General features: G+C 40.6%; 2 protein-coding genes across 4 annotated transcripts; one reads left to right on the top strand and one right to left on the bottom strand.

Annotated features, from left to right (window-relative positions):
* The first annotated feature begins 16,581 nt into the window (after positions 1–16,581).
* Positions 16,582–34,925, top strand: USP44 (ubiquitin specific peptidase 44). Of its 3 annotated transcripts, none has more exons than XM_014889434.2 (6): positions 16,582–16,642; positions 22,035–23,543; positions 31,406–31,604; positions 32,075–32,183; positions 32,940–33,145; positions 33,535–34,925. In XM_014889434.2, the coding sequence occupies exons 2-6, from the start codon at positions 22,116–22,118 to the stop codon at positions 33,732–33,734; spliced, it is 2,142 nt and encodes a 713-aa protein (XP_014744920.1). In that variant the 5' UTR covers positions 16,582–16,642; positions 22,035–22,115; the 3' UTR covers positions 33,735–34,925. The 3 variants fall into 3 exon arrangements, with proteins under 3 accessions (XP_014744920.1, XP_088021200.1, XP_088021201.1); XM_088165074.1 differs by lacking the exon at positions 16,582–16,642 and adding an exon at positions 16,842–16,893; XM_088165075.1 differs by lacking the exon at positions 16,582–16,642 and adding an exon at positions 18,181–18,846.
* A 4,510-nt stretch (positions 34,926–39,435) lies between these two features.
* METAP2 (methionyl aminopeptidase 2) lies at positions 39,436–56,999 on the bottom strand. Its single transcript, XM_014889415.2, has 11 exons — positions 56,735–56,999; positions 55,829–55,930; positions 52,382–52,447; positions 51,940–52,042; positions 46,542–46,703; positions 44,693–44,874; positions 44,514–44,608; positions 44,331–44,427; positions 43,711–43,814; positions 41,364–41,479; positions 39,436–40,225 (listed from the first exon to the last, which is right to left on the bottom strand). Exons 1-11 carry the CDS (start codon positions 56,889–56,891, stop codon positions 39,973–39,975), a joined length of 1,437 nt encoding a protein of 478 aa, XP_014744901.1. The 5' UTR covers positions 56,892–56,999; the 3' UTR covers positions 39,436–39,972.
* Positions 57,000–71,915: the final 14,916 nt, after the last annotated feature.

Genomic DNA, 71,915 nt, shown 5'->3' with positions numbered 1-71,915 from the left:
AACTTGAACTGGAACTACTGAAATCAAATCAGAGCTAATTTTGCATCCCAAATCTAAGGCTGAGTCCAGTTGTAGTTTGCTGTAACTTTGCCCATTCCCATACAAACCAGTACTTCATTTCAGACAAAATTAGTTCTAGGTTGATCTATACTAGACAGATTGAGCTCAGAACAAGAATGGTGTATTACCAGAAGACAAGTTATGTCACCTCATCACTGCAGGAGAGGGACAGCGGGGGTCTGCCAAGGACACTGGAGTGCAATTCACACCCTGTGTCTGAAGGCCAGGGATTCAATCTCCGACCCTTGAATGCTGCTGTGGTTCGAATGCAGCCTGCTTCTGTGCTCCAGCATCACACTGCCACCAGCCCTCTCTGGTGTTTGCCTCCCTTCATGGTTCTTCTTGTAGGAAGGGCCAAATTTGATTGGTTTTGCTTTGCAGGGTGGTACTAGGGCATAAACAACATTTGCTCTCTTATAAAGTTTTTTTATTGACTGAACAGCTGCCCTTGAGCTGCACCACGAAGCAAATTAATTTGCCTGAGCTAATAAAGTGTAAAATGTATTGGGCAAAGAGCACAGCAAAAGGATGTTTTAACAAAAGATGTTTTGCACTTGCTTTGAGCCACCATGATGCTCAGGCAGAGGAAGGAAGAAGAGGTGGCATCTCACTAGCTCTCCCAGCTCTGAACCTGAGGTGCTTGCAGTCAGACTTGGACTTGTCCTGTCTGCCACTGCCTCACTAGTCCTTCAGCAGTACCTTGAGAGGCAGCAGCTACTGCAGTTCTAATCCTCTTTTCCTCCACTTTTTGTGCCAGGGAGTGGCCAACAACAGCAACCAAGGTCTGGAATGCCAGTGCATTGTACATCTGACATGGAAGAGCAGTGCTGGCAGCATTTTAAGGCGCTCTGCAAGAGGCAGTCTTTGAACTACGCTGTGGGAAGTATCCTGCCTCCATTCATCAGGGGCTTATGCTCAGGGGACACAAGTGCCTTGCCCAGAACCACAGAAAGATAAGCTGGGGCTTAAAGAGGATGAGATTTTGTCTTGTAGACCCCAGCAATCAGACTAGCAGCAGGCAACCTTTCGAAGTCCTGTACCATGCTGGCATTTTCAACATTAGAGATTATGTGCACTGGGAGAAACTCAGCAGGAACTAGGAGGGTCACGGCTGCCAGTCTCCTTTTGGCAGGACCTAGCCTTCTCAACAGCAAGACCTCAGAGCCCCTCATAAACACTTTTCTAAAGATGCTATAGTGCCCCATCCCTGTCTTGCAATTACTCTGCTCTTTCACCATGAGCATGTGCTGCCATGATTTACTTCCCACGTTAGACCACATAGTTTTTCCACTGAAAGGAAAATTCAAAACCTGTACTCCTAGTAGGAGAATGCAGCTGTTCAGAGAGGAAATCTCATCCCCTTGACTCCGGAGCTCAGGACTCAGACGACATTTTACGTCTCTTCCAGGAAAAGAGAAAATTGTGTTTACTGCAAAAGCTTCCTTTTATACTCATTCTATGTCACCATTTGCAAGAAGTTTAATATAAGACTTCAGCTTGAGACAAGTCATTAATTTAATTCATATCAGTCTTCCTTTTTTTTTTTTTTTTTTAAGAATAAAAACTCTAGTCCTTGCAAGGTAACTTGCTCATGTGGTTATCTCAGACTGCCCTCTTATGGCAAAATTTTAAACTGTAAGTTTTCTTAGGCTTTTCAATGGTTTTGAAGGTCAGTTACTGAAATGTCTAGTCTTAAAAATTACTGAACAATGAGAGGGAAGAAGCCACGGTTGTCTGATTGATTTCTGTCCCACACAGGTCCTGCAACCGAGTCCTCCTGCCAGTCCCAAGTGCTGCCAATCCCCTGATCTGGTACCCTTGTGTTTGCCCATCCTTCCTCCTCTTGCAGAAGTGTGCCTAGCTGGTGCACGTGTTCAGGAAGTTTTCTAACACGCTTATGCTTTGCACACACATACACACTGCTCTTCATATACATTAGAGAAGGCCTGACTTCTTGGAAGTGTGTCTTTCATGCAGGATGAAAGCTCTCAGCGGTCTCCAAATCCCTGCAAACTGAAGCATTTTCTCAAACCCAGGGCCAGCTATGACAAGGTTTTGCTGAAGCCATAGGTGAGCTCTGCCATGCTGCAGACAGCTCCAGAAAACCAGGACAGCAGGATTACTGGCCACCAAAGTGATCCTAAAGGCCACTTCAGCTGTCTGTGGACAAATGTGTGAATGTTGCAGAACTCTGCATGGGTGGAAATGAGCAAGCAGGCAGAGGAATCTGCATCCTCCACCCCAGCTCTTCGATGCTGCTCTGACCACTTTGGTGTTGGCTGCTCCTCCACGAGAAACTCATCTTGCCCCACACACGGTGATCTCTTCTGCGAGTGAAGAAAGGCACATGCAAAGAGTTTCTCACAATTTGGGAGCAAAGGTGGGGAGGAATCGACCTAATCTGTGTATTCATGTCGTCTATTCAATGTACAAACGCCTTTAAAAAAACAGCAGTCATTTAGTTCAAACATGCAGTCTGCACAAATGGTAGAGGACGGGAGAGCTCCCTCTCAGGGTCCCTGAGCCTTCAGGGTCCCCACTGCGGTGACTGCCGGGACACTCGGAGCTTTGTGCGGCACTGACCACGTTCAGCTGTGACTCTTACCCCGGGTTCCAGCAGGGCTGGAGCGCTGCAGCGCGCCCGGGCTCTCCCACATCCACCCACTAGAGGACAGTGTCCCATGGCCAGCTGTTTGTCACAGCCCACACGAGGGTGTCCCATGGCCAGCTGTTTGTCACAGCCCATAGGAGGGTGTCCCATGGCCAGCTGTTTGTCACAGCCCCCAGGAGAGTGTCCCATGGCCAGCTGTTTGTCACAGCCCATAGGAGGGTGTCCCATGGCCAGCTGTTTGTCACAGCCCACAGGAGAGTGTCCCATGGCCAGCTTTTTGTCACAGCCCCCAGGAGAGTGTCCCATGGCCAGCTGTTTGTCACAGCCCACACGAGGGTGTCCCATGGCCAGCTGTTTGTCACAGCCCACAGGAGAGTGTCCCATGGCCAGCTGTTTGTCACAGCCCGCAAGCACGGCGGATGCACCCTCCTGAGTATAAACACATCAAAGTTAGCAGAAAGTAGTCTGTACACATGAGAGCAAGGAACTGATAGGTCAGGTGACATTTTGGTAGCAAGGTCTGGCTCAGGAAGGAAGCCAAAAAACCCACTCTGCTCCCAAGTATTGTCAGCTTAAGCCACTACCGCTCTCTTTTAGGACAGTGTCCTGGGTCTTTTGTAGCTGTGTGACAAGGAAAAACACCAATGATGTCACCTGCGGTGTAGAGACCCTTGCCAATTGCTCAAATTCCCAAGCAGAGAAAGTAAACTACAGTGGCAGCATTGCTTATTCTAACAGTGACGTGGAGAAGCAGTTTCATTTCCAGCCGTGCAGAGCCAGAGATAATTTAATCCTCAGATCTATTTACATTCTCTCTCCAGCACCAGTGTGTCTGAGGTATAGCCCTCTCCTGATGGCAACAGCTTACAGGCTGGAGAAGGGACATACATCACCTGTATGACCATACAATCCTCTGGAAGAAGTTATTTCCTCTTACAGCTGATTTATAGATAGTGAGGTAAGTGGAGTACAGGAACAGATACTTGACTCATCAACATTTTTTCAGTCCCGTTTTGCTCGCAGCTCTTAGTGTATGTTACCTTGCCTGAAGTTTTGAAGCCTCAATGTGACCTCTTTTATTTAGATATTTAATCTGGAAAATCAATACCTTGTGCTTTTGATTGCAAAACCAGCAATCGCACCTGGTTAATGCATTACAGTCCTGCACGAACTGAGAAGGGAGCCCAATTATAACCACAAAATAGCAACTTCAAAACTTTTCTATGGATTTGACATGAGAAACATTTATATTGTATGAATGTCAGCAAAATACCTTCCCTCAAAATTAGTACAGTATAAACAAGAAATCACCGAGTTGCCAGAAGATCAAAATTCAATGCATGAAACCAGTGAGGAAGAAAAATAAATAAAGGTCTGGTTCCTTCCTAATGAGCAGGTGCCCCTGCTGTGAAAACTCTTTTCCCCCAGGAGACACTCACTTACCTGCTAATTCAGCTTGGGAAATGGGGCTGCACTCCCTGTAGTGACTTAGAATAAGTAATTTCTCTCCCTCAGCCATCTGCTTTCCTGTGTATTAAGTGGAGAGGATCATCATTACGTTTACTGCCTTATCCATCTTGGATGATGGATTGCATGAGCCCGAGGACTTTCAAAGGCTCCATTCCACTTGTTCAGGGAATGTAACATTCAAGGCTCTGCTTTTCAGGCTGCCAGCTTCAGCCCATGAAGCCCAGACTCCAGTCCCCCAAACAAGAGTAGGCTTGAACACGACACAGTAAAGGAGGGCTGTGTTGGTGCCAAAAGACACTCCACATAGTCCTGCCTGCTTCCCTTTCCAGCTGTTTCCTCCAGAGCCACTGTGAGTGGAGTTGTTTCCTGCTTCTTGTCCTCAGGTACCCTCAGATCCAGCACACCCTGATGTTTGTACACAGGACCCAAACACATTTTTGCCCCAGTCCTTGATTGCCTCACTAAACCTTTAAAAAAGCTCCATATTGCCCTTGGGATCTTGCAGGCTGAGGCACAGAGTCCGTGTTTTAGTTTTCCCCAGCTGTTTTCCCCCACATGTGGTTGCAGACAGCAGCATGATGTATATCTTCCTCCATCCTTTACAGAGCAGCTTGGAGACTCTGACAGTTCTCTGTGGAAGGCATGCAGCATCCCATACCTTCTACTTCTTCAGAGAGGGAGAGGAAGCTGTGCACGAGTTGTCCTGGGTAAAGAAAGTTTTAAAAAGGGTCCTTAAATCATCCATTCTATTAAATAGGTGGCATGATTCCTTTTACTACATAATTCCTTTATCTCCATTCTCTCCCAATAATAAAGTGGGTATGGCACAAGTAGGAAAATCCCATACAAAATTCTTAAATTGAGGCCAATTCAATGCAGTGCAATTGCCACTTGTAGTGAGGATGAGGAGCTGCCTTTTCTCCAGATTAACCTCTCATCTGGACCAGCTAGGTCCAAACCTGTCTTTGTCCAGCCTCACCCAGCAATGCTTGGGGTTATTCAACTTTCTCACACATGCTGTCATCCAAGACATCTGAATCATGAGATGTTGTGAGAGCTCCAAATGAAAACACACCAGAAAGACAGCATCCTTTCTCCATGAAGTGAGAGCAAAACCTCTGCTTAAGCTGTCCCAGAGCAGCCTGTACATATCTGGCCCTGGGGCTTATTTACCCAGGAGTAGCAGTGGTATCTGTGGACCTTTAGAGGTTAGTTTATAACCAAATGAAAGCAAAGTCTGGATTTCCTGAAAAATGTTGGTCAGTGTTTAACAAAATTGTGGTAAAAAAAGAATCACAGGGGCTTTTTTAGTTTTAAAAATAGCTCTGTTAACTGAGGACATTGGTAAAAATTGACATTTTCTGCAGCCTCAGTGACTCCCTTGTTTTCCTTCCTTGTTTTCCAACAGTCTGGATGCCTTTGCAAATGCTCACAGACTCCTGCTGGTTTTACCTTTTGCTTTAAATGACAATTTGAAAGCTCTTTGCTGTAGTCGCCATCCTGCTGACCACAAACTACCTACAGCAGTCACCACTGGAAAGCCCCAGTTCTTATCACCAGTGACCACACCATTTAAGGCCTGGACATTGCAATTTGCTGCACAGAAGCAGTCTGGCCAGTCCATGTGATGTCCCTTGTGTCATGCCCAAGTCACCACAGCATCTATAATTAGAACAGGACATGCCTGTGGCATTGTGGTGAACACTATCAACAACTTCCCTTCTGCTGCCGCTTGCATGAGGTTGCTGCTGACGTACCCAAGGACTTATGAGCCTAGCTGAGATGCAAGAGCAGCGTTATTTTCTCCATCTTTCTTCCTACATCCCTGTCTGTACGGATGTTTATTTCCCTTGCTTCTGGTTTGCTCTAAATGCCTCAGTGGATGAAGGCTCTAAGTGCTTTCATCCTGCTGTAGCAGCATCCATGACTGTGAGTCCCCAGTCCCTGCTGGACACAATGGTGAGATAACAGTTCTGTGTTAGTGATGAGCATTCTGCCCGTGAGAATAAGCACTCCCCAACACAAAAAGATGTTTGAAAGAGAGCTCTTGAGCTGTATAGGAGGACCTGGTTCAGTGCTGTATTGCCAGGACAGTGTATGCTCCAAGGAGAGGCTTACTAAAAAGATTAATTGTGGTGAAAAGCCTGGGAAGTCAGAAAGATGGCTTTGAAATCTCACCAATTTTAAAAATTCAGAGTGGTTTCTAAAGCCATGCCTGCCAAATGCCCTTTGCAACAAGCAGTGATTTCACAATCTTGTTCTCCCATTTTATTGCATTATTTTTTCACCTTTATTTCATATAAGGCTCACTTGTGTGGTGGGGCACAAAAAATCCCCCAAAAGCCAGAGAAATGACGCAGTCAGTAAGTCCACACGGTTGTTGAGGGTTTGAAGTAAACAAACAGGAAAGACATTTCCTTGAATTGCTTCAGGCTCTAGTACACTAAGGAGGTAGTTTTGCCCATATTAGGTGAATTTTTTTCAGAACTGGGTTTTCTACTGTTGTTTCTTAAAGAGACAGCTTGAACTTCTCACAGCCCACAAAAAGCACAACTAAGTCTGAAGCGAGTCCTGGTTCATGATTATCTTGGCAGTAGAACCACAGAAATTACATCACCTCCTGCTCTACGTAAACTGGTGTCACATCTGTTTTGTAATTGCAGCTTTTACGAAACTTTGCCGCAACTGCATGGGGTGACTGTGGAGTAAACTGTGCTAAATGTCAGCACTGGATAACTAGAAGTTGTCATAATCCTAGGTTAGGCTCAAAAGCCAATGCTTTCTTTTTACATTTTTTCCTGTAAGCATCAAAAAGTGGAGGAAAGAGAAGCCTCTAAAAAGTTTACAAAAAGTGAAATATAAATGTAAATTATTAAAATAGCATCAGGTATGTATTATAAAAAAAGATGTTACAGGAAGGAAGAAGTGTGCCTTCATGTACATAACAGTGGGAGCAGACATTACAGCCAGGGCTTACCCTGGGGGCTGAGGGAGCACCCCTGCTCCTGGATCTGGCCACCCTTCCCCTTCCCTCCTCTCCTTCACAGCCAGGGCTTGGGTGAGCAAAGAGGGTGATTTCTGAGCTCCTTCCATAGGGAAGTCCAGCCTTCACTCTGCTTTCCTGGCCCCTCCCTTTCATCTGGGGAGGGAACTTCCACCCTCTGAGAAAACATCAATGGTTTTCCACCATGTTTCCAGATGTTCATTATTTTTCTTTCTTCTTTATGTAAGGGCTTTCTGAAAGACACCTCAAGGTTTGGTAAGCCAGCAGTCACCCAGAAGAACTTGCTGGTGCTTAACCTTATGCAGGTGAAGCAATCCAAGAAGTGTGACAAATACAATAAATTAATATCATACACTTCCTCTCCTATCCCGTGTGTCTATATCATCTATTTAAATGCAGTATTTTCACTGTAGGAACTTCCTCTTGCTATGCGTTTTACCATGCCAAAAGGAGCAGGATGCTGCTGTCAGTCTGTCATCTTGTGGAAGACAAACATGGACATGTATGTGAGTATACACTGATCTCCCATCCAAACCTGTGAATGTTTCCAAATACACAAATACCAAGGGAAAATAAATATATGAAACATAAATCATCCTTCAAGCCCAGGTTTTTAGTTCTTGCAGATCCTCAGGCTCCCACTGGAGTCAAAGGAAATAGTGTAAGCACAAAGAGTGCACGCTGCATTCTTCGCTGTGTGATGGGCTCATGTGAGACAGCTGTTGGCTCTCTGCCCCCAGTGTTTAGGCAGCAACAGAAGGGAAGCAAAACAAAATGTCGTCTAAGCCTCTGGAAATGCACAAGTAGATATAAAGAGCTGGGGTGGAATAAACCTTTTTTTTTTTCTGTGTCTCGGTAAGGTCTTATGGTCTTTATTTCTCCCACAGAGGGGTTTCTAGGTAAGAGTTATCTCAGCCATGACACATTTGAATTATTTTAAAGTCTGGTGACATTGTATACAAAACTGTTTAATTGTTGAAACTAGGAAGCTGAAACTTTCTTGGGCTTTCTTTCTTTCTTTCTTTCTTTCTTTCTTTCTTTCTTTCTTTCTTTCTTTCTTTCTTTCTTTCTCTCTCTCTCTTTCTTTCTCTCTTTCTTTCTTCTACTGCAACTGCTTTCTCCTGCTCCAAAGCCCTCGTTTAAGCATGCATGAGGAGCAAGGTCTGGCAGAGAATTGACTGATCACACTGCAAATATGTCACCAGGTTTCCATTGGTTTACTTGGGAGGGCTGTAGCTGTGTCAATGGCAGATCTCTTGCTGTCTCATACGGGCAGGGTTTTTGTCTGATGCTACAGAAGTGGGAAAGGGACCAGGGGAACCACAGGGCCCCCATTTACACCCTAATCCACCCCGACGGCAAATTCGTTATTTCCTGGTCTTTCTTTATCTCCATCATCCTCTTCATGTGCTTGTTTCACCATCTCTGAATTGTAGATAACTAAAAGCAACCATTTAAACTGCTGCTCTACAGGCAGGAAAATGACAACAAATTTTGGGTTTACAGGTAATTATCAAAAAGCAACTGCTTTTCCAGCAAAACTGTCCTTATTTTATGTGCCACTTTGCATTCTGGCTTTGTTTCCTCTCTGTAATTTAGTCAGCAGGGGAGAGACATAAAAATTTCCTGTGCATGCTGCCAGAAGTTTTTGCCCTCGAAAGCTCAGATCAGCAGGTAGCAAGCTGGGGCTACTCGAGATCCACACGAGAGCGACAAAATCAGCACCGGGATCTGTAGGAAACAACGAAATAGTATTAACTTGGTAGAGGTGTGATTTAGGAAATCTCTCGTTGTCGCATACCTTAGAAGATAACAACCATAAGACCCACAATAAAAAAAACCCGTGATAACAGCAATAGTGTTATCTGTACATTTCAAGTTAAAAACAAAAAATTAAAAGCCCAAAAACAATCTTTCATTGTTTCGCAGGACTGGTCTCTTGCAAGTTGAAATGAAGTACTGGAGCAATATACTGTTCTCTAGGGGTTAATGTTACATTAATCAGAACTGACAAGCATGAAAATCATTCTTTGTTGTCTTTAAATTGCTAATTTAAGATTGAAATCTAAAACGCTTGAGCACTGATCGTTAACACTGACGCTCAAACAAAACCCAAGTAAAATCTTCTCTCCTATGGGCCGCTAAACAATTGTTTTACATTTGGTTGAGAAAGCAAATGCAAAGTCTGTAACTAAATCCTAATGTATCGTTTAAGTGTTTCAATTCACAGGCTTTCTTTGGCTAAACTTCAACGAATTGTACTACAGTTTAATTGAATAGCAGCATTTGCACAAGCATTTACATCTGAAGGCAGAAATAGTGGCATTGTACCATGTGGTGCAGTGGCAACAAGAATTTCCCCAAATCCAATTTTTACAGGTGTTTTTTTTTCCAGTTGCAGAGGTAATGCAAAGAGCTAATTCTCAATTGAGATACTGAGCAAAATCTGAGATACTTAGTAACAAGAAGCTTTTTAAACAAACTCATTAAAGTTTTAAAAATGTATTAAAGGGTACAGCCCGACCTCAGTGCAATGGAGATGGACACCAGATAAAATCAAGGCGAATAACACACCATCAACTTTGCAGCTACAAAACTAACCAAAAACCGTATGTAGCAGCAAAACAAATAGACAAGCATGTCCTCCTTCTGCTTCTTTACTGGAATTACAGGCTGTGTTAGGGGCCAAATCAAGTCCAGTTTCTTCTGCCAGTTTGAATATTTGCAGGTTCAGATCTATTTGCAGACGCAGCTCCCACCCTTGGACATACGCATTCGCCGTTGAAATAAACTGAATCTCCAGGTTGGTTGAAGCAAACTCTCTGGCCCAAAACCATTTAAGTCCAAACCTATCAGTGTATCTGTTTTGACCCGTTCCTATGTGATGAGGAGGGTGGAATAAAGATATCTGCGATAGAGTCACTCTCTGTGTGACTGTACGGATGCTCCAGTGGGAGGATGAGAGTAGGAGAAGGGCTGGAGGAGGGAAGCAAGCTGTGCTCCAGTCCCTCTGAGGAGCAAGTGAGCTACAGTAGCTATGATAGCCAGCATCCAGAGTGAAGAATGTCACATTTATCACATCTGAGCCCTTTGCCTTTCATTGCAATTACAGTAAAGCAGGCTTGAGCTATGCAGACATACTTTCCACATCCATTGACCTCGATGGGAGATCCATAGCAAATCTTAGGGCAGAACCTGCTACACAAAAGACGTGTTAAAGACAGAAGCACTGTCATGCAGAACAAGCTCTTAGAGTAGAAGAAAAGGACTCAGCATTTGGCCAAGGAGAGGGGTCATGCACTGAGGGTGCTTTGTATTCTGGGAAGGACGTGGGACGATGACTCTCCAGGCTCATGAGGAGCAAAGGCAGAGGAATATAGGATTCAGGGAAAGCAAAAACGCAAGAGATTCTGAGCACTCTCTCATCTGGCAGCCAAATCCACAATATGAAGGTTTCTGCAGAGGACAGCACTTATCTTTCCCTCTGGTTGATAGGAGTGTAACACTGTCCTTGAATTAATTGGAGCAACATTCCTTTGTTTGTTAACCCCAACATCACTAAGAAATCTCCTGCTGCTGTTTAGACTCAAAGTCAGTTCAAATCTAAATATAACCAAATCAGATATCCATCGTGTGGTGTGCTCCTAGAGCAGGACTGAGTGGAGTAGGTGAAGAAAATATGGACAAAGGTGTTTTCACCAGTATATTTTGGATTTGTAGTCATAAGGGATAACTCCTGAGTCTGAAAATTAGAAACGTTTTACCCTGTACACTTGTTCTTACAAGAAACTGTGGGAAAATTTGATTTGTATAATTCTGTTGCATTAAATTCTACCTCTTGACACTTTCAATGCATTTTTAGCTGTTTTCTATGAAAGATTGGCAGAAACAGGGCCTGTCTGATTACTTCTAGCAGCAATATTTGTGTTAGAGTTGGAACTCAAGCTCACCAGCAGCACAAGGAGAACAAGCCAAATAGTTAATAATGAAAAGGAACCTTAGAGTCTCCAACCTTTCAATTAAAATCAACAGCACATGCCTGAACAACTGTCTGTTAAATGTTCGTTTCTATTTCAAGCTCTTTAAAAATGAGAAATAATAAGCAAAAATAAAACCTACCCTAAAATGTCATTAAGTATTTTCATGTATTTAACATTGTCAAAAGGCCTTCAAAGCCCTGGTTGAAATACTTTTATACTGTTTAACCATTTTATCCATGAAGATAGTTCGACTGCATTTTTCTTGCAAAGCCAATGTGAAAAAGTAAAGGGAAATCAAATGGGAGGAAGAAGGATGGAATAAGCATGGCATTAACCTTGACAACGACAATTTGCACTCAGATCAGTATTAAAGTCAGTATTTTCTGGTTTTTATTTTTATGAAGGAAAATATGTAAAGTCTTGGAAAAATTTCTGGTGGTTCATAATGTCATATGTACACTTTACAATTTTTGTTTTGCATTTAAATCTGAAGATTATTTGAAAACTCAGGAATCATCACAAACTTTCACCTCAATTTTGAAAAACGTGTATTTGCAAAATGAATCTGTGTTTGGATACAGCTGAAGTTTGACAAAATGAGTAGGGGTGGGATCCAGTACACCAGCAGACACCCAAACACAAGCATCCCTATACAGGCTAAGTTCGGGATTCAATTGCCTAAGGATAAGCAAGGCGTCTGTCACCCCTGATCATCTGGACTGGGGAGAGAGCCCAGGCCCACAGGAAGATTCGATTTTTCTCAGACTCTCCCTCATGCCAGCTAGCCTCCAAGGATGCCTTTAGTGCCCAGAGGCATCTATAGAGCCCATACTTAAGCAACTAAGCATGTCTGCATTCCTGCCACAGGCAATGGAGATCCGAGGCTTTATTCAGTTGCCTTCATGATAGCATCTAATGCAGTGTGAGAATCCCTAAGGTTCTGAGACACCTGCCCAGAGCCAGCAGACATGGCACAGGACATATGGGAACTGATGCGTTTCCAGAAGCATATCCACAGACCAGGAAGGACATCCCAAATGGCACTTGATGTTCACAGAACTAAATGGGCTCTTTGTGAGTGGATTCAGAGGAGACTGAATTCTAAAGATTCATTGAACCAGTCACCAGCTCTCTGCTTAGAGTCAGCCTAAGCAGAGCTGCAGTGCTCAGTTCAGCACCCAGCACCATTTGAGAAGTCACAGATTAGTCTCCAGCTTGTCTCCAGCTGCTGCTCCAGAAGGGCATTACAGTCCTGTAGGTTACATGCCAGGTGGGCCAGCCCTGTTGGAACATCTCACACCACAGAAGTACCTCTGGTATATCTTACACAAGTTCCCCCACCTCCCGCCCCCAGCCCTAGTGGGAATTAAAACACTTAGTTCATATGCAGACACCAACATGTACGAGTCTTCATCTTGAACTGAACTGCAGCCCAAAAGCTTCACAGGCACTGGAGAAAGTCCTGTTATTTTCAGGGTTACACACAGAATTTCTCTTTGAGCCCTGAATTTCTTTATAAATAAATTGTAGGGGGTTTTTGGTGTCAATAAACATGGAAACACAACTATCTCCCACTGCAGATGTTGCATTAAAGTAAGCATGCAAATATTCCCCAAACAGGCAAATACTGGTGCATATGTGCATTGAGTTTTAAATATGCTTTCCAAGATTCACCTTCTTTTGCACTATTTTAAAATGCTCCCACTGTTTTAGAAAAAGAGTTTTCTATTTATCATCTGGGGCTGAACTAGAAAGCATCAAGCTGCTCAAATTAACATTTGTACATTTATGATTTATTATTGCTCCTCTCATGTGCCTTGGATGTGCGATTAATTCCATGCAGTCAGGCCCATCTGCCAACATCTACACAGAACATGACTGTACTGTTTAAAAGCAACAGAACAAATTTCCTGATGGCCAATATTTCCTTGAACTTCAGGGAAGCTGGCTGGCTCTACATGAGGAGAAATTTCATATAGGAGCAGCTTGACATCAAGACAGTTCCTGGTACAAGCAGTGGGGGTGCAGGCAGAGTGAAACCAGAGCAATGACCTCACATCCCAGAACTGTGGCTGCCAGGATGACATCATACCCTGCAAGCTCAGGGACGTACATGAGCATCACTCACAAGTGTTAGCACCAGAAAGGGCAAAAGATGACTCTGTGTTTGTTTAAAGCTTGCTTTCCTTTCTTTAGCTTACATAAGACTTTCTCTCTTTCTCTTTTCACCAGTTTTGAGCATTCAAACCCTAAAACCAGATCCAAACCTAGTGGAGAAAAAGACAATTGTTATCACACCAACTCTCTTTTCAGATAGACACAGAAGACTTGGTAAGCCTACCACTTTGTTGTTCTTAAGTATCAAAAGCTACTATTATTTTATAATTATGTTTATATTTGACAGAAATTTGAAACTTCATATATTAGGAGAAGTTTAGATGCCTCACTTGAAATAACAGCTCATGACACTTCTGTCAAGTGCACGAAGTAAATTTTTTTGAATTGTACTAATACAGTAGTTGTATATAATTCTAGCAACCATTTAAAGACACATTAAAACTATTTGCCATATTGGAACATTTTAACATTAAGTCAGAGGTGATATTTAAGTTAGAAGTGGTTTTCCCCTCCAGAGAATGCTTTCACACATCATACAAGGTTATTTATTGCTTATAGGAATTTATTACATTTGTTTGCTTCTTGACAATATATTCTGTATCTGTCATCCATTTTTATAAATGCCCAATGAATTTTAAATTAAACTACATTTGGGAAATCAATTTCTGTCTGTCTCCATAAATCACAACATTCTAGCTGTAATGTCTGGATGTCGGAAATTACTCGAGTCTTATTATGTGTCCCTAAGGCTCAGGAATTCTCTTATCAGCCTTGAATGTTTTTAAGGTGGATGTTACTTAGAAGAATAAATACATGACTCAGAGAAAAGTTAAAGGAAGGTGAAAAATTTTAAGCAGGATGTCACTAAAGGCGCATATGAAGCAGGGCAGATATGGTAAGAGCAGCACATAGCAATTCAGTGATTTACTTGTTATGCCCAAGCCAAATCCCAGCTCCAAATCAATGCTTTGCAATGGATTAGCCAATGTGGCAGGAACGGAGATTGAAGTCTGCCTTAACCTAGTAAGGATATGAAATGTATTTAGTGAATATCAGCTGAAACGATGTCCATTAACAAAGGGAAACCACACACAAACATGAGAAAAAAAATCCAAACAACTAACTTTATTCTGTGTTAAATCAGATACTTGCAGAGACAGCAGAGACATGGCAAATCTCTGTTACACTGGAACAGGGTTTGGACATAGAATGATGAAGGAGAAAGGGTGTTAGAGAGATGATAAGACTGCAAAATTTAAAATTGGCATAAATAAAAACGAATTTTTGAGGCTTATAAACACTTCGGGAACAGCTGCTTTAAGTGGCCATTTAGGATATAAAGGGAGCTGGTGACAAGGCCTCAGGCTGTGTCTGAGTGAGCCACCGGCTGGGCTTGGAGCTAAGTATGTGCATGGCTGAGAGCCACCATTTCCCATTTGCATTGCTGGCCTCATCCTTCCTGTGAGCAGCCCAGATCAAAGTCTCCTCAGGATGCTTAGGAAAAACAGGATTTGGGATTCTTTCTCAGTGCCCTGGATGGTGATACCCTGAGACCCACCTGTACTTCATTCACCCAGAAAACGTGGACAAAACATCCAGTGTGTGCAGAGGCATCAGAAACTTGGACTCTCCCTCTAGAGGCTCCTGGAGCTGAGGAGCACAGGTGAAAGCAGCCTGCAAAGGCAGCTGAAGAGGTCGCAGAAGGGATGGCGAATCAGTCTGGTCTTGAGAGCAGATCCAACATTACTTAACCAATGCACAGACACACACACAAACTGATTCAGATCCTGAGTGTGAGAATAGTGTAATAGGATTCCAGCAAGTAAAAGCATGGAAGGGTTAGTTTGCCCATCACGACTCAAGAAGAAACTGCTACTGTTAAAGATGGATATAGGAACTTGACAAAAGAGTTATTTGAAAATTGTTAAAGTTATCTTAAAATATCTAATAGGGATATGCAAATATGTGGAATCACTAAGCATGAACAATTCCCATAAATATTTTGATTAGGCAATGGTATTTCTCACCTTAAAGTCAGAACTTTGAAACAGATTTGAAGCCTGGTGACATCAATTGTATACATTTTTTTATAAGCTTCTGAAAGCACCATGATAAAGTGACCCTGCAGACAAATGGAATTGTGCCTCTTGGCCACATCCTGCTAATACCATCTCAGCAGCCTCATCAGAAACAGAAAGAATGGGAATGCACTACTGGAGCAGAATTGAAACAACCAGGGCCCAAAGATTTAAACTGAAACACATTTTCTCTGATGACACAACTAGGAACACAGAAACAGATGTGCGAGATTTTGATGCTGTCATGAAAATATCCTAATGCATAATGTATCCAAAAAAAGGGAGGGGGGGAATCTGAAATGCTCACACTCTGCATCAAATCACTGCTTGTTTATTGTGACTAAGCAGCAACTCACACATCACAATTACATTTTGCAACAGCCAGCAGCACCGTGCACGGGCTTTCTGAGCAGGTTCACATAAACCACAAGCCAGCCTGCTTCAGCATGGATGAATAAAGTGATACTGCCCAGTCAGGAGGGGGTTATCATCAGATTCCTCTTGTCCCAAACACAGCCTGCCCGTACACAGGGCAGAGCAGAAGGCATGCACAAGCGTAAATTAATTCTGCACTGGCAGAACTGGAAAGCAGTTAAAAACAGTTGGCTGCACTTCAGAATCTTTAGGTCTAAAAGTATCAACGTAAAGAGAGGCGTCAAATTTAAAAACCAGAACATCTGCAGGACGTGAGTTTACACGTCTTTTGCCTATTTAAGTATCTGTAATGAAACCTGAGACTGAAAAACTACTCAATAGATGGGTAACAGAGACCCGATATGAGTTTGGGGATTTTTATCACGTGAGCTGCCTTGCAGAAGTTTCCACAAACAACATGCACAGAGATATGAAGGAGTTTCAAGGGCTGAGATCTCCGGTGTGTGACTGTCGCGCCCAGGCCAGAGATGGCTCCTGGTGGCAATTTCGAGCCGGGGAGCCAGCGGGCGAGGCCTGGGACACAGGGCAGTGCCCACAGAGCTCCCGCTGTAAGGACGACGCCACCCATGACAAATCACGGGTGAAAATGTAGGAAGGAAATCTGGACACCCACTCCTGGGGGGCCCAAGACTCCGCTTTTTTTCCGGCTGGGTGCAGACCCGCCTCAGGGCAAACAGGTGCCCCACGAGCAAGGGCCGGGGCAGCGGCAGCTCCCGACGGCCCCCGGCGCTCCCCACCGGGCGTCCCGCGTCCGGCCCCGCGGGACCGGCCCGCTCGGCCCGGCGGGCGGGGGAGGCCGGGGAAGGTGGGAGGAGACGTGGGAAGGACTTCGGTTGCCGCTACAAATCTGGTGACAGACCCGCCGCCGGCACATGGCGATGGGCAGGTGGGTGCGGGGCGGCGGCAGGGCGCGGGGCGGCCGTGGGGGTGCGGGTACTGGGCGAGCGCGGGGACGTTCGCGGCGCTCCCCCGCTACCGCCGCGCGTTTCCCCGCGGGCCCCCCCGCCGCCCGCTGCGCTCCCCGCCCGGGCGGGGGTGTGGGGCGGGCGGGGGCGGCCCCGCGCGGCACTGACGTTGCGGAGGGGCCGCTCCGAGGCGGCGGCGGCTCGGGGAGCCCAAGATGGCGGCGGGCGAAGGGTGCGTGCGGGACCGGCGGGTGGGAGCGGCGGCGGCGCGGCGGCGCTGCCAGCCCGCCCAGGGCCGGCCTGCGAGGAGCAGGTGCCCGGCGGAGGGGAGCGCGGGGTGGGAGACGCCGGTGCCTTGTCCTCGGGGAGGGACGGTGGCGGCGGCGCGGTGCCTGCGGAGGGGCACCTGAGGAGGAGGCGGGTCGAGCCGGGCACGGCACGGCGTGGGGTCGGGGACCGGCCACCCCCGCCGGGCAGCGAGGGTTCTGCCGCCTTCCCGCCGCGCTCGGTGTGTGGCGGGGGAACCCCTGCCTGGGGCCCGCTCCCTTACACGTCCCTGAGGGGCCGGGAGGAGGTCGAGGTGAGGGGGAGCGCCGGAGGAGCGGTGGGCGGCAGTGAGCAGGGCCCGCTGCTCTCGGTCCTGCCTGTTGTGGCCAGAGGCGAAGTCGCGCCATGTCGCGGTGCGCCGGGATCGCCGGACCTGCGGGAACGGCCCCGCGGCACCGAGCCCCGGGCCAGCCTAGCCGGGGTGTCTGTGCTCGCAGGGCTTGTCAGAACTGGAGCTGTCAGAGCAGAGGTGCTCGTTTTTCTAAACGGGATGAGCTGTCAAGTGTAGCTTCAGATCAGTGAGAAGTACCGTGTTTTTCGTACTTGCTTCAATCTGTATTGTTTCTTTATCTTGGAGTCTCCGCTGCAGGAAACGTGCGGTTATTTGCAATAGTAGACATCGAATGTAAAGCTGTACCGCTGTCTGTGGTGTCCTGGGGTAAATGGCCACTTCCAGGCAGCACACTGGATGTACATTCTTTAGCTGGTTAAAAAGAAAAAATAGAGCGAAAAAAGTTACATGGCGATCTGCACGGCTCCGAAGAAGGGAAACTGGGGGGTTTCTTGTCGAAGGCTGTTCTGTTAGAAATCGGAAATAATTCACAAAATTCCTTTTTGAAGTGCTGCTTTGATTTGAAGTCTAAATTGTTATGCCTGCAGGACTGTACTGCAGCTGGAAGTTACGCACATAAGTGTTTCGTTGAGTTGTTTTCTTAAAGAAAACCCGTTTAAAAAAAGCAACAAAGCAGTACATCTGCCTTCTAGTTGGTGTATTTGTTATCTAAAACTTTGAGTTAGGTACCCATGATTCCTGTGTTTTCAGATATTCAACAGGTACTCTGAGCCTGGTGAAAATTAGTTCGTAAACGGTCATCTGATTTAAAAGCCAAAATATAAATAGGGCACACAAGCACACACACGTGCATATATAATTGTAAAATTCTGTACTGCATTTCTAGTCTAATGTTTGAGACTTCTCATCTGTGTGTCAGGCAATTAATTACACAAGTAGTGGCAAAGGGTAAAATACATAATTTTGTTTGTATTTAGTTATGTTTTATAAATTTATCAGCTGTGAAAATGACCCTTAAATTGTTAAAATCTTGATTTTTTTTTTCTTTTATGGAACAGAAATGGAAGGAAAACATCAATTTTCATGACTTCTAAGTTGGTTTTGGCATCAAGTACTTTTTCAGCTAATGAATTACCCAAAAATGTACATTTTGCCTGCCATTCTTGAGTGGAACAAAAGGAAAGAGCATGTCAGTAAGGTTGAAATATGGTACAATAAAAAAATTCTTTTTTTATATATCTTTGTTTCTAGCTTGTGAAACTTTGGTGCAAGAAAAAATTGCTGTGTATCTCTGTTTCCAGACAACTTGATGCTTTCAACAGTACTATTCTATATGCTAGTAGCTGTTATTTTGCTTACTACTTCAGCTCAGGTCTGTGGTAAGAACACAGAGGGGGGCTTGATCTCTGAAGTGCTGGTCAACTAATTCAGAGTTTCTTTGTGTGTGTGCACAGAACTGAACCTCAGGAGAGAAGAATGCAGAAACTAGGGCTGAATAACTTCCTTTAAGGAATTTTAACATTGGAGCATTAGATTGTACTGTTTTATTCCAGCTGCAGTTTTCAGGTGTGGGAATGAGTATGCAGTATTTTTCCTCTTTCTTCCGTCATTATCTGTCACGTCACTCCTGTTTTTACCCTGAGATCTTTTGCCATGTTTTAGTTCTAAGGTACAGTTTTTAAACGTTGTGGATTGATGCAGTCTCAGTACTTCCAACATTCATTATGTCAGTGTGCTGCTCGTCATGAATCTGAAGTTTTCTTGGTCTCACTTTTGTACTCTTAAGCTTTTTTTTTTTGCAGTGTTTCCAGATATTGCTGTCTTTTTGACCAAACTGCATTTTGATTTCTTCACTTTTTTTTTCAAAGAAAGACTTCTCCCATGCTTAGATGTTTCCTCCCCCCTCCCCCTTCCACCCTGTGTCTTTTCTCCACACATCGACGTAGGTGGGAAGATGTCATGCTGGCTTGGTTGCTGGTGGGGGAGCTGGGGCTTTAGGTTTTTCCCTTCGAGGTGCTGATGTTGCTCTTTCGTAGAATTGTGCTGCTTTTGCATGAAGAGCTTGAATATGCAGTCTCCTGATTTACATAGTGGCTGTCCAGAAATCAGTGGACTACTTTTGTCCTCAGTCCAATATCTGCTTACACTGAGGCATGTGAGCAGTTTTAATCTTGAGAATGTTTTTAAAAGTTTGAAAAAAGTAATCTGATCATATAGTATTAAAAGGAGGGAAAAATAAGGCACTGGGTTTGCGCAGTGACTTTAACAAATCCAGAAAGAGTTGACCTGTCAGATTCCTCTGACTGACAGCATTGCTGTGTGGGACAGCCATGTGGGGAGGCAAGGTTTAGTGTTCTTTTGGTCTGCTGGAAAGGGCTGTTACTAATATGTTATGCAGTGGAATCTATGTATGTTAGCCCAAAACCACCAAGATGAGTCTTGTCCCTTAAAATTCTCTATACCATATTTAACTATTGCAGCACACTTTACATACATATTACAATTTACAATCCTGAATTTTATCAGTGTTACAAAAGTTCCACTTTGTTGTGGAAAAGAGGTTGTCAAACTAGAAGACACTCGATAATGCTGATGGTCTTATTTATAAAGACAATATAAAAAGCAAACTTACTGTGCACAACTATTTGTAAAAGACTCTAATTGGCAGCCTGCAGATAAGATTGCCTTTTAGAAAGAATGAATGTTATGGGTGCAAGCAAGATGAAAAAGTTAAGCAAGCCATTACTTTTATGATCTGTTGACCATAGCACAGAAGAGATCTCCACCTCCCCTAGTACACTATGGCTGGCAGTTGATCTGGGAGCTGCTGAATGGCTCCCCGGAGGTTGTGGTGCCTGAAATTCTTTGGTGCAGTCCGTATGGACTAGAAACAACTTAGCCAGAATGAATGAGAGATTAACAGGGGCATGTAAAACTGTGTACAGTTTTTTAGTGTCTCTACAGATGGTTCAAGCTTTTCTCCATTCCAGAATACATTCTGTGCAACACATGGAATGCTAGGTGCTGATTATGTGATTAGAGAGTTATTACAGCTCTTATGTTGGTATCTGTATTGTAACATTTTAAATGAAACTAGCCATGGGCCAATTAACCAAACAAAGACATTTTTCATCGAATCTTTTAATGACAGTTTTTATCAAAGTACCAGATAAAAATTAGAGCTTCTTTTCTAGCTGTCTGCAACCTTTTACCTGTTTCCCTTCCTTAGTTGTGTCATGTCGTTGTACATTAGGATTCCCTCTATCTAATGCTTATATTACACTAAACATCTGTTCTATATTGAGTAACCTATTCTTGTGTGTTTCAGAACTGTAGAAATTGATAAATATTTAAGGCTAATAGCTGGAATACAGGTTTTTTTGGTTCTATCCAGAATTGTGTAAATAATTTAGTAGTTTTGTAAAGCATAGAATCCAGAACGTTGATAATGTACAGCCTAGGCCAGGTCCAGAGCATGTATTTGTGAGAGCAAAATCCTCTCGCTTGGCATAGATTGAATATTTGACAAAGCCTTGAACTCCTCAGGTGAATTAATTGTTTCATCTGGCAAGCACTGTGCATAATGGTACTGGTGCTGTGTACTGGGTTCTTTGGCCCTTTTAGTCAGTGGCATCAAATGTAATCACTTCCTGATGCATCAGAGCACTATTATAATTTATCTCTAGATGTTACATCTAAACGAGATAGTCAAAGAAAATGGTAAAACCAAGAATAAATCACTGTCTCTTTAATTTTTTCCTAATTAGGGCCTGTCTGTTTTGGGTAAATGCACCTTATAGGAGGAAGCAAAAACAGCAGGTTTGAACAAATAAACACAACCATACAAACTTAATAAAGGATATAAGTCATTGCTAGCCAGATTTTTAAATGGTCTTTTGAAGACCTGGATTAGAAAGTTTGTATAAAGTTTGTGGTAACTGATGTAGGTATCTCCTGGTATTTCTGTCTTAAGAAATCAAGTTGTGCTTTGCCGAGTTACTCTTTTAGAGGTGTTAGGAGGACGTGTTAAAATGTAGATATTTAAGCTACATTGTTATAGAAATGGTATAATGGGGTTTACTGAGCACAGAGGGGCAGTGATTTAATTAGGGGTTTGAGTTGTATAAAGCCTCATTTGTCTGAACTGTTGGCACTGTGTAAACATAATAAATTTAAGTGAACTTTGCACTTCTGCACCTGTGTGCTTAGGGGTAGAATTAATAGGAGAATTTTGGAATCGCAGAATGGTTTGAGTTGCAAGGGACCATAAAGATCCTGTAGTCCAATCCCCTGCCGTGCACAGGGACACCTCCAATTAAACCCAGTTGTTTAAAGTCCAATCCCACCTGGCCCTGAACAGTTCTAGGGATGGGAGCATCCACAGCTTCTCTGAGCAGCCTTTCTCACTTGAAGTTGTGTTTGTATCCAAATTCTGTAACAGCATCTTTTAACAAAATCAGCGCCCCTTAATAAAAAAAAAACAAACCAGGCCTAAAGTGTACCTAGTATGCTTCAGTCCTGAGCCACAAAGCACTGGGAATATAAACAGTGGTATGCAGGCAATTTAGTGTGAACATGGAACTGCTGTTGAAGGTGTTGAGTGTGTGTGTGGCTCCACATGACTGATTTCTATCCTGTGTTTGGTGGGACTCAGCTGGATGATGATAGTGTACCAAATTCATATTGAGATGAATGTCACTGACTCCTCTAAAAGGGTATTTATGAACTATAACTTGCTTTTTTTTTTTTTTTAGTTGCAGATTGAAATATCATGGGCAGAAAATAGTTTGGATGATGAATTTTGCCAGCATATCTCTGCAATTTCAGTTTTAACAATGGATAAGTGTAAGCACGTAGGACGTCTGCGACTGGCCCAAGATCACTCCATTCTCAATCCTCAGAAATGGCATTGCATGGACTGCAATACTACAGAATCTGTGTGGGCGTGCCTCAGCTGCTCACATGTGGCGTGTGGAAGATACATTGAAGAACATGCACTAAAGCACTTTCAGGAGAGCAGCCACCCAGTGGCGTTGGAAGTAAACGAGCTGTATGTTTTCTGTTATCTCTGCGACGATTACGTTCTCAATGACAACGCAACCGGTGATTTAAAACTCCTGCGGAGTACGTTAAGTGCAATCAAGAGTCAAAACTATGAGTGCACTACTCGAAGTGGGAGGACTTTGCGTTCTATGGGTACAAGTGATGATTCCTACCTTGCACACGGTGGTGCCCAAGCCATGCTTCGGAATGAAGACAGGATGTTCACAGCTCTCTGGCACCGACGGCGTGCGGTCCTTAGCAAAGTGTTCAGATCGTGGCTTGAGTTGACACCTAGTGGAAAAAGGATTTTGGAAGAAGAAAGACGTCAAGAAGAAGCAGAGCTAAAAAAGGACGAAGCTAGGAAGAGAAGACAAGAACGAAAGCGTGAGTTGAAAGCAGAGATGGAAAAGATGCCTCCAAGAAAGAGTAGTCGTTTACAAAATCAGATTAGAATGTACTCAGAACCAGAACCCTGCCCTCAAAAAACATCACAGAACATGGAATTTTTTGCAGAGTTGAAGGAAACATATACCTCAGAAGAACTGAGATTGAAAAAAATAAGTGACTCTCCAATTAAACGAAGGCCTACAGTGACTCCTGGAGTAACGGGACTGAGAAACTTGGGAAACACATGCTATATGAATTCTGTCCTGCAGGTGTTAAGTCACTTACTTATTTTTCGAGAATGCTTTTTAAAGCTTGATCTCAACCAAACTCAGGAACTGCTGGCAACAGCAACCAATGGTAAAACAAGATCTTCATCTAAACACCTGTCAATAGCTGCCTCAACATTACGTGTGAATGAGAACCAAGAGAAAGTAAAGGGATCATACTCTGTGAGGCGCCCTAGTTTATCCTCTGGGTTAAGTGGAGGAGCATCAAAAAGTATGGAACTTATTCAGCCCAGGGAGCCCAGTTCAAAGCATATTTCTCTCTGTCATGAGTTGCATACTCTGTTCCAGGTTATGTGGTCTGGCAAATGGGCACTGGTTTCTCCTTTTGCCATGCTTCATTCTGTGTGGAGACTAATTCCAGCCTTCAGAGGGTATGCCCAACAAGATGCTCAGGAATTTCTCTGTGAACTTTTGGATAAAGTACAGCAGGAACTGGAGACTACAGGGACCAGATACCCAGCTCTCATCCCTGCTTCTCAAAGAAAACTTATAAAGCAGGTTTTGAATGTGGTTAACAACATTTTTCATGGACAGCTATTAAGTCAGGTATGTTTTATGATTACTTTTTTTAAGGTGTTTAATGATTTGTAGTTCTGGATTTACTCCAGTCAGGGATGGACATACTTCAAAGGTTTATACATTTGTAACTGTTGAGTGGGGATGGTGAGGATATATTACACAGTTTCTGAAGAAACAGTTTCAATAGAAGCCACCCTGTAGGCCTCCTGCTACCAAAAACTAGGCCATTCAAACCCGATACACCTGTTAATCATACAAGTCTTAAATTTGTTATTTTAAAAAGAACCTGTCCACCTACTGAGAAATACTTGTATTTGCTGTTAAACACCAACTCATTTGAAGGAATAAAGAATTTACAATTTTAAGTATCTGGCTTATCACTATAGTGCTACTAGATAAAAGGTGTTAAGGAAGGTGTTAATCTCATGTAAGTAGAAACTGATTAGGTAATGGATGTCAAACAGGATATTATTTCACTAAATAGCTTGAGTTTGAGATTGATTACCAGTGTGTTATGATTTTATGTACGGAAATACTAATGCTTCTTTTCTATTACAACACAAAGATACAGAAGGCTCTGTCAACACAGGAACCAAATTTGTGGGGTGGAGGCAATGGTGGTTTTCCTTCTTTCTTCATGACCACTTTTTTTTCCTACTTCTCAGCTCCCTGTTAAATATTTCAGTGTGTTCACTGCTATTATGCATATCCCAACAGTGTGTGTGTACAAATGTCTGAATACTGACTGAACAAACAAATACTTGTTTCTGTTGAACTAATCTAAAAACTAACCACATTGCAGCAGGAACAGAAGTTGGGAAATTCCTGGCTCCTGGAATGGATCTGTAGTATACATGAATATGTTACTGAGGGAGTGTGGAAGCATTTGATATTTGAATTTTGAATATTGTGTGTAAAGAAAAGGCTTAACACAAAAATGCCTGTTCCTGGTATTCTGACTATTTGATTGATGGTTTAATGTTCTAATATGTAAAACTGGAAATCCACGTGGTTTTTGACTAAGGTAGGATTGTTTACTGCTACGATACCTGTAAACTTCATAGGAAGGTAACAGGGTTGTTTGCAGCATATGTGAGCCCTCAGTCATTTTAGGTTTTGTGAAACTACTGGAAACTGTTAGATTTGTCAATAAAACTGGATCACCAGCTACCTTCTGTCTGGCTGAGTGTACAAGCACTCCTGTGGCATACTTCCTTTTCTTGGGTAGTACATATCTTGTATCAGTGTTGCACAACTGTAAGTGTTTAGTATATTATGTCATTAAAGAGTTTCTTGTTTGGAAATTCCATTCCTCTCCAAAATAGCAATTTTGTCAGCAAAATAAAGTAAATTCTTTTGGAATACTGACTGGAATCCTTACAGGATTCATTGCTTTGGTAAGAATTTTCAAGGCTCTAAAGACACATCAGCATTTCAGTAATAACTACTTTCACATATTCTTAGCTTTATGGGAAGTGGTTTGTGACTAGAAACCCTCCCACCTTCCTGAGACCAGGAGGGAAGTAGTGAGAATTCACTAATAAGTAGACTAAAACGAACAAACAAAACCAAAGCCAGAACAAAACAAAAAACCGTCCTAATTTCCACACTATTGAGTAAAACGGAAAGGGAATTAAGCAGTTTTGAGGTATCCTGTGACTTCTGTGACTACGTACAGCTTTTACTGCAGCTGCTCCATGTCTGTGTGCAGAATACAGCTTTGATGAACTCAAGAATGCCTAAAGTGAGAGGGACAAGGAAAAGAGTTTTGAGGCTGTTAACTAGTAATTTCTCCCTGGCTCATTAGGCAGTTCCCGAGGACTGTTCAACACTTTGCCCCTCCCAGTGTTCCCTTTATCTTTTGCCACTGTTTTTTTTTTAGTTTAGTCTTCACTTGTGGCTTTGAATATGATAAATATTGTAAGGAAAAGGTAAGCCCTGAAGATTTCTTCCTTGTAAAATATATTCAAGTCATCTTTATGATTTCGTCCCTGGTGTTTGCACATGGAAAGATGAACTTTAAAAATTCTGTTAGGCAACTTTCTTCAGTAAGATTCCTACATCATGATTTCACTAGGCGTTTGTCAGAACTGCTTTAATGAAATTAACAAAAAAGGAAAGAGAGCACCCATGCCGGGCTGAAAAAAATCCCCAGACTTCTTGCTATGTCATCGCATCTTGGATAGTGTTAGCTCTTAAAAGCAAGGAGTGAATGTTTAGTCCTTACAGGCTTAGCTTTATCTATCGGCAAGATAAAGTAATGCTGTGATAAATATAGTCATAAAAATAAAGTAGTATGTAATACTGTGACAGTAATACAGTTTTCTCTCTAGTAGATAGTTGGAGCTGTTCCCAGCTGCCCTTATTAAGAACAAGGCAGGATTTTAGTCTAGCATTTTAAGTTACATCTTACTTCACTGAAAAAAGGGGAATTGGGAAGAGTTTTTCTGTGTGCTGTTGCCTTCCGTTTTAGAGGCCTTAAAATGTTACTATACTTATTGGCCCTTTGTGCAGAAAATATAAGTTCAAGATACTTGATTCTGTGAGATACTCAAGTGCTATGAAGTCAATCTCCCTGACCTTCAAACCTCAGAAATACTATGAACTACTCTTGATAAAGTACACAGAGGATCCCTTACCGTGCTGATAAGCTGTGTGTTTACTTAGGTATCACATTACTTTCACATGTGCAGCTAAACTTCTTCACCCTTCTCGTTCTAATTTAACTTGCAGGGAAATTATAATCCTGAGTGCCGTCAGTCTGTTGCTATTGAAGTGCTGCCTGGTTCAGCACTAACTGAATTTAGGGTATAAGATGAAGAAAGCAGAGAATTGAGTGTTTGAGAATCTTATGCAGATTACTTTTTGGTAACTAGAAGAAGTTTTGGGTGATGTCAAAACAATTGAATGTTTTATATGAGATAGCAAAACAAAAACAACTATGTTCTCAGCTGATTTGAAGTGTTTTCTTCATCTGCTGCTTGAAATATTTTAGTATTTTATGGAGTACTAAACTAGGTAATGGGTAACTCCAGGAGCAGCACGAACAAATTGCCTCTGTTTTTTTGTTTTATATTTATTATTCTATCCATTTTTGGATTTCAGCTTTTTGCTTTGTAGTACTGTGAAACTGCAATACCTGGTACATCTAAGAGAAGTAAAGATCTGCAGTGTAGGTGTAAATGTCTATTGAAATCCTAGTTGTTTTCAGTCCCTCAGTGTTTGTACTCTCCTGGAAGGTACTTACTGTCTCCTGTCCTCAGTCCTTCAATAGGAAAGGAGAAACTACTGTGCTATGAATTCATGTGGCAGTAGCTAGCTCACAGATCTCTAAAGTACACTTCAAGAGCTCAAGTATGTTAATTGTAGTCTCAAGAGTTTTTTGGCTTGTGTTTTTTTAAATGGTACCAACAAAACAGCACAGTGTGCAACAATTTTAAAAGTATCTTTATTTCAACTTTGTCCATATTAAGCAAGGAAGGGGACAGGCGTCTTTCTAAAAATCCAGAAATTGAAATAGCAGAGTTTATAGTGTGCCACATGTACTCAGAAATAATCTGAGCAGAAATTTTCGTACAAGGATAAAATCCACCTTGAGCTTCCTTCTCCAGGCTGAACAGTCCCAACTCTCTCAGCCTTTCCTCATAGGTCAGATATAGCCAGGGCCTTTCATCATCTTCCTGGCCCTTTGGTAGACTCAGTCCAGCATATCCATGTCTGCCTTGAGCACTGGGCCCAGCACTTCAGCTGTGTGGGAGCTGAGGAAAGGGTGGGGATCACCTGCCTGGACCTGCTGGTGATCCTCTGCCAAATGCAGCTCCAGAGGCCATTGGCCTCCTTTGCCATAAGGGCATTCTCTTCCCCTCCAGCCTGTACTGGTGCCTAGGAGCAGGACATGGTGTTTCCTTTTGTAGAGCTGCATAAGGTTCCTCTTGTCCCACTTTCTGCCCCTGTTCCATTCCCACTGGGTGGCAGTGCCCCTAGCCAGCCTACCAGCCACTCCTCCTGCTTTGTGTCATCTGCAGACTTCTCAGACTTCAGAGAAATTGGCTCCAATATTTTTTATAGCAATGCCTGGCAGGAACTAGCCTTTGATACCTCTGGGCATGTTTAAAACTTCCTAGGCAGTTTGGTTACTTCCTGATCATTTTTAAGATGGAACCTGAGCAAAATGCTTCCCACTGCTCCTGCTCAGCATGGCAGAATAACAAACAGCATGCAGTGATCAGAGAATATGCCAAGTCTCAAAGAGTGAAGTAGGTTCTTACCAGTGTAGTATGTAAACTATTCTTAAAGCATATATCAGGACAGATTGTCTGAGAAAAGGGGAAATGTGATTTTTGAGTTGTTTGAAAGCCTTCAGTTTTGGGTAGTATGCTGTAAGTTAGAATTTGGGGGATAATGCTGAAGGTGATTCATGTACTGCTGGATATTAAGTCTCCCACTGAATAGACTGTTAAAAAGACAAGAACTTCAGGCAGGTAATGGGATGATTTGCACTTAAACCAGCTGATGTCATGTATACTGATTTCTATATTTTTATGTTAGTCTTTGTGGTTTTATGTTTAGCCTGACCTACAAAATGATTGTCAAGTTGTTTTCCAACTAGATGAAAGTAACATTTTAAATCAGTTTATAAGAGGCCATTGAATCACAGACCACAGTTAGCTGTGGTTACGCTTCATGTTATTCTGCTAAATAGATAAAGATCATTTGATGATGCCGTATGCTTATCACTACAAAGTTCAGTTGGTTTGTTTTTTTATGCTGGTTGTCATATGAATTTAGCATTGTAGCTATATTCCAGAGATCCCCTTCAACTTCAATTACTTTCCTGTGCAAAAATTGAGTTACTAATCATAATATATATGTCTCATCTAGTGAAAGCACAAAAATGGGACTGGCTATTTTACTCTTCTTAAAAACAACAAAGGAAAAAAAGAGTTGGGGCAGAGGTGGTTAGGAGTTTTCTTTCTTCCATGCAAGTGCAGGGAACATAGGCAAAACAGTTGATGATGGAGTTGGCTTTTTCTGCAGCAATATGTTAACTATTTTCTTTGGCTGCATTTACACTGAATGCCATCCAGGGCAGTGGCTGTCCGTCACGTTATTGTGGCCACAGTGATGCTTGTCTGAGTAGTCTCTGTGCTTAGCTTGAATCAAGCAATTTGATCCAGCTCTTTTCAGTCTGGCCTTTGGCCCATGATTGAATACTAAGCTTTAACCAAACAATTGTATTTAGTACCCATGTTTCAAGGCATGAGAGGGTGGTCAGGGCAGAACATAAGGTAGAGATTTCAGACTAGTTAAACTCTGTAATTTATTTTGCTCTAATGTGAACTTCTCATTTGCTTTGCTATAAATGACAGCATGAAAGTTTCCTATAATAGCTATATTGAATTATAATGGGAAGGTGGATCAAACTCTTAATTTATAAAGTGTAATCATAAAGATAAACATCACTTACCAGATTGCTTGAGTAGACTCACTTCCCTATTACTGTTGTGCATAATTACACTATACAAAGTTACACTGGACAAATGCTTAAAGGTTTTGCCCTTTGAGTTCATGATTGGGGTTCTTTTTGTTTTGTGTTTTATAAAGTCTCATCTCACTCAACCAACTTTTGAACAGTTTTTACAATTTCTGCCCCTCTCATGGAGAAAGAAAATCTGGGTTTCATGCTGTAAGTAGTAATGGAGTGTGAGATAAAGGAGTCCCATTTAGGACAGAAAGTGTGGGAATGTCGGGAAGCCAATGCCAATGGACCGGCCAGTGCAAGATGGATTCCACGGAGGGCTGGGAATCCTCCTGCTTTTTGAGTAATCCAGTTGTTAAGCGCAGGCCTGGCTAAGAAAAATACTTCCACCCTTGTTGCAGCCGTGCTTGGCTGTCCTTTCCCAGCACGTCCGGGGGCAGCGAGTGCACTGGGGCTGGTGGGGCTGGGCGGATTGCCTGGGTGTGTCGGGTTACCGCGTTGTTGGCAACTCCATAAATCCCAGAGTTTAACTCTGCTGCAGTGAGGGCTGGCTTGGATATGAGGAAGTGAGTGCAGCTGTATATCAGGACAGGGTTTTGTCCCCACAAATCAGCTTTGCTCACAGTTGCATGGCAAGATGAGAAGCAGATTTATGACATCTGTGTTCTTCAGGCTGTTTGACTGGTAAAAATTGAAAGCTGGGTCTATTATTCATTTCTTTTTCTCTGGGATACTACTCATTAGCTAGTTGGGAAAGAAGATTTTAACCTAGATTATTAATATAATACACAAAATTTAAAACCTCAGAATGTGTTGAAATTATCTGTATTGTGTGTTCTACATCCTGAGCTCCTTAATCTTAAGTGTCCATTCATGCGCAACAAATTCTTAAGTAACTCATCAATTAAATAAACTTTTGGCCCAACAAAATTGCCCATTTGTACAGCAGAAATTTATTAGTCATTCTGGGTTTAAGCTAGTGTGTGGCTGAACTGTGGCCAAACATACCATTTTGTCTCCCATGTCTAGGTTTCAGCTCTGAATTACTAATAATTTGTGGCTTTGAAACGTTGCCAGATGTTAGTGCTTACAAAAGACACTCCTGACAGTGTAAATTAAAACAGAAGAATCTCTTCTTTTCTGCCATGTAAGTTTGAAGTTTTGTTTTCTAAGAACAAGGCAGTGGCATTTTTATCTTAGAACTTAAAGCAGTTAACAGCTTTCCTAACTGCATTGCTAAATATTCATGCTGGGACACAAATCCACATGTGCACTGGGTGGTTAATGCAGAGATGGAGTAAAACCTGTTGCAGCTACTGAGTGCAGTCACAAGAGCACCTAGGAGAAAGATACCATGAGGTGACAGATAGGTCCTTATATAAATGATCATGAAATACCAAAACAGGGTGGATAATTACTTAACAGCAAACCTTTTGAGGAAAACAAAGGAACATCTGAACAAAACGGAGTGTACTTTCATACTTGTGTAGGTTTACTAACCAAACTCTGAAGGGAACTACACTGAATTTATGTAGAACAGCAGCAGCATAAAGGGGTCCCTGTGAAATAAGAATCTTTGGATGTCACAGAATTTTCATTCCTTTATTATTATGTCTTTGTGTTAGCTGTTCCAAACAATTTGTGATGTTTTCCTAAATAGGAAGCATGCAACACCTAATGTGTTGTCTTTCCAGCTTAGAAGAGCATCTGCTTTTAACTTTTAACTTTTTAATTTTTTAATTTTCGGAAGTATTGAATGTTTTAATGAATTGTCTCCTGCTGTAGTATCTGCATTTTCCAGGTTGACTCACTTCACGTCTTTACATTTTATTTATGTTGTCTTACTGCTTGTCCTTTCCCTAGTGTGACGGTGGATCCATTTACTGAAAGAAGAAATAAATTATTTTTACCTGTTAATTTTTCTTTGAAGAAGTGTGCTTCCTAATCCAGGCTTCCCTGGAAGACTTACAAAGTAAGAAGGATATGACTTTAAAAATCCCCAGCTGTTCCCTTTTTTTGTTTGTTTCTGATTTTTTTTCTGTGTGTGTTTTTTATTTATTTAAAAATTAACCTGTATTGTGATTTCTCATGTAAATTTTCCTTTTGGAGAAAAGATTCCTGAGACTTCACCAGCTGCTTTCTTTTGGATGGTCCCAGACAGAACATTTTGACACTGTTTTTGTTTCTCAGTAAAACATAAGAACACTTACTTGTTTGTGGTAACAGTTTCGGACATGCTGCTTCAGAAAAAAGAAATTATGTGTGTCATCTCTGTTGTTAAATGACTTTGTCTTTGGTTACCCTTGGTTATCTCTAGGAAAAAGAATCTCTTTTTAGACCTATGTTATGGTACGTGTTTAGCAAAGTACATTTTTGGGTGTAAGCAGCTGGCGAAATATCTTTTTTACAGGTTACATGTCTCGCCTGTGACAATAAATCAAATACCATAGAACCTTTCTGGGACCTGTCCCTGGAATTTCCCGAGAGGTATCACTGCAATGGCAAGGAGATGTCGTCTCAGTATCCATGTCTGCTGACAGAAATGCTGGCCAAGTTTACAGAAACTGAAGCTTTAGAAGGAAAAATATATGCATGTGACCAGTGCAACAGTGAGTAAAGGCAGTATGTACTCATGCATACGTTCTCTGTGTAAAATATAAGCTGACAGTGCAAGTATAGAAGTCTTAAAAGCATATTGCAGATAAAGACCACCCTCTTATGTCCTGTGTGGTCACTTGACAGCTGTTGCTTACCCCATAGAAGATTCAGTTGTTTAAAAGGTGTTTTGAAGTGTGACCCTTCATTTAGATAGTCTCATGACACACTAATGGGGTTTCTAGTACTCCCAGCTGAAGAATTCGTCACCTTTTTAAATTAAGGTGACTAATGTAAGTGACCACAAGTATTTTTTACTTGTATCATAAAATAATCCTTGCAAAATGGCTCTCAGAGCATATCCTTTTTAAGGAGGCATGTACCATAGATATTTAGGTCCACACAAATTCTGTGGATAAATCTAAAATTGAAATACAAGGCTGTTACCAAGATTTGTATTGTGTAACTGTGTGTTTGACCTCAGCAAAACGAAGGAAGTTTTCTTCTAAACCAGTTATACTCACAGAAGCTCAGAAGCAGCTTATGGTGTGTCGACTACCTCAGGTTCTCAGATTACACCTTAAACGGTTTAGGTAAGTAGTACCACAACAAAAAGTGTTGCAAACTGACAGATTCAGTCTTGCTCTGCATTGCTTAGGATCAATGTTTTTCAGCATCAGTTTCATTTCCCTTTACTAGAAATTTATTTTTCTCGTTCACTTGAAATATCAGTAAGATATGTTATAAGTAGAGAATTAACTTTTTGGATTTCAGATACTTGCTACTTTAGTACCAAAATTATTTTATCCTTGTTTTCAGTCAAAACTTACTAAACTTGCTCGGACCTCTATTGGTAAAAATAAATCTTGTGATATCTTGAGGTAGAGTAGGATATAATCACTAATGCACAAACCTGGACTGTATTCAGTGGAGGTCTCAGATAACCTTCCTATGTCCAACATTTAGCCTCAGAGTAGAGAAGTGAACACTGTATCTCTGTGAATTCTAGCCCAACATCAGTGCCCTCATACAAAGGGAATTGAAAATGAGATAGAATAAATGAGAAATACCAAAGAGGTATAACGGGTGGGAAATACTTCCTACTCACCATCGTGCAGATCTTAAGATGGATGTTTCAAAAGATGAGAACAGTAGGTACCATAGACACATTTAAAAGGCCTTGAAATAAAGAAGTGAAAGAGGAAGCCTAAAAATAAAAAGCCTGGCATTTATTTTGTGCACAGAATAATAGTGAAAATATTATGTTACGTTCAAACGTAATTCAGAATGCTTCTGTGCTCTTTCTCTAAAAAAAAACCCGTAAGTTTTCATTTGATTTAACTTTCCAGGTGGTCAGGACGCAATCACCGTGAGAAGATTGGTGTACATGTTAGTTTTGATCAAATGCTAAACATGGAGCCTTATTGCTGCAGGGAATCCCTCAAGTCTCTCCTGCCTGACTGCTTCATCTATGACTTGTCTGCTGTGGTAATGCATCACGGGAAAGGATTTGGCTCAGGGCACTACACTGCCTACTGCTACAATTCCGAAGGAGGTAGGAACCAGCTGGGAAATGAGCAGGGAGGGACAAAGGGATGTTCCTAATTCTAAACTGATACAATGACCATCTTTCCTCAAAAGCAAAAAGGAATCAATTGTAGCTGATCTGCCTGGAATGGGAAGTGCAGCTCTGTAGACCAACAGTTCTGTTTTTGTATTGCCTTGTTAAATGTGTTCTAACTATAAACTCTCTTGTAAATCTGAGGAAGCTAAGCTGGGCTTTTAAAACATTGAGGCAAATAAACCAGATCAACTGAAACAGTTGACTATTTGTACACAACTCATTAAATGGGACCAAACACTAATTAATTATTAAATACAATGCAATTACTTAAAACCAGTGTCCTGATGATATTTTTTTTCTGGTATATTTCCTTATTATAGGATTTTGGGTACACTGCAATGATTCAAAACTCAACATGTGCACTATGGAAGAAGTATGCAAAGCTCAAGCCTACATTTTGTTTTACAGCCAACGACTTACTCAGGCAAATGGACATGGTAGAGTCCCCTGTCCTAGCACAGCTGAAAGTCAGCAGCACACAGAATTAGCTGGCTGTTCCATGGACAACAGTAGCAGCTAATCCAAAGCCAGTTAACTGTGTGTATGATAAAGGTTTAAATTGTCATAACGATGTGTTTTTAAAAGGAAGTACAGTATTGTACTTTTTCAATGTTTATATAGTTTTGTATTAGTTGAAGTACTCTTTACAATGGTTAGCAAAAGTTTTTATTGACAATAAGTAACTTTCTAAGTACCTAGAATTTCAATACAGCTATTTTTTTAAGGAAGAGATTGCTATGTGCATTTAAATTTACCTCAGGCTATTTTTTTAAGCTGTTTTTGTATTTTGATAATATTTTTGAATTGGTTTAGAAAATTTACTTCAATGGGCAACTGATGTTTTTCTGGTTAATTTTCTGTATATGCTTGTGTACATTTTATATTATAGTTCTAATGATACCGTGATTCTTACTGTCTTGCAGGAATTGCTACTAGGTCTTAGAATATTGACATTCACCAGCAAGGAGTGTTAAAACATGTCAGATAGTAACTAAATTTTTTTAGGCAACTTTCTATGAAATTATTTTGCAAGCTTGAATGGCTATACTAAAGATACACTGATAGAATTTCTTAAAATCTGAACTTGAGGAAATAGAGCACCAAGTTATTTTCGTGTAAGTATGTAAGAGGTGTGTTTAGAAACACAAGAATGTATCTTTACCAAGACTTGCATGTTTTAGCCTTAACAAACCTGACAACTTAAAACTCAAGTGCCAAATTCAGAGTAATTTAACAACTAGGGGCTTTTTTATTCCAAAAATTTAAAAAGTTTTCTTAAACAAGTAAAAACTCAGTAACCCCCCAACAATAAAACCACACTCACCCCACTGTCATTGCTACAAGAACATTAGCATCCCTTTTCTTGAATTGGACCAGCTTACTTTAAGCTCTAGCAGGCATTGTTTGTCTCAGTCATCTCTGAACAAACAGCTGATGAAAAGCAGCTGCAATGTTTGCATGAAAGCATTCTCAGTCTGGTTTCATTACCCACAACTGCTGTACCTTGTACTACATGGTCCTACCACTAGCATTAACAGAACTGTGCAGTGCGGAGAATTTAACGAGCATGAATTATCAATCCTCCACATACAGTAGTTAATGCCAATTAAATTTTAATTGTGAAGTTATTTTGCGTAAGTCCTATGCAAATTGTTACCTCATCTTCTGCAAAGTTTATACCTCAATAAAATGCCTTGATATGGACAGAAAAGTGTGTGTGTACTGGAGTCAATTCCTATATTATCATTAAATTTTAAATTTTTTTTTTAGATTTTGTCTAACAGGGGTTAAGGTGTCAGCTATACAACTGCTTTGGCCATCTGTCGGTGATTGAACAGCTGATTTTATTAATGACTTTTGCTATCATTTCTGTTTCTGAAAGATGCCATATTATAGCAAGCACATGGCAGCCTCAGATCTCAAACTTCTTGGTATTGTGCTCATCCTAATTAAGTGTTGAAAACAGTTTATGTGTTGGTTTGGGGAATTTTTTGGTTGGTTGAGTTTTTTGTGGTTTTGGTTTTGTTTTGTTTTTTTTTTGGCAAAAGCTACATGCTGAAGTGAGTGATCTGACAAATGTACTTGTTAGGGCTGTTCAGTCTTTTAAATACTTTCCTCTGCTGTCCTTGCTGGTGAGGAAATGAATGTAATTCAAACACTTTTTTCTACTTACAGGTAGTTCGGAAAATTTGCCTTTCAGGCTTCTAATACTTTTTCTTCCTCCAAGTACTCTCTTAGGAGATCCATAGGGGTCTTTAGAGACTTGAGTATTAACAGAAGAGTCTGTATTTGGACATGTAGAGACCAACTTGGGTGTGAGAGTTCATTACTCTCAATCGTCACTATTGAGCATATACTCAGTCCCTGCCATCTTTACTAGGAAGATGGCCTAGGCTGTGCTCACAGCTATTCCCCTGCATTGCAGCAAAGATTGCTAAGTCTCAAGGCTTTCTCTGAAAGCTATCATTAGCTCTGCAAAAGCAAATCCAGCTTTCTTCCCATTGTTGCTCTTGGGTAGAACAAGAGAAGGGGAATAGAAAGAGTTCTGGTTCTCCTAATCAAGGCAATGGGGAGGGTAGAGATGATTAGTGCAGTCCACCACAAGGCTGAGCTAATTCAGGTGCTCTTCTCCACACCTTCTGCTTCAGTTCTCAATACTTAACTAGTTCAGGTAGTAGCTCTGCACCCTTTAACAGATTAAGGCTGCTGGCCTCCTTTTGCCATAAGGACACGTTATTGGCTCATGGACAGCTTATACCCCAGATCCTTCTTGGGGCAGCTGTTTCCCATCCAGCCTGTGATTCCTGCCCAGGAGCAGGAGTGGTGATTCCCTTTGTAGAGCTGCATAAGGTTGTTCTTGTCTCATTTCCTGGGCCTGTCCTGCTCCCCTTGTGTGGCAGTGCCCCCAGCTGGCCTACCAGCCACTCCTCCTGCTTTGTATCATCTGCAAACTTGTGGAGAGATCACTGGGATGCAGTACCCAGGCCCAAGTAGCTTCACCTTAAATCGAAAAATAGTAACAGTTTCCAGTCCCAGGTGGTAATTGAGCTCTGCATCTTGACGAGACATGCTTTCACTTTTTCTCTAGTAGTAGAGAAGGCTTCTATAGAGCCCTCTCCGTTTAAGGAATTCAGAGATTTAGCCTTACTGAAAGAAAAAAAAGAGTAGTTTCAAAAACTGAGGACACAGGCACTTCCAAAACAACTAGGTAAAAAATTTACTGTTCATCTGAACTGCTGACTAGCCTAGACAGCTTTTGGGTTTTTTCCTAGAGCTCTGTTCCTTTGTTAAAGAAGGGAGATGTAAGCATCAGTAGAAATGCAAAGCAAAGCTAAAATGAGTATGACTGAGCTAAGAGTTGGGTGCCTGTCATGGCAAAAACACAAGTCAAAAATTATAAGAGTCACAGCAGAGTTGTCTGTTTTTTCTTTTACTTTAAAAATACTGAAACATTCAAAATCATAAAAACAGAAAAACCTATTTAATACTCGTAGAAAAAAAATAAATATGCGTAAGTCTTAAAAAAATTATAACCTGCTTCAAAGCATGCCATGCTTTTCTCAAGCTACGTGGTCTTTATCTCTAAACACATCTTTGTGAAAATGTTTGGACTGAGGAAAATATACTGCCCACCTCCTATGCTGGACAGCTGACTCATGTTCCATAGAAGGCCAAGTAAAAGCAGTGCATAATCCTGGGAAATGAAGAACAATGAAAGCCTTATTCTCTCTTTTTTTTTAAGAAAGTAAAATTTTGTCTATCTCCACAAAAAAATCAAATTAACAAGCTCCAGTTATGTTTACACTTTCCATCATTAAGTTTCCATACCATCTGTGTTTTTGTTCTGAAATACAAGGAGTATTTTGATACACTGAAGCGAACATGACACAATCATAGAAAGACGCAGCAGTTTTCTTGCTAGAACAGGAGCTCCACTTGCCTCCCCACATGCCCTATTTCAGCCTCCTCTTTGAAATGTTGTGGTTATACTCAGCCACCTGTGTTTGTTGTACCTACCAGACCTGTCTTACCCACACCTAAGAACAGCATGGTAGTTGAGTCTAAAATTAGGAAAATCTTAGGCCATGCCTTCACCAAAAGGACACATCACTCAGGGTCAAGCTGTACATGCTCTAATGATGTGTCACACAAGGTCCGTGTGAAAGAAAACCCTGCCAAGAGCTTCTGAACTCTGGTTCCTAATAATTTCTACAAAAACTATCACCATTTCTGGTGCTGCATGTTAAAGAAACGAGATGATCCCATCTTCTGGGTATTTGAAACCAGACTTCAACATCTGGCTCAAAAGTCTTTTGGTAAACTTTTGTCAAGTGACAAGAGAGCATGGTTCACTTACCAGACAGCACAGCCAGGACTTTTAACACAGCAACAGGAGAAGGCAGCCTGAAGAGCATGAAAGCAGTAGGAAATTGATTTTTTTTAAGCAGATACAAATAGGGCTTGCCTTCTATACTGCTGAGCAGGAGGATGCAGGAGGGTCAGCAGGAGCGTATTCAGATACATCCAGTTAAATTCGTGGGCAGTAATCATCACGCTCTGCAAGTGTTTTTGAGTCATTTCCATTGCAACTTGTTACACATTATTATCAGCCTCCACATGTGAACTAACAAAGAGCCAGCAAGTTAAAAAGTTGAGGCCATAGTCCAAACTAGCTCTGCTAGTCTGGGTCTATTATATTCAGGTAAAAAAAACAAAACAAAAACGCCAAGTGAAAAAAACACATAATTGATCTGTAAAACCAAGTGATTTTAAAGTAACCATCAGTGAAGTTAAGAAAGCCTTAAGCTGTAGAAACAATACCTAGTCCCACTGAGCTATTACTAAACAGGCACCTTCTACAGAGAAAAGTCTGGAAATTGCCGATAAGCAGGCAAGAACTGAAACAGATTTGTCTTGCTTGTCTCTAGCAGACTTTGTACAAAAATAGGTGAGCTGGAAGCCACAAGAATCTGCTCGTATCACATCAAGAAGTGCAGAAGAGTATGGTCTTGTTAGCATAAATAAAAATAGCAGCAGCAACATACCCAGCAAATGCACTCACCACAGAATCTTTCAAGTGCCAGCTTTCACTTTGCAATGCACAAGCACCTACACTGGCTACTGCTTCTTGGGAAGCTGAGACACACATAACCACACAGCTGCATAAATTAAAATTCATTGCTGGGATGCCAAGATTCCCAAACAGCAACAGCAGAAACACACATTTCGGTAGCCCATTTCATCCATTTCTGCAAGTTTAAACAGTACTCAGTTTAAAAAAATCCTTGTAATTAGGAAAAAACCCCACCAGTGTCTGTTAAACTGTAAGCAGTACATGACACTGCGCCCCTGTAAACTGCAGCTCACATTATCAAGTTTGAAAGGACAAAACAAATCAGATTTTACCCAAAGACAGAGGAGAAAAGAACTGATATTTCTAAGTATTAATATGGACACTTCTACAGAGACAGGCTGTGACTATAAAGGAGCAGGTGAAGTGTCTGTTTCCTAAGTATTTATGTTTAAGGCACTATTACTGACCTATTAACAGAGCTGTCATTTTTATCACCAGTAACTATTGAAAATTTTAATATGCAAGTAATGAGGTAAAGATACAGCATTGGAACACATATTGCATATAGGCCTGCAGAGCCACGGGATTTAGTTTACCTTTACAAATGAGATTCAACAGTTAGATTTCACTGCAGCAGCAGTAAGTCAGATGACTTTTTATGTCAAAAAACCATCAAATACTCCAGATTATTTTGCCTACATGAAGTAACTTTTAACACTCAAAAAAAATATTTAACACTCAAAAAGTTTTCCTTGTCCCCACCACTTGTGCAATGAAATGTGAACTTTAAAAAGACAGGAAATCACATGAAATTTGACTCTGTGCAAGAGGGCATGCCAATGGCAAAGATTATGTAGGCACGTAACACTAAATCTGAGTTGACTTCATCCCGAAGCTGCATGTTGATGCCACCAGCAGCAGAGACCACCAGCTGCATTGGTGTCATGTTCTAATACAGCTGAAAGACTAGCACACTTAAAACTTTTGCCACACACCTTTACTGTAGTTGTCACACTTTGTCCTGTACAGTGTTGATAACTTCTTGCCCTGTATCCCACCGCTGACAAGACTATTTAAACAAGCATGAAAGGCCAAGTGTCATACGAAGGGTAAGACAAGGTCCAGTTTCAAGACAAGAAATGGCAAATCAAGTTTGTAAAATATTTAATAGAGCAGTTTCCCAGTGGACTCCTGACCAGAATCATAACCAGACTTCTAAAAAGTATATATATTTTCAGATTTGAAAATTTATCTTTATTTTTTACAAAATGGATTTCAGGAAGTTTAAAAGGCAATATCAGAGGACTGGGGCGCAGAAATCAGGTGTAGTCATTCAAAGCATTCAAGTAGGAATATGGTCATATAAATATTTGAAAAGCATCTTTTATCATAAATGTTCAGAACAAAATGTATAACTCATTCCAAACTAAAAATTGAGCTTTATAGCACATATTTCCCTGAACAGAAAAAATAAGTAACTTTTGAAGTATTTCTAAAGGCCTGAAAGCTTTTTCCATGGTTAGTTACAATTAGAAGACTTGCCTTAGATTAAATTCCTTCCTTTCCAAATATGGAAAGTATTAACATCAGTCCACTGTTAAAACAGACAATGTGTTGCAAATTAATTCTGGTATAGTATATTCCAAGAAAGCCTAGAGTATAAAGGTGCTGAGGTGGCTCTGAGTTAGTAGTCGTCTCCCCTGCTGACGACCTCCTTGCAGGTGGGGCGCAGCAGGATGGTGTGCTCGAACTGCGCCGTGTAGGAGCCCTTGATGTCACACAGGGGCGGGTACGGATCCACGATGCCCAGGTCGCACAGGTTCTTCAGCGCCATCAGGTATTTGCTCTCCCCCAGGCGATCCAGCCACCGGCGGCAGAAGGCAAGAGTACCAAAGTTTTCATTGATAACGTTTAGCAAATGTTTTGCTCTTGGAAGCCTTGAAGGAAAAAAACAAACAAGAATATGTTGGAGAAGAAAGAGGTATCACCAGCATGCATTCACTACAGAAATAAAACACACCAATTAAGAATTAGGTTAGACTGCAAGGTCTTTTCAGACTGCCTAGACTTGGGATGTCTTTCTACATCAATCACATGTTCTCTTCAGAAAATAATGTGCACTCTCCTCCTGCAAATAGATACCCTTCAAAACAGAACCTATCTGCAAGCTAAACTAAACATAGGGACAGCAATCTTACTCCTAAAAAAATAAAAGGACATTTCATTTTATAAAGAAAAACAGAATTATTCCTGATCCAGAGTGGTTTGTAATCTGAACTAATTTTGGCAGAAGCTTGGTGGTTTAAAATGCTGAGTTCTCACTTCTGGAATCAAATACTCAGTAAGCTTTTTATTCATACTTCTTACAATATACAGGCATAAAAAACATGTATTTATAGATCTACTAAGACTAAGCTTATTTGCAGTCAAGCAGATCCTTTGCAATCTTTAGTCTAATTCTTCCCTTCCTCTCTCACATTCCTAGTACACGCTATAGAGAAAAGCATGTCTGCCTGTCATGTTTCTGACCAGAGTAGACTTTGCTTCAGAAAATATGCTGCACTCCTAGAAATGCCAAAATGAAAACCCAGTGAAACTAAAAATTAGTAATTTCTTCCTTTTATAGCAATGCACTAAACAACTCAAAACTCAAAATAACCATAAAATAAAAGAGACAGTGTGAATAGCTTAACAGATTCTAGGAACAGCAGTAAGACAAAGATTGTGGCACACAACCACAGTATAGATATTGACTAAAAAACCCCACTATATATCTAATACATGGGTGAATGCACAAATAAAAGATATATAGTACTAATCATGAAAAAGAATAACAGTAGTAAGATTCTTAAAAAAAATTATAGAATTCTGAAAAGATATTCTCCATTTTCAGTTTCTCAGAAATAATTCCATGTTTTTCCACATTAACAATTGGAGTGTATTTTGTAACAATATTGCTAGTACTGCCCTTTAAGTCCTCTGACAGTCTTTTTAATAAGTAAAGAACATGCATTGTATCAAATTTGAATCCCAAGGGTGTGGTAGCTCTATCAAAATACACCAGCAAAATCCCACCTTATTGGCACATGGCCGACATCAAAGTTCTTCATATAATGAGAACACTCCATATCATCATGAACAACACCTTTTCCTGTGCTACCAAAGGTTTCTATAGCATACACTTCACCTTCCTAAGGAGAGAAAAAAGGAACATGTTGCAATATGAAGATGTCACATTGTGTCATTCTGATACAATATCTCAGTATTACAAATTCTGAATACAAGTCATAAATAGGAATAGATTCAATCACCAAATCAACGTAGAAAAAAATTCAGCATGGAGATTTCACACATTAGAGTTACGGGTTTCTCCAAATCATCAACTATTTATATTAGTACCATTTCAGTTCAAGCCAGAAGCATCAGCATGTTTCTAGTCACAATTTCTCAAAGTCCTTGCAGTTAACACATTGTCAAGGCATACATCTAACATAGCTAAGAAACTACATTTGCTAATTGGAAGTACTTCTCCTGTGCTATTCAGATATAAATCCTAGGAAATGTATAGTTCAGACATAGCAAACAGATGTTGATTACAGACACTTACTGCACCGATGAACTTTTCTGCCCAATTTCTGCAAGAATTTTCTGGTAACAGGTGCTAGTATATACCCTTAACCTGCTCATTTCCATTCCACAAGATGAATTTCTTCAAGAAATGAAGGTGATATATATCTGCAAGGGCATTATCAAAATTCTAGCCAAGAAAATACTGAAATGCCATTATACAAACTAATTTCTGCCAAGTGCATTGACACATCCTTAACAGCAGGACTGTGACAGAGACTTAATAGGCCAGGGCATCAAACACTGAGCGACACATTGAGTTGCACTGTTTATTTTATTAAGCTACTTTTAAAGTCACAAGCCCAAAAGCCATATGAAAAGCAGTAACACAGGCTTTAAATTCAAGATGAAGTCTTGAAGATGTCTCTGAATATTCAACTAACTCATTAAAAAAACACAAACCCTCAAAAACCCCCACACAATGCCACCACAAGATTTACTTAACACCCACTTTTTCTGAATAAGGATCATCAGAGGCTCTGTTAGTCACAAAAATCTCACTGGATTGTAGTTTGATACTATAATTAGCACAGTACAGTAAGACCTTGGCTATGCTCCACATTCTTCATTGCCAAGCTCACTGTGTTTAATGGTACAGGATTGTGTCCTAAGTAACCTACAGAAGCTGAAGAAATTAAAAAAAGTCTTCTCCCCAAAACCAAACCATTAACTAAGTCAAACTGAGAACACACAAGTTTTTCTTTCTTTTCCAATACTCTCAGTCCCTCTGCACAGTCTTATAGATAAGATGATAGTTAAAACTTTGTCTTTTTGTGCACATCATAGGTCAACAACTATGATGCAAGTTTTGGGTGATGACAGTGAGGCTACCTCAAAAAACAGCCCTGTCCAGACCACACTTGTGCCTATTCAGCTCTTACAAGTCTTATCTATCCTGACAGACCTACTGGTGATCATTAATGATGAGGCTTAGAATGAAATTGAAAGCTTCCTGTCTCATCACCCATCTTCTAATAAATCTTATCTCATTAGAACAAGAGCTTGAGTGAAAATTATAAATCTCAGGTTCCATGTTTGAATACTGCCTTCCCAACTGCTATTTTGTCACATCATGTACAGCCATTGCCCTTCCCCTGCTCCAGAACACTATCCAAACAACATTTTTCAACTGGCCGCTCACATTAAAGACAAATTCACTTAATTATTTTGCATCTGCAGAGAAAAACTGCACTGGATGGTTTTCCAAAAAAATACTATATCTAACAGTACTCACAAAAAGTTATCCAAAACTACACTATGGATGTTATTTATCAAGAACTACCTGAGTGAGAGAAGATTTCACTACAGAAGAAACAAACAAGGAGAATGAATAACCTGCAAGTCATTCAGGAAAAGTCTGATTTCCTGAATTCCAGTTCACCCCTAAGTATGAATTCCTGTCCTTTTCCATGCTCCTAAATGCAACATTCCATCACTCCATTTAATAACATATACACACAGAGATAAATATGCAGGAGTTTCAGTAAATATTACTACGGCATTCAGATTTGACCAGTGGTGGGTTTCTTCTTTTTCTTTTGTTTGGTGGCTTGTTTTTTAAATAGCAGGGTTCCAATGCTTCAATTTCAGAAAGTTGTAGATACCTGAACATTCCAGGCTAAAATGAAGAAGGCATTGAGACAAAACTACTCCTGTACAGGAGCATTACAAAGTACAGCAGTTATTCCACTGCAATTATTCACCAGGATCACAAAAACTACAAACTGAAAGTGCACATGAAATGCTATTCTTGCAATGATACAATTTAACAGAAAGAATGAAAAACTCAACTTACCTCCATTCTTGTGGCTTCTCCTCCTTTCACAATGGGTACTGTTTTTCCTGCATGTATCCTATATGGCCCAATGGAGTGCCCATTCAAATTGCGAATTGGCTTCACTTTGGAAGAAAACATTAATATTACAGGCAATTTCCTAACAAATGGTAACCCCTTTAAGGCAATTTGATTTGTTACCCCATATAAAAGTACAATAGTGAGTTGTCATATTGTAGATGAACCAAACACAGAACTATCCACACATCTTGTACAAACACCAGCCAAGACACAAGTTAGTTTTGTATGCTTTAGAAAGGCTTCATTATTAAAGAGCAGCAACTCCAACAGTAATATAACCTAATTAATAAAGCCAAACAGCAAGTATCAAATTACAATTCAAAACTGTTGTTTAGCATTCATCTTATCTGTTAGAGATACAATACTTGGAAGGATAAGCCAAGAACATTTCTCCAAAGGAAAAGCAAGCCAGATGTAAACACATGTTTATAAAAGACTCATACCATACTTCTAGAAGAAAAGTCTTTTCAATATCCTACGTCAAGATTAATATTTGTACAAATCTACATACAGGTACACACTTCTAAAACAACTATCCCTATATAAAGAAAAGAACTTGCCTTGGTATGTTTTGCCATCAATTTCAACTTCATAAGACTCCATAACTTCTTGTATGGCCTCTCCCACATCACAGAGACGTACATCTATTCCAGCACACTGAAAATGAAGTGCAAATATAAATGGAAAATAATCACAACATTCACTGAAAAAGACTTTGTAAATTACTTACATAATCATCATACCTTTATTCCAGTATTTGTGGCGTCCTTTACAGCTTGCAATAGTCTGTCATACTTTGGATTGAACGTGACTGTAAAAGCACAGTCAATAATACGACCTGAAATCAGCAGGAGTTAGTTAGCTTCATAGTATTTGCATTGAAGAACATTCTCAAAGTTTTAATTAATAAACGAAAACTAACCACTAATATGTGTTCCAAAATCTATTTTGCAAATATCATTGTATTGCAGGACTGTTGGATCTCCAGCATTGGGAGTGTAGTGGGCAGCACAATTATTCAGAGAACACCCCGTAGGAAATGCAAGACCTGCATTTAAACCATTTTCCTTTATCAGCTTACGTGAGCAGTCTTCTAGTTTTTCACTAAAAGGCAGAGGGGAGAGAGAACAAAAAAAAAATAGGACAGTTGTCATTAGTATTTCTTATCATGACTTCAAATAAATCAATGCAAGAACAGAACCTCAGAAAAATATTAAAGCAGATGTTTTTATGTCAAATCAAACTATTTGTATGCTAAGTAGACAGACAACCTTAGGCTGAAAAACACAGCCACAACACAACAATCCTCTGTTCTTTGTATTGTTTCCTCTACCCCTTCTTGGGCAAAAAAGACTCCTCTATTGTTTTTAATCTAAGTTTAAAATATTTATCCTTACAAGCTACACTTAATCCATTCTTCCTAACAAGCAGAGGTTAGACAACCAAAGTTTAGCCAAATTAAATACATTCTTTAAAATTATTGTGTTTTAAAAGGAGGTGGAAAAAAGGAAGTAAAGCCTCTTATTTATAAAAATATTTTGATTATAAAAGGACCTTCTTAAAAAAAATGAGTGATAACTATGACAAAATAAAACCTTATGAGACTAGCATTTGTTTATTCGTTTTGTCTAATCTCAAACTGCTAGCTATTACAAATACATGTCCACCGGTGCATTCTCCTTCAGTGTCAGTGAATGAGGCAAACTGCAGCTCACTGCAGTGCACCAAACTCTGATTTTAAGAAAGCCAGAGAAATATGAAAAAAGAGAGCATATTTTCATCAGCAAGGCCCCATAGTCTGAGGTACTTTAGGAAGAATAGTCATGTTTTGAGAGAATGACTGCTTTAAACACAGTCAAGCCATGTAATTCACTACGACAGATTTGTTTTCACCCAGACTAGTGAGCTGCCTTTCTTCTACTTTCTCTCATGGTATATTATGTCTTTCTGTTATCCTTGCACAGTTACCTTGGGGATCAGCTCTCATTAGCTTTCTTACTATCCTACTCTTGTCAGCACAGTCCTCAGTCACACCAGGCTGAAAGCACCTGATTTTGGAAGCTAAACTGTTCTGGATCAGTGCAGTACTTGGACAGTAGACATTCAATCTAGATAAAACTGAAGGACAGAAAAAGTAATAGTTGGAAGAGTCACAAAAATCAGTCCAGGCTAATTATTTCTTTAAACTTAATCAAATTCACCTTCATCTGAATCCATTTGCTCAGTTATTTCTTACTAACTGAGAATAACAAAAAACCCCACTGTGTTTCCACCAGAAACATCAGTCAGTCAGTGAAGACTAAACATAGTCCAAACCTTCCTGCCCTGGACTGAACACACAGCCATGCTGATTTTATGCCTTTGCCCAGTCCCAGGCACAGATTGCACCTGCACTGTCCACATGGCATTTCATGACAATTCTGGCAAGCAGCAGCAGTGCTACTGCTATTGTTGCTTCTCCCAGCACTGCTGCAGAGTAGCAAAGGCACTGAAATCTAAATGAAGCATATAATCAAAGTAAATTAACATCTTGGAAAGCTTAGTTTAAAATTCAGTATAATCCCAGGCTCTGTAAAGCTGCATAAGCTAAAAATACAAGAGGAAACTTAAAGGACGTAATTGGCAACACTGCTTGTGTACTTCAAACACAAATTTCCCCAGTACTCATTACACAGTGAATTAAGCACACAAAACTGAGACTAAATCTCTCCCCCTCTGACAAATGAAGAAAAATCTACAGCAGAGGTCTTCCAGAAGATGTGTGTCCTCACCAGATTTCTATCATTGTCATTCCAGGTTTTATCCAGCTCATAACGTATTTCCTCACTTGTCTGTGTGCCTCTGCAGCCTCTCGAAAATCATTCCAGACTTCCTCACTGGCTTGGTCTAGTGCTTTCTTTTCTTCACTAGTTATTCTCCAAGCAGCAGTTCGCCTTGAAAATAAAGGAAATGTTTCAAACAAGTTACTATAATCACAGCAGTCATTACAACTTCTGTCTAAAGCCTGTGAAGCGTTTATTAACCCATCAAGTCTACATTCCCTTGTCTAACAAAAAAGATCTTGATTTATACAATTTTCTGAATAAAGGAAGCCTATTAAAAAAAAAAAAAATAAAAATCTATCAGTACCACAGACTAGGAGCTGTGAAAGGTAAAAACATCCTACCAAAGGCCCAGACAAGCAGGGTGCTTGACAGATGCCCAAGTTTTCAAAGAGACAGAACAGGCATATAAAATTCGTATTAGTGCCTCCAAATCCATCTTAAGTTTAGCACGGCAAAAAACTGCAATAGGCCCTACTCAAGCAAAAAGTTTATTTTTTCACAATCTTATTCATTCAGACAGCATTGTTCTTGTATAAAGATGAACCTCAGCACTGTAGTGTGGCTGCTTGGCCCAGAAACTGTTGCTGATACAGACAATAATGCATCTTCAAAATATTAGAGCTTGCAGTTCCAGTATTATTTTCATTCATGCTCAGAATATTTAGCTAATAACACCTAACACACTGCATGGTAACTATGACACATGACAGTATGTTACTTTCTAAATGGGCTGGATGGTGAATTAACATTTGTTACAGAGAGCACGACTCATTGTGGCTCTTTGGTAGGTTCACAGAACAAATACACAAATATTTTTTTTAATACAGGACTAAGTATAAGATTAGCTTTGAATATATTTTGCATTATACGAAAATCCAATGCAACTAAGGTTCCATAAAAGCAAACAAATAAAAACATAATTTAAGTACGTCAACAACCATCAGAACTTAGCCAGAAGACTACTCTGACTACAAAGTCGAGACAACCCTTCAAATGGTGAAGCTGCAGTCACCTAATAATTCAAAAAACCCTAGTGATGACTCAAAGAACTCCGTACGTGCTATACATGACAAAAACTACTAAGAACGATACATAGCTACACATGCTGGCAGGTGGGTCTTAAAAGAAAATGTGTGGTGGACAAGAGGGACCAAAGACGCAGAAATACATTGGTTTTCAAATTTAGAAATTAATGCAAATGAGTTGATTCTAAGCAAACAACTGAGTACACAGAGTGTAAAGGATTTTGAAATCCAAAGGTGTAGCATTTTACCTGTTTCATAGACATGTAACTTAGATCCATTTTGGGAGTTTTCTATACAGCCAAAAAGGAGGCACAAGTGAACCAGAGTCTATGTCCTGCAGTTTTGCTGCATTTTGAACTAAGAATATATACTTATATAAAAATTTATAAATATGTATATGTATACTGAGTACTGCAAAAGAATTGAAAATATAAAGAGGGATAACAGGCTATTCCAAAAATCTTTCTCAGGACGATCAGAGGATGCAAAATATTTTGAGACCCTTTTTCTTATTTCCATTGAACTTTCTGCTGCTTTTCAGATGAAAGTGCAAAGGAGAAATCCCACAGTTACCTTTCTGAGCAGTCTTATTGCTCCAATAACAAGCATCACACATACTACTCTTATAATTTGCCTCAATCTGGCAAATTTTACCAAAAAAAGAAAGTAATGGGCTGCAACACCTGGCCCCCATACTGCCACTAGAAAACTGGACTTCTGCCAGCACAGTAGTCATTGAAGATGGAAAAGGTGCACTGCAGAAAAACATTGTGGACAGAGACTCAAGGATCCTTTCAGACTGTTCTGGATTCCAGCAGCGAACACTCCTTGGTAGCAAGAACTGCTGACAGAGTCTGGGCAGCTGCTCTGCCATCTGTCACAGACTTGAGTGCAAACTCCAGCAAACTGGCAGGAAGCCATCCTCACTCTGTCTCACTGTATTTCAGCATATAGTCACCTCATGCAAGTCAACGGGGGGACAGAACAGCCTCTACATGTAAAAACATTCTATCAGACCCAAAGCATTTTGCTGACAAAGCTGCATTCCTGTCACCTGGGAGCTCAGGAAGGGAGGCAACAAGAATTTCTGCTAAGGCCTAAGCACTTCAGGACACATGAAAAATCAGTTGGTCAGACGAAGGCCTCACACCAAACATCAAGTACTCCAACAGATATATGAGCTAACAAGCTTTTGTCAGTTTCCTAATGTGCTGCCTTCCACATGTCAGTTGAAGAAATTCAACTCCTGATCCAAACTATTTAGTCCAGCTTTTCACTCCACGGCCTGCAGTTTTAACTAGTACAAATCTTTACAGGATCACACTCTAAACTAGATTCTAGTGATCAAAGAACTCCAGCAAATAATTTCCCCAGATTATCTTCACTGAGATAATCCAGTCATGCTGGAGGGAAGGGATGCCATCGAGAGGGACCAGTATAGGCTTGAAAGGTGGGCCTGTGTCAACCTCATGAAGTTCAACAAGGCCAGGTGCAAGGTTCTCCCCCCTGGGTCAGGACAGTCCCATCACAAATACAGGCTGGGTGAAGAATGGATTGAGAGCAGCTCCAAGGAAAAGGATTTGGAAAGAAGCTCCACATGACCCAGCAATGCACACTCACAGCCCAGAAAGCCAAATCATACATTGAGCTGCAACAAAAGCAGCGTGGCCAGCAGGTCAAGGATGGTGATTCTGTCCCTCTACTCCGTTCTTCCGAGACCCTACCTGGAGAACTACATTCAGCTCTGGGGCCCTCAACATAAAGATGTGGAGCTGTTTCAGTGAGTGCAGAGGAGGGCCATGAAGATGATGACACTCCTACAAAGACAGGCTGAGAAGAGTAGAGGCCTCCGTTCAGCCTGGAAAAGAGAAGGCTCTGAGGAGACCCTATAGCATCTTCCAGAACCTAAAAGGAAGAGTTTTTTCCCAAGGTCATGTAGTGACAAAGCAAGGGGTAATGGCTATAAACTGAAAGGTCAGCTTAGATTAGAAGCTAGGGAGAAATCCTTTGCTGTGAGGGTGTTATGGCAGTGGAACGGGTTGCCCAGAGAAGTTGTTGAAGGTGTCCCTGCCCATGGCAGAGGGGTTGGAACTAGCTGATCTTCAAGGTACCTTCCAAAGCAAACCAGTCTGTGACTCTGTAACAGCACAGAGGCAGAAACAAGTAGGCAGGGTCAAGAATTACTTAATTCTATTTAAACAAAACTGGTGTATCATGAAATATTGCTCATTTATTTTCTGCCCTCCCGGTTGTATCATTTCAAATTCCCACATCTTCAAGAAAAAACATAAGCTTAAAAAAAAAAAAAAAACAAACCAAAAAAACCCTAGAGATATAAAAATGTTAAACCTGTTAGTCCATTGTCTATGAAGTATTGATTATCTGGTTGGGTTTTTTTTTTGCTGAAATTTAAAGACACCCACCTCTAGTTGAACTTCTCACACAAAATACACAATTGTAGGTTGACAAGAGGTAACTTTAGAAAGCACATGACATCAACAGTTAAGAATAGAAGTGCAACTCTTAAAAAAAAAAATCTAAGACAAAACTCTACTGACCTCAGCATGAACAAGACATGGCACAAAAATGCTCCACCAACATATAAAATGAAGCTATTACTCAGAATATGAAACATCTTGGCATTAAAGTCAGCTACTAACTTAAGTAGTTGCTTATATTAGGAAATACTTAACTAGCACATTAAGATTTAAATTAGGAAGAATTCTAATCACATTTTTGCTTAAGTACATTACATGAGGAAACTATTTCAAGTTCCTCAGAAGTGTATATTCTTCCTCCATAGCAGAACATCACGGTACAGAAAAGACGCCCCACTTAAATCCTTTTATGGAAGGAGGTTTGTTTTTATGGCTTTTGTCCTTTTTTTCTCCTTCAATAAATAGTAGTTAAACCAGAGCAAATATTTTCATCTTCAAGAGCTCAATATGTACGAGAGGTGAAAAAATAGTGTTATTTATTAATAAACTATGTACATGCTTAAGCTGTTTATTATCAAATTTCCTGGTTTACTTAAATCATAATCTTATGAACATGGCACAAGTTACATGATTAACTCTTAAATATTAAAAAAATCACTCCTGGATCAGCCTGTCAGAACTATCCTGTGCAAGCTCTTCACTAGCGTGCTGATTTTGTGCATGCAAACATGGCAGTAATTTATAAATAAATAAGAGTACACCTTGTGTTCAAATTGAAAAACTGAAAAAGAAAAAGCTTCCTTAAAAACAAATTTTCACCTCATAGAAATGAAACCATATTTTCTGAACACAATTTATAAGGTGTACTGGACTCTTAGCCATTTTTCTTACATTCTATGAGAAACAGGCATTGACTTTAAATAACCAAAAAAAACCCCACAACATTTCAAAGTAATTTCATTCGGAAGAAGTCACTGAAAACTACACAATGCTTTCAGGCATACCAATATTTACCTACTCTCTCTCTCTTTGGTTTAAACTATTTTTTCAGAGCTTTGATTCAATACTTCCTGGGAAGTTTCACAGTTTTCAGTAATACTTGGTCTTTTCATTCAAGTCTGCATACAATTCAAGCTAATTCTATACCACACATCCTGTGTCTCTCCCAGGTAAAATATGACATTCCACAACATTTCACATAGGAAAAAAGAAAAATCAGGAAAACTCGTTCAAGTTGGTATTCCCTAGTTTCTAACAATGCATAAAGAAATGGTAGTCTCCCATAAAAACATAAGGATGCAGATCGTTAGAACTACTGGAAGCTGTTGCTCATTTAGTGCAATTGCACATTATTCCCACATCACTGTGAGTTACAAAAACAGGTGAGGTTACATTAACTATATATTGATTCCAAGAGAGAGAAGTAAAGTACAGAATAAACCATGTAGGCTTTTAAATTAAATGGAGAGACTGACATGTTTCTACCAAAAAAAAAGTAACAAAAAGTTGACATCTCAATGGTCACAAAACTGCTGCATAATAGTGTCTCGTCTCCCTGAATTTTAAACCTTCACTCACTTCTAATTCAGACAATGTTTTTCTTACAAGCTGCCTACCGAAATTCTGTTGGTACCCTGGGTCTCAAGGGCCCCCTGCCTCATGGCAATTCCGCTCATACTAGCTACACTTTAATTAAAAGGGTAGGGAAGACAAACATTTCTGGCCTGAAGATCTGTGTTCAGAGTTCCTGGATAATCCAGTTAAAGAAAAAAAGGACAAAACTTAAAGCACATTACTCACTTTGTCCATTTAATTGTACGTTAATATTTTTTTCAGCACATCAAAATGAAAGCATTTATTTCTTAAGCTTAAAACACTCACCCATCTTGTGTTGGTGGATATTCACATTCTTCTCCCTTTGGGAATACATTGCTGGGAAACAGATCACATATTGGAATAGAAGGTGGATCTGTCTGGACCTTAGCTGTTGAGTATAATTTAAGAAAGTTACACATGGGACTCTGGAAATACTAACCATCTTATTTCAACCATAAAAGATAAACAGCAAAAGCTATTTAAGACCCCCTCAACTGGAATCTGGGCTTCTACCAAGACAACATTGTATCACAATGTCCTCATAAGGCTTTATTTACCCAATGCTCAAGGCCAGCGAATGCCTTCAATGGCTTGCAGGGATACCAGAAGGAAGACAAGTTAGCCAGACAGCCTACAAACACAAACTGCACCCCTAAATTTGTTTCAGCTGCAAGAACACACTTAATACCAAGTATTAACAGTCTGTATTTTTGTACTTGATACCTACGTCCCTTCTTCTTTTTCTTCTTCTTCTTCTTTTTCCCAGTTGCTCCATCTCCTTCACCCTCACCATCTATAGGAAAGAAAATGCTCAGCTGAACATTAAATAATTTTTAAAAGTCCAAAGAAGTTTGAATAAAACATAAAATCATCTGGTCTATCTGGAAACGCTTCTCTCACACCAGAATTTAATGGATTAAAAGACAACATCCAGAAGCTGCCACCAAAGCATCAGCATTTTCATTCCCTACACCAAACAGATCTAAGTAAACAGTTTTGAAAGTTGACAACAAACTTACAACCAAACAGAGGAAAAAAGAGAGCTCAGGTAAAGCATTTTCAGGAAGTCCTACCTCATATTCTTCTGTTCTCAATTCAGGCAAATAGATGCCTGGAATTGTTGAAGGACACGAGACAGAGAACTGTATTAGACAAAACAGCTAACAAAAAGCTAGAAACTACTGCTTCCACCCCATCTTCTGATGCTTCAGCTAGAAGAACTTGCTGCATCTTGAAAGATAAAGATCCCAAAGAAATAAAGACGACAGCACTCTAAGCCAGAATAGGTTTAATCTTGAGATAACAGGGAAGGTCACAAACAACACACAGCAAAACCACTGAATGTGGGAGATATAAGGGTGGTCAAACACTGGAACAGGTTTCCCAGAGAGGTGGAAGATGCCCCATCCCTGGAAACAGTCAGGGTCAGGCTGAATGGTGCTTTGAGAAATGTGATCTAGCTGAAGATGTCCCAGCCCACTGCAGGGACTTGGACCAGATGACCTTTAAAGGTCCCTTCCAACACCAAACTATGAATCGACACCAGTGGGAGGTTTGTGGGGAGCACAGCAGGTAAGCACCAAGGATCAGCCACACTAATTACAGTCACATTTGGGAGATAACAACAACCCTGCAGACTTCACATTTGACTACATCTAATGCCTACTTACTTCATACTCAATATCTCAGGTGCTATCAGCTACCTAAACCTTCTGGTCCTAAACACATTCTTTTCAAAGTAGACAAGTACTAGTCATCTACACGCAGAACATTTTCAACTACAGGAAGAAGTAAAATCAAAAGAACTTCTAGAATCAAACAAAACCAAACTCAAACATTGACCAGCTGCTCCAGTCACTAGATTTCAAGCCTCTCATGATGGTCAATATCATCGGCAATTTTATGCCATGATGAGTGCTGTAATCCTGCAGCTGGGGTAAATTTCAGAAATGTCGCTCCTGTCCCCCCCAGCTCATTTTGGCATTAAGCATCTTAAATTAAGTTTCTGTAAAAAGACTGCAAATATAAATACTTTGTATCTATAACACAGTCCAAACCTACCAGATCCTTCATCAATCTGTACTTCATAGGCAACCAAAAATCCTTACCAGAGCATATAAATTTCTTTAAAATGTGGTAACTTTGTCACATTTGTCTTGACCTTGAGCAGTGCCCAAACCACTCATAAAGAAATTAGACATACTCAGGTTCATTCACCAAGTGATTTTTTCTTTTTTTTTTTTTCTCAAAGGCTAGGCCTAAACTGAAGAGAAAAAAACCCCAGCACCTCTTAAATATTGTTGCTGTTGCTATCTGCATATTGTAGCTTTTTCATACATCACTGCACATGAAACTGCCAACTGCAAGCCAAACTAACCCTGTCTATGCTTTCACGCCCTTGAAGATTGCTGCAGACTAACTGTGCTGCCAGAAACATAACTACTGCATCTGACCAATAATCTGTTTGTCTTCAGGTTATTCAGCTGCTAAGGAAAAAAAAAACTGTCACCAGTAAAGCAATTTCCAATCTTTGTAAAACAGAAGTCCAACCTTATATAATTTTGGCATAGCCATTTAATAACCTAGCACGGTATGATGCAAAAATGTTACAGATTACCGTATTTTAACATGGCAAAGGAAATCCAAAGAGCACTTCCTAATCTCTCCTAGAGTTCAAAAGTTATAGTCTCCTTTTTGAGGCCACTTAGTTACAGGCTTATCAAGAGGAAAAAAAAAGAAAAAAGGGATATGTATGTTATTGATTTTAATCTAATGCAGAATGTCTTAAACAATTCTGAAACTACACAATTAAGATGGCAAATAGTGAGAACCAGTATAGGCAAGAACACAGCTATCTTCAGAAAACTTTAATTAGTTTTAATTTTTCTGCAAAAGTATCAGTTTTACTAAAAACACATCCAACTCTCACATGTGGAAAAAAAGATTATTAATTCAGTCACATCATCACTTCATTTTTTTATGCTTTCTAATACTGCAATACAATTGCTAATACTGTAAAAAGGATAATAGAGCATAGCATTTGATCTGCAACTACCATTGTTATTTCTCCTAAGATAGAACTCTAAGTTTTCTAACGATTTCAAATATTTCTTTTCATTGTATACAGTTTTCACTACCCTCCTCAATACCTCTTCCTCAAGTTGCAACGATGGCAAAGCACATATTGCATTAATTTCAACTCCATAACCTGAAAGATGCCACAAAACAAACCATAAGAATACATTTCTACACAAATTACCTGCATTAAACCTGATGCTGCAGACTGGTGACGATCAAAGATAAATTTGTTACTTGATACATCTCAGCACTCTGATTTAATTTTTTAAAACTTCCATACCAAATTCATTAAAATGAAATTCCAGAAGGACAAATTCCAGCAAGTGAACTAAGAAGATTTCTAAGGAGACTGCTCAAAGTGCTGAGCCAACTTTATATGCTAATTCAGAAAAATTATACTAAATTACTAATTTAAGAAATGTGTTTTCTTGAACATACATTTCTGCTGAAAACAATCCATCAAACCAAAGGAAAAACAGCACCTTTATCCAATATTCCTATAGAAAAGATGGACCCAGTCTAGATTTCAATACAGACACTTCCAAGATTCTTGCATAGAAAATCAGCTACAAAGCACAAGCAGCACACAAAGCGTGTCTTGCTTATGTATTAATCTCCCCTCAATTAAATTTTAATGACAAATTGCAATTATAGATGAGCAAATTTCAAGTCATTGGTAAAGACTCTAAAATCTATTAAGTAAAACACTCCCTTAAAATTTTCTCTATATGTTTTGTTTTAAGCCAAGAATAAGAGACAAAATTTGAAACACAAATGTCTATCGACCATAGTAATGCAAGTGAGAATGATTTTACAGCTTACCTTGTCTCAACTTAACATTTCCCTTCAGAAGGTGGATCCTTGAAAACACAAACCTTTAACAAAGCTTGTATTCCTGTTTTTTTTATATATACACCTGTGCTACAGTAAAATTGTTGACAAAAAGTAGAAAGTATAGATAGTTGCATCTCACCTCTCCAAAAAGAAACCCAACCAAAATCAAACCAAGTAAGACACCTGTAAGCAGTCTGTTAAAAGGGAGTCTCGGAAGAAGCTGAAACTGGAAATGTTAAGAAAAAATGTAATTTATACTTGCCATCATCATCATCATCTTTTTCTTTCTCCTCCAGTGATTGTTTGTCCAATTGTTTTGCTACATCATCAAGAGCACCTTCCATTTCTTTATCAGTTTCTTGTCCTGTTTGTAAAGTTAAAGTATGACTTACAGTAAAACATTAGCTCCCCGTTAGTAACCAATACCCCCCAAAACTTTATAAAAACATTATGTTGTACTCATCCTACAAACACCTGAGCACCTCATGCTTTTTCTGTGTTAAAGCAGCCCCAAAGTGTAAGGCTGTAGGACAGTACAGTGACAGGTGCTGTTAATTAAACCTGCATATAAAGGTAGATTACCCTGACACTTCTGATTACTTTTTTCTGCCAGGATAACTAATTTTTCTTCCCATAGCAGCAGCCTGCTCTTGTGAGATAATATGGGCGTGAAGAAGATAATTATAAACGCACAGCACGATCATCGCTAACTGATGGCCTACGAAAACAAACCCAAACCATCGCGCCTTTATGCTATTTGCCCAGACTTGCTCCAGCTCTCTCCGAGAACTTGGGAGGGGTGCAGAGCCTCCATCAGGCGAGATGACTTTTACAGCAGCAGTCTTACACCTTTCTCCCCTCGGGCCATAGGAGAGGGCGAGGGAAGCGGTGGCTTCTCTTGCGCACACCGGAGCAGGGAGGACATCCCCAGGCCCAGCCGAAGGGCAGCAGCATCCTCCGGCCACCACGAGCTCCCTCCGAGTGGCAGACATCCCCCCTTAGCCCGCACCGCTGCCACGGGCCGGGACAGCGGCCTCGGCGGCGCCCCGCACCCGCACGCCGGGACCCTTGAGCCACCCACGCCTGCCCACCGCCGCGCCCGCTTCCCAGAGTGCCTGCCCGCCGCCCGGCCCGTCAGCGCAGGGTCGCGGTGCGGCCCGGCCCCTACCCCCGGGGCCCGCTCTGCCCTTCTTCTTCTTCTTGCGCTTCTTCTTGGCGCCATCCTCGCCGCCCAGCCCCGTCGCGCCGTCCCTGTCCTCGGGCTCGGGGGGCAGCTCGCCGTTCAGGTGCTGCTCCCGCTCCTCCGCCCGCCCCACGCCCGCCATGTCGCCGCGGCCGCGCCGCCTCGCGCGCACGGAGCGAGCCGAGGAGAGCGGCGGGGCCGGCGCCACGCTCTGTGGTGCGCGCGGGGCACGCCGGGACGGCGGAGGACTCCGCCGGGGGGGGGCGGGCCCTCAGCCGCGCACGCGCGCCGCCGCCGATGTGCGCACGCGGGGCCGTGAGGGGGCAGCGGGGGCGGGGCTGGGGCCGCTCGGGGCTGCGCCGACAGATAAGAAATGGAAGGAAGAAATGTTACAAAAACAGCCCTTTCTCTCGGAAGGAACAGCTGCTGCGTTCCCTTACAGCGTGTAAGATTGTTAAGATTTTACCGATTGAAGGCACTGAAAAATTGTGACTTACACGAGAGATGATTGGTGTACAGAAGGAAAATAATACAAGGGGGAAAAAATCACTTATTCCACGTCACATAAAGCAAAAAAGGGGAGATTCTAATGCATGATTAAGGACACTGCCTTGTCCCATTTCTACTATTACGTTGAAAACTAAGGCAATATGCCAATATTGCCAGTATCCACTTATGAAGTATTAAATCAGCCCAATCCTTAAAATTCATTTACTGAGTTTGTACTTTTCACGAGTTTTCTATTAATATAACCATGCTGGCTAAAAATTACTTTTCCTCCTTGGTGTACTTGAATATAACACAGTATAATATAGTGCCATTATAATTTATAATATATAAAGGTCAAAAACAGGCCTAGTGTTGCATAGCTACGTTTTAAAATGCTTCTGCAGGCAGGTGTTCGCTTGGGAAAACTGGTAATGCCATGTTCCACACTGAGGTACAAATTCTACTCCCTTGGCTGGTTCCATCTGCCCCTTCCTTGCCTCTCACCCATGGGCATTTCCTCATTCCTGACCTGATACATTTCCCAGCAAGAAGAGAACTCAAAAGGACTTAGCTAATGCTCTAGTACTGATCAAAGTCCATCCTGCTCCAGGCAAGTGTCCCAGCAGCATGGTATCCACTGCTTTCACACTGAGAATGGATGACACAAAAGCATGTGCACTAACATTGCCTAGACACTCTGAGTTTATTGCTTTCTATTCTAGTTTTCTAATTAGGTAGAAGCAGAATCTACAGAGCTGGTTTGGTTTTGGGTTTTATTGTGGATGGTGGCAGGAGAAAGGGGAAGCATCAATGGTCGAATTTCCTGAATTCTCCATTTTGAGTCATCTTATATCTTCCTGTTGTGCATTTATTGTAGTTGGGCACTGTAATGGTCCTAGGATATCCAACAGCAGTGATTTTGTTGTTTGCTTTAATCCATTAGTCTCTCATACATCAGACTGCTGTACCACTCGCTCTGACTCCCCCTGGTGCCTTTGACAGCTTGAAAAAGAGTGCTTGTGCTCCTGTTCCATTCGATCTGGTGTGTGCCAAAACAGACAGGTTGCCAGACCATGGATTTTGTTGACTGTTGAAATGAAGTGACAGATAAAGGAGTCCATAAAGTCTACAGAAGCCCAGGGAAGACAGAAGGAGATATATTGACCAGAGACAGATAAAATAAGAATACATCTCATGCAGGAGCTGCAAACATGAGATCTGGAAATGCATCAGAGGAAAAAAATCATAAGCAGAATAAATGTTTGTGTGATCAGCTAACTAACAAAGGCAGTTTTCTCATAGCATTGTTTCTTTCCTCCCCAGAATGACTCTGGCGCCATTCATAGTCACTGTGATAACCCAACAGAGAGGGAGAGATGGCTTGTGCCACATGATTCAGCAGTTTGGCCTGTCTCTGTTTAGGTGGGGACATTTCTTTGAGCTGCTGTTGTCTACTCAGCTGATGATTTTTAGAAAGTGTGTCCAAGTGTCATGATGTTTAGGTGTGTTATTCCACTAATTTTGTCTGAAAATGAATCTTTGTGTAAACCTCCTTTCTTTAAAAAAGTAGGCTGAAAATATATTGTAGAGCGGTGTCGCACTTAAGTTAGAATATAATAAAACCCAGCAGAGTGAAAGCAAACTGTGAGTGAGCTAGAAGAAGCAGGATTAACTGAGTGTCTCTACAGTTTGAGATGGTGTTATTGGACCCAGGCTGTGTTCGTCAGGCTCTCAGCAAAGAGGCCACATTGGACAAAGCAAAGCTAAGCATTTTCCAGCTACTTCCAGACCCAGAATTTGCACCATGTGTAAGAGAATATGTAAGAGATAACTAAGAGGGGAATAGTGTGATAACCAACGTGCAAAAATAGAAATGCTCGATGAAAAAAATTGCAAAGTGCGAGTAAGAAGCTGGCCTGAGTGCACTGACAAAGCAAACATGAACATGAACAGGCCAGCAACTGGTTCCACGTTCCCCATCTGGCTCCTCTTAAGGGGATCCAAGCTCATAGATGCAGAGAGATGAGACACATCTTGTAGAATGCCCTTACCAGCTCAAGAGTTTTTTGTCCTTCTTCTATTATTGCCAGTCAGCTGTTCCTAGCGTTTAATACACATTATGTTAATGGATGCTATTTTTCCCAATTGCATGCTGTACTAGACAGCATGATAAGGTGAAAGTATTGGCCAGACCATAGGCCAGGAGAGACCTGTGATACCATTTTTAGCTGGAGGTTTTTGTTTTCTCACTATTCGTTTTTCTTAACCAACCTCCCAGACAAAGGCAGGCAGTGGCTGGGGAATTAACGGAAGGGCTGAATGCAGTCCAAAATATTCAGCACACTATTTTTTTGGAACACTTTCCTGAAACAGAGTCACCTCCTCTTATTTTTCTTCTAAGGAGACTGCTCCAATTGCACTATTTTCCAAGCAAACGAAGTTATGATCTTCAGAAAAAGACTTTTTTTTAGGGTGTGTTATGTTTTCTTTTGTATTCTGTTTTCAAATCGTTTGTAAGTGTAAAGAAATGGCATGGAATAGAGTGTGGGAGCTGTCTCTGACAGCTGTGTTTTAATCCTGGAAAAAGGGTGAGCAAGGACAACTAGGGAGTAAGTGGCCTATATCAGCCCCCAGAAGTGTTGAACAGCAGGATGTTATATTTGTTTCTGTTTGTATTTCTGGGACTGATGCCATTATTTATGTGTTTATGACACTTCAGTACTCTTTAATACTCTTTTTTCCTAGCTTAGGGCCAAAACTTAGGGTCCTTACTCAGCTGTAAAAATTCACCAAAGTCAATGAGAGAATTTTTATGACTAGAGGTTTAATAATAAGCCTAAATCCTGGAAGTAGACAAAGAAAATGTTTCCTATATGAGAGCAAATATGTTTTATGGACTCTAGGAGGAAAGATATTCCCTGTCACCCATAGCTGAGGACAAAGGATTCTTGTACTTCCTCAGCCATCTCTCAAATTTTCTTATCACTTAAATGAAGTAGCTAGATCAAAGGGGCAAAACTAGACAAAAACCTCACATTTAACTCTGTTCACTGTGGCCTTCTTTCCACATTCCCTAATGATTGCTTTTTGTTTCTTTTTGCCAAACACCAGTGAGATTACAGCCTGCAATCCAAACATACCACCTTGCCTCAGCTGGTGTCCCAACATCTGTGTCCCTTGGAGGACAGGTTTCAAGGGATGTATGAGCGCTTCTGAAAAGAGGCAAATTTCATCTCTCTTAGTGGTGAAGGTCACCGTGAGAAGCACAGACTGCTGTGTGTGTACTCAGACTGGGACAAAGCAAATACTTTCCAGTTTGCATCAATAGATGCATGCTGTGAAATATAAAAGTAAGTCAGCTTATGGCCTTCTTTAGAGCTTACTTTTCAAATTGTTTTTAAACTACGAGACTCACGTGAACAAGACAAGTCAGTGCCTCAGGAAGACTCCTTATATTTCTGAGACAAGGAGCGATTGCCTTAGGCTGGTATGCAGAAACGTGCATTAGGACATGCTGCAGTGAGCGTCTCTGTGCCTGTGCCTAGTCTTGGTAAGGGATAAAAGGCTACAGAGAACCAAGGTCCCTAGACTGCTGATTTTAACTAATTTTTTTGTCATTTATAATAGAGCCATAAAAAAATCTTTTCTAATAAAAGCATATTTCTTGCTGTACTCACTGAGCCATAACTGCAGATGGAAGCAGTCTTCTTTTTCAGATAACAAACTGAGACATTGTATATCCTCAGAAATAATTGTAGGTCATATCTCCTGAAAACCCTAGTTTAGAGTGGTATGAACCTAAATTATCAGAAAGTTATATTTTGAACTTGAGTTTTGTAATAAATTTTATATAGTTTAATACACTGATGTATTAATGTATTCCCATTCACACAGTGAAGGTTCTTTTCTCATCTGAAGAAAATTTTCAAGACCTCACACAGGAAGTAACTTCTCAGCTTCACTGTTAGCATGGAAAGCACTAACAATTTCTTTTCCACAGCCTGCTGACGTAGCAACTTTCCTCTGGGTTGCTCCACCCCTCCTTCATTCTGGGGAGTAATGGAAGTAATGTTTACAGCTGCAGTGTGGGAGACAGGACCTGTATATTTCTTTCACTAAGTATTTTCTTTTATATCCATGATAGTTTTCTATTTCACCTTCACACCTTCTCCAGCCTTAAATTGGAAACAGTCACTCATTTTGCTGTAGATGAAAACTAGAATGAAAGGGAAAGGCAAGAAACCAGAACTGTTCTTGCATTTCTCTATAGATCTTCCCTGGCTTTACTGCCAGGTAGTGGTGTGACACCATTAGGAGTGAGAGCAAGGAAGTTTCTGTCAACTACTTTTTCAAAGAAAGCACAAAAATTACCCCCAAAGTGGATGTGGCCAAGACAGAGCAGGAGACGGGGGAAACACAGGGCCGGAACTGGCACTCTGCCATACAGTGTGAGCAGAGAGAGAAAAGTGGGAAGGTGACAGTGTCCTACATCTAACCCTACCTCCTTGAGCTGTGATACCTAATGCTTCTTTCTGCTGTCAGCATTTCATGAGTTTAATATATTTAACTTTAAAACCTTGAACAGTTAGTTATATAATGCCACATTTGTTTTGTTCTAATGCTTCGTTCCACTGTTTTGGCTTGGACTGAACAATAGCACATTGCTGGGTGCAGAGCTCTGTGGATTTAATGAAATTCATGTCTGCTGACTAATGTACTGGGAGCCAGTGTTCACAGCATTCCTCTGGGGTGTGACTCCCCAGGATAACTGGGTTTTAAGTTCAGATCTCATCACATTTGCTTTTAAATGGCATTTTTATTCCAAGGAGAAACCTTGTTTTGCTAAACTTGCTTTGGAATTTCAGAAATTTATTCCAGATTGTTTCAGTTTATGAACTAATTTGTGTGCATTCAGAAAGTGAAAGAAGCTACCATTGAAACTGGAAAGGGTATCTGTGTGTTAAAAAAGCTTTTTTGTGTTTAAAGGCTTGAAGGCTAAGATTTTTCTTGGTAAACTTTCTTTGTATTTTAGATTTTAAAACTCAAAAAGTTAAGAAATTTCCCACACTGACAGGCCTCTAATTATAATAACTATGGCCCTCTCAAAACCATGGAAAATCACAGTTTCCAAACTGGAAAAAAAAAAAAAAAGAAAAGAGAAGCCCAACAGAAAATAGGATATATAGAATCAGTAGCTACTAGAGAAGACTTTTTTAGACACTCAAAGTTTTATTATATTGAAAAATTCGTTACACGTAAGAAGGGAAAATTTTGGATTTATTTGATTACCATTCTCTGGAGCACAAGGATCCTGGTTTGGCACTGGCTGCACTGAATTTCCTCGTGCTGCTCTGCACAGGTGTTTCTAAGCTTGGTCTAGGAGTGTGTTCCTTGGGAGGAAATGTGGCTCAGTCTCAGCTGTGTAAGGGCGTGCTGCCAGCCTGTTCACATATGACTGTGGCAGCAAAGATAACCCGTCTGTTTTCTGGGGGTTTGAACTGCTACTGGTCTCACTGAATAATACAGCTTTTTTTTCTCCTCAGCCCAATTCAAGGCAAGAGTGTCATCTGTACAGGGAAGCATATAGAAAGACATGAAGATGCTTTCCTAAAGAGTGATACAACAACAAAAGAACAATATCCAGTTTTATGATGTGTCTCTGTGTAAAACCACAATGTAGGGCTCAAATCCAAGGATCTGCCCAATATCTTTGATCTCACAGGCAGATGAGAGCTCACCACTGAATATATTGAATAAGTTCCATGGCTGCCAGCATGTTGCAGGAACTTGGAGAGAAGTTGCAGCTCCTTACTGGGTATGAGACTGGTAACATGCTAACCTGGAGCTGGAGAGAACTCAGTGAGAGTATTGATTACCATAATTAGCCCCAGAAGTCACTAGTAGTGTACAAAAGTGTGAGAACCAGGTGAAGCCAAGTCTCAGAGGAGGTTGAAAGTGGTGCTCTTGAATCCAAATGTGCAGAGTGTGAAATCAAAGCCATCAGAAGAGAACAATGCAAGAAAAGCTTTGGTTTACCAGCCTGCACTACAAAGGAAAAAGAAAACCTGAGACAACACTGAATATGTCTCTCTGAAGTAAAGGTAAGGTCATGCTGTGTAAATGTGCTGTGTTGTAATGTTTGGCCTCCAAGGAGTAGAAAGCACTTTCTGTTAAGTCTACACTCTCAGCTGGCTGATTAGGCCAACATGCTCCACTTTATAGCTTGTTATACTGCAGTTCTCTGCATAGCAGTGTTTTAGGACATGATGAAATAACTTTGCAGCTGAAGCAAGAGGTATAAACACTTAGAAGAACAAAGCCAGTGAAACTGGGCAATGTTTCAAACCATTTATCAAAGCATTTTTAGTCTCCTCTTTCAAGGTGAGTGATAGAGTCATAACATATTGCGCCAGCAAAAATATTTGCATCCAGAGCATTTCATTCAGCAAGTGTAAGTAATCCTCAGTGCAGAACCACAGGTCGGGGTCAAGCCCATTCTAGCTCACTAGGTGCTACTGCAGTCTTCCCCTTAAAAAACAACAACTCCTCCCCACCCCCCAAAAAAAAACCAACAACAAAAAAAAGAAAAACACCAACCAAAATACCCTTGGGTTTATGTTTTTGAAAGCAGACTCACCCTTCAATGTATGATCATAAGCACTGCAATCTGTTTTCTTCCCCTCTAGGTCCTGCTGTGCAAATTGATGCCAGTCAGGCACCCATCACAATCAACTTCTCACTCCAACATTTGTGAAGAAAGAGGTAGGAGTTATATGGCTCTTAGCAGAGGTGGTTAGAATTATGCAATACCTGAACATTGATTCTGAATGTCTGATTTAACTGAAGTATGGATTAACATAAGGGAGAACTTGTCAAACAGTAACTCTCCTTGATTTTTGGATATAATCTTTTTTAAAATATCCAGTCTTTCTCTAATTATCTCTGATCATCTGCCAACAAGGTTTTCTACAGAGCCACTGCAGATCCACTACTCTTTGCTAGTAGAATGCAGGGTGACTAACTGCTTTCAGATATTATATTAAAACTTTTCCTACTGGAAATCATTTGATCACATATATTTGACGTAATTCCACTTTTGCTCTGAATGGGAGAACTAATGGTTTAACGGAAAAGTTCTTCACAAGACATTACATCAGTTCTGCCTAAAACATGGACGGATTTGATGATCTGAAGGGAAAAACTGCTTACTCTTCACTGATCTTTTGATTTCTTTAAGGACATTGCCATGTTAAAAAAAAAAAGAAAAAAAAAAAGAAAAAAAAGCATTTGTTCTTTGTTCATTTTCTTCCTAATGTTGGCCATGAAGTTGGTCAGGTGCCACTGGGGCTGCAGAACTGAAATCCCTTGGGTGGTGAAGGTTAAAAGTGCTGCAGTCCGTCCTAGCATGGAGGATCAGCTCCATAACCAAATAAATGGGCACTGAATGAAATGATACCATCTCTTCTGTTGTTTTCTGAAAATGTGGCATCCACTTCCTTCTGGCTGTAACAAATCATTTCTGAAATGCTCTGGTGTAGAGTTGCAAGCTCTTGGTGTCTCTGAGCTATTAAGTTTGCAAGAGTATTGATTCCACCTTTAGCTCTTGTGCTCACAGGCAGCCTCTTACTCTTCTGTGTCAGCGATCTCAAGATTGTGCATGCTTCCTTTCAGCACTCTGCCAGTGCATCTACCAGTGTATACTACACTACTGAATAGTCTGGCAGCTGTTGGAGTTTTCTTAATCACAGATGAACCTAAAGGTTTAGATAACCTAAAGGGTTGAGACAACCAACTTCCACTAACCAGTCCATACCCTTTCCTTTCTTTTGGAAGCTCCCATTTGCTTGGTCTGTCATCACAGGTTTATTTTCTTAATTTGGTAAAGGGAATGCCCAGCAGCAGGTCATGAATTTCTGTGTCTACAACTCTTACCCACTAAGTTCTTGTTTCTGAAAAATTTACAAAGTAAAATATACCTCCCATAGTGCAGCTGCAACCACATTACAGGACAGGCTCTAGACTTCTTCTTGCTGCTTATATTTAAGCCTTCTATCATAGTACAAGATAGCCTTAACACCCTGGAGGATCCCCATACAGAACTGGCCAAGTGTTTAAAATGTGTGGTAGCTTCCAAATACATCAGCCATTCTCTGATTACCAACTAGAGTGCTTAAATAGTATCAAGGAATGGAGGAGTTATCAGGATAGTTAATATTTACACTGCCTGATCAATTCTCCAAGGAAGAAACATTGAAATTTATAAAGCTGGCTAAGTTTAAATGAAAAAAGTCTTTGCTGATAAATAATTCTAAGTATTAATTACTTACAAGTTATTAAAGTTCATTTGTACGATTTTGTAGCTGCATTTTTCTGAATTTCTGCTGTTATATCTTGCTTCTTAACTGACAGTTCCTGTACACTGCCAAAATTATAAGCATATTCAGATTTAATCTTACATGGAAAATCATCATTCATAGTAGTAGGTTTAGTAGTAAGTAGCTGTCTAAAATCGAGAAGTTGTCCATGTGTGAAGTGTATATTATTCCTCATGGAATGGGTTATTATCACTGGGTGACTCCTTGGGGAACTGAGTAGCCCAAAGTCCAAAAGAACTGATGCTGCAGCAAAACATGGAGTTCATGTTTTTTGACTGGCCTCTGTATGTCACCTGCAAATTGCTATGTAATATGTTTGCAAAGCCAAGAAAAAGAAGAGCAACAAAAAAGCTCATTGTTTGGGGCTTACACAGGAAATATAATATTTTGCGATTATTTAAATGAGCGCTGTTGTCTTCCCACCTCTGAGACCTATGTCTTAGAATTACCTGTTTTAGAGAACTCTCTGAAATGTGTCTGTCATTTACCCTCGTGGATTCTGGATCCTGGCCTGCAATTGTTACAAGAAGAGCACAGAGCTCGTCCAAACACTGAGAATACTTGAGCTTCTCTGTGATGCAGCTGCTCTGGGGTCTTCCATATTACCACGTTCCCCAAAGCTCTGGAATTAGCTGATTTAATCATCTAGTTGAAGATAACTTTTATAGTACAAATAGATCATGAGGTCTCCCTGCAAGCAAAGTGTTCCTTTTCACAGGACCTGAGCATGTTTGGAAGGATTTGCAGATGCTGTGGGCCCATAAGGTTGGAAGTAAAATGCTGCATCTGATATTACTATATGCTGATGCTGTCACCAGATTCCTTTGTTAGTGCCATGAGAGTTGGCTTAGTGTTCTTAAATATTTATGCTTAGCCTGGTCAGCAAAAAGTTTATACTGAGCAATATTTTATGGCAAAATTGGAACAGCAAGAAAGATTGGCTTGAAGAAATAACATTACCTTGATTTTTATCAGCTGATGTTTTCCCTAATTAGCTTACCTCAAAATTGACCAGCTTCTGTGCTCAGTTTTTCCTTTAGTATTACTACCATGATGACCTGCACATTTTTATAACTGCTTCGGGACTAACAGATAAGAGTACTGGGGGCACATGTTTATATAGACGTGTAGAACAGTGCACATAGAGTGTCTGATTGAAAAGGATGTCAGCCAAAGGCAGGACTAAATACATGCCTCCTAGGTTTGGGTTAATTTAGCCAGCCTCAAACTCTCTCTGCTTCCTTCTCAAGATCAGTCATGATACTTAAATATATATAAATATGGCTGTTAGATGAAGAAATTTAAAAATATTTAAGCTATTGCTCTTTCTCAGAAGGATGAAGTAAACAATAGCAATGAAGAGCAGCACAAGTATATGGAATACAAGATGGTGAAGGTGAAGTAAAATAATCAGATTGTCTTTCAAAGTTGACTGCTTCTCACAATCAAAGGATCTCTGCTATGTATGTGTGTAGGTCAGAGTGGTCATTTCTGATGCCTGCTTAACCACAGGCTACTTACATGATCTTGGACATCTTACTAGATCCCTTTCTGTCTGAGACTAATGTATTTAATAATATTTACCATCAATGTTTACAAATATCTTCAGGATTCTCACAATTTAAAAGGTTGCAAAATTATATAATTCCCTGTAGAGAGGTCTTAAGGAAAGGTCATTGATGAAACAAAGCAGAAATATGCCACTTAAGGCTGATACTGCTCGGGGAGGGAACTGGGAAATCAGCAGGTTGTGCTTAGTCAGGTGGGTGGATTTTGTACTGAGAACTCTGCTCATCTTCCATTCCTCCCAACCTGCTTGTTCAAGGAAGGACATGACTGGGTTAGTGGCTTCACTTATCCATATGCAGCTGGGCCCAATACCCAGGATACAGAGCTGATAGAGAGTGGTTAGTCCCTGTGTTTTCTGCAGAGGCATGTAACAGAAGCCATAAAACTAGACTGTCATTTTAGCTGTCCTCTGAGCATCTTGCTGTTTGCCAAAGCTCTTCAAACTCCTACGGGGGGTTTCTATACCAGCATATTTAGTCCTTATCCACGTCTCACATAGTTGGAACTTGCACCCCTTTTGGACATGGCATCTGCCTTCCTAGCAGCTAGGGAGGTGCACTGTGAGCACTTCCTTGAAGCTGCAAATTAGTGCAGAGAGCATGAAGCTATACAAGTATATGAACAATAATGGACATGAGAGAGGTGATATGTTGTGCAACCTAACTTTTTTTCTGCAGCCTGGAGTCATATCTTAGTCTAACAATGGGCTGGGTTTATTTTGGTTGATTGCTTTTCAACTACCCTCTTCACTCAAAGACATAAAACTGGGCAGAGTCTTTGATGGCCAGAATTTTACTCAGACAGATGAATAGTCCATGGAGAGTTTGGCATTGGAGGATATTGACTTGGGAAGAGGAAAACCACCACTTCTAGCTTCTGTGCAAGTCAAGTGGAGGTGAAGTCCCCTCTACAAGTCCCTTCTAGGAGTCAAATGGCATCATTTTTTCAAGCAGCCCCAGAGTACTACGTTATCTAAATTGCTAAGCTAGATGGAAATAGCTTTGAAAATTGAGCTTCCCATTTGTTGTGAGGACAGGAAGCACTTTAGCTTACTAGAAATTTTAAATATACAAAAGAGACCAACAGGCAAGTGGGAACCAGCCTTCTGGGTGCCTGGAATACATGACATGAGCTGTGGATGGATATTTCACAGAGACAAATTGCAGGCGCACTCTTGTCTCCTTCACCACTTCTTAGTACTTCACAGTGCAGTGAGGCACAATGTATCATATAGGTCATAAAAAGAGTGGATGAAATGCTATTTGTTCTATGTACTGTTCAACCATAATTATGATTTTTCGTATTAAAAATAATTGGCATAACTTTATGGAGAAAGTGGAGCTACTGACCTAACCCCAAAACGTTTACATACAGCAAGGAACTGAGATATAGCTGGGTGACCACTGACAAATACTTGCAGTTATTTGGCTCCTCTAATTAAATGCATCTGACTTCTGTAAGTCTCTTCCAGCTCCTTTTTCTAATCTGTTTTTAATAAGGATAGAAATTAAGACTATAATTGTCTTTTTGAGATTTTAGCAGATGCCTTTTTCAAGAAAAGTAATTTTAAAAGTGTTGCTCTTGGTTTTTTATTTTCATCCTGTTTCTGTCACTGGGTTTCGTTCATCTCCCAGGTTTGTGTTATGCCATCTTGTTAAAACAATTGCAAGGGTTTGTTTGGATGCTTAACCTTCTACACAGCTTTCTTTATTTTCAGGGTGGATCTCCTTTCTAAAGGGGTCTGTTGTTAAAGTGCAGGATGAACACTGGTATTTTCTATATCCTCTGTGTCAGTTTCAAATGCAACTGTAAAAACAGATCCCTTCTTGTGGGAAAGCAAGCACACAGGTGATTTCCTCTGAAGATTCAGGTCCACCAGACCCTGTAAACCGAACATCAGCATTTTTGTTCTGGATAATGTCATCAGCATCCATGTTATCCTTAATAAGTATTAAATATAGAGACACAAAAATGTTCCCAAAATGACCAGCTGAGGGCACATACATACATGATATCTACATACTATTTGACCTTATTTTTTCTTCCTTTAAATTTTACAATAGATTTTGAAGTGTTTTAGAACACCTAGGAATTTACTAGTGATTGGAAATGGTATTAATATCACAGCATTTAACACCAGTTCATTTTTAATTTGAATTACTAAACCAAGAATTTAACCCAACTCTAGTCTGTATCACAGGGACAAAAATTTATACCTGCCTCACAGGCCTGTACCATGAGAAAAGTCAGATGAAGGAGCAGATATGTGAAGTGGCTCTTTAATTAAGAGATCAAAGAGAGCTTTTTGGATTGTGGCTCCATTGAGATACACCAGGAAAAACAGGTTTCGTATTTCTGACTGTTTGCAGCAACAGTGATGCTTAATCAGGAAGGAGACGTGGTGACTAATGGAAATGAATGGTCAGAGAATGGAAATGGCCTTGAGATGGCAGGCATGCCCAGCCTAGGTGATATTTATTGCTTTACTTTTCTTGCTGATGTTTTTAACTTTTTCTCCCCCCCCCCCCCCCCCCCCCCAATTTTCACATCTTCTGTTCTCTCTGAGGTGTCTAAATTGCAGGGAAGATGATGCTTGTATTTCTTTAGCATATCATAGAATCAGAGAATTGTTTGGGTCGGAAGGAACTTTAAAAATCATTGAGTTCCAACCCTCCTGTCATGCGCAGGGACACTTTCCACTAGACCAGGTTGCTCAGGGCCCCAGCCAGCCCAGTCTTGGACACTTCCAGGAACGGGACATCCACAGCTTCTCTTGTCAATCTATTCTTTACAAAGAACGTCTCTCCCAACAGCACCTACACGAAGGGGTACCTTTACCTCTGTTTTACTCAAGTAGCATCTTGGCAAGAAGAAGGAAAAGCAAACTCTCTGGAACTGTTTTAATTCAGGATTTCAAGACAGGTCCATCTTCCCAGCTGAAAGCATCTTGTAAATGTCTTTTCTGAGCTTGGGAAAACGAATGAGCCATTCCTCATTTTGCTTTTGGGCATATTCACTAGCAGGCAGTTTTTTACCTTACTTCAGGCCTCATGCATTTTTCACTGAAGTCCGTGAAAAGGCTCTCACTGCTTTTTAGTTACCACAGCTGGTCTTAACATGCTGCAAAAATTCCAGAAACTGAGGTAGAACATTTGTGACCCCATCAGTAAGCATGCCTTCAGGCATGGAGTTTGTAAACAAGCCCATTATTTACAGGGGTTGGATCAGTGATTTTTTAAAACCTTGCTACCCACTGCAGAGATACTGGAACCATGCCTAGTATTTTATACCAGGCCTACATAAGGCCCTGACAGAATGACAGATATCCAAACCGATACTCAGTTCAACACTTGGCTCATACTACCAGGCTGGCAGCTGATATAAAGGAATAACTTCAAACAAATGGTAATAAAATTCTGAACAGCTGCCATGACTGTTTCATATAGACAAATATTCTTACTTGGACTTGGTTTATTTGGTAAAATCTGCAGGCATATTCAAATCTTCATGATATTCGAAAATGTCATGCTGCATCTACAGTTTTGGTTTTTACTAAGTCTGCAAAATTGAAGGCATATAATCATTGAAAGTTTGTGTTATCAAATACAGATTAAAGAACGTTACAGATCATAGAATTTAACAAATATATCAGATTAATTTGATGTTTTCAGGAGCCTTATGAAAATGTTAATGAGTCTATTAAAGCTGTTAGTTTTTGAACATGATATTTGAATGGGTAGGAATGCCAGAGGCTGGAAAGGGCTGGTGCAAACTGACTTTTGGATTAAACAGCAACAGTTCCAAGACCCCTGTCTGGTGTGACCAGGGCATTCTTCATGGTCCATGAGCACAGATTCTGCTAAAGCTTTAGTGAACACAATTTTAAGAAAGAACTTTGTATGCACTGAAATATTAGTTTTTTTTTACTGGAGTCTAAACACTCTCCAAATCCTACCCACTGTAGTTGAAGGGAAAGCAAGGACTAGAACTTCTCCAAGTCTGTCCATGTCTGACTTCACAGCCTCTGCCTCAGAAGTATACCTGGCTTGAGAGGTAGGAGAGGTCAGGTCTTCCTGCTAGACAGCACCACCCTCCAAAGCATGCACTGTGTCAATACATTTACTTTAGGCAGAAGTCATCAGACAAGGGTCTGGGAGCCTTCTCTGTCCACACGTCTTGAGCTACAAGCTAACTTTGCAGGATTTAAATGAGAATAACAACATTAAAACTTGTTTGTAGACTTAAGCCTTAAGTAATTGCTAATTTCCTCACCTATGACCAACTGTCTTGGATCACCCTTTGAGAATTCATTCTGCTTCTTCCATCTAAACATAAATATGAAAGCTTGTTGGAGTTAGTAAATCTTTTTTTGCCCTTTAAAGTTAATGAATTCATCACAGTGAGAATTGCAGGGTGCTTTGCAATTGGCTTCTACAAGTAGCAACATGAAGGTGTCTTTGGCACTGCTGCAGGGTGCGGCTCTTCCACAGTTTGAAAGGTTGGTGTGATGTAATAGCTACAAGATTGCATTTTGTGAAGGGTATTTAAAAATATTATTTTCTCTGCAAATTCTGGAATTGATGAGCTTTCCCATAAAATACACCTCCCAAGTTTATTTCCTTTTAAGTGTGCTAACTGCCTTGACACTGACTGATGAAGTTAAGAACTTCTAGAGATTAAATATAAACTCCTGTTGATTTGTGCCAATGTCCACCTACTATAGGTCTGGCCCA

Source organism: Sturnus vulgaris, chromosome 5, assembly GCF_052056855.1.
Source record: "Sturnus vulgaris isolate bStuVul1 chromosome 5, bStuVul1.hap1, whole genome shotgun sequence".
NCBI lineage: Eukaryota > Metazoa > Chordata > Aves > Passeriformes > Sturnidae > Sturnus > Sturnus vulgaris.
This window is presented reverse-complemented; position numbering and strand designations above follow the sequence as displayed.

Excerpts from the sequence above, each read along its gene's own strand:
- METAP2 (XM_014889415.2), bottom strand. The coding sequence starts at position 56,891 with ATGGCGGGCGTGGGGCGGGCGGAGGAGCGGGAGCAGCACCTGAACGGC. Across the intron at positions 44,875-46,541 it reads ATGACAATGATAGAAATCTG|TGAAAAACTAGAAGACTGCT; the intron begins GTGAGGACACAC and ends TCTGCCTTTTAG. Across the intron at positions 44,609-44,692 it reads TTTTGGAACACATATTAGTG|GTCGTATTATTGACTGTGCT; the intron begins GTTAGTTTTCGT and ends TGCTGATTTCAG.
- USP44 (XM_014889434.2), top strand. The coding sequence starts at position 22,116 with ATGGATAAGTGTAAGCACGTAGGACGTCTGCGACTGGCCCAAGATCAC. Across the intron at positions 23,544-31,405 it reads ATGGACAGCTATTAAGTCAG|GTTACATGTCTCGCCTGTGA; the intron begins GTATGTTTTATG and ends TCTTTTTTACAG. Across the intron at positions 32,184-32,939 it reads TTACACCTTAAACGGTTTAG|GTGGTCAGGACGCAATCACC; the intron begins GTAAGTAGTACC and ends TTAACTTTCCAG.